Source organism: Pristiophorus japonicus, chromosome 4 (assembly GCF_044704955.1).
Source record: "Pristiophorus japonicus isolate sPriJap1 chromosome 4, sPriJap1.hap1, whole genome shotgun sequence".
NCBI classification, from domain to species: Eukaryota; Metazoa; Chordata; class Chondrichthyes; family Pristiophoridae; genus Pristiophorus; species Pristiophorus japonicus.
In genome coordinates this window covers 264282939-264355027 of record NC_091980.1, presented here as the reverse complement: position 1 = coordinate 264355027, position 72089 = coordinate 264282939, and positions in this window count along the sequence as shown.

Genomic DNA, 72089 nt, shown 5'->3' with positions numbered 1-72089 from the left:
TGTCCAGCGCCCTAGGCGAGCGGCGATCTTGGCCTCCAGCTCCTGCCAGTTCGCCGGCCAGGCTTCCTCGTCGGGGATAAGGTAGACTCACAGATAGAGGAGATGGGTCGTGCTCCAGGCAAAAGGCCTGAGCTCCTCCGGCAGGGAGTCCACCCGCCACTGACCCACCAGGAGTCCGGAACATTTCTCCCAGTTGATCCTGGCAGAGGATGCGGCCGAGTAAATCTCCTGGCACTCACGCATCCACCGCAGGTCAGCGGGATCCTCTACCGCGAGGAGCACGTCATCGGCATAAGCCGAGAGGACGACCTCCACGCCCGGCCCTTGCAGAGCCAGTCCCGTCAACCTCGTCCGCAGGAGGCGCAGGAAAGGCTCCATGCAGATGGCATATAACTGGCCGGACATGGGGAATCCCTGGCGCACCCCTCTCCCAAATTGCAGGGGCGCCGTCAAGGACCCGTTAACCTTTATCAGACACTCCGCGGCGGCATACAAAAGTCGGATCCGGGCGACGAAATGCGTCCCGAACCCAAAAGCGCGCAGAGTTCCAAACAGATAGTCGTGATCCACCCTGTCGAACGCCTTCTCTTGGTCGAGAGATAGGAAGGCGACCGACAGACCAGCCTCCTGGGAATGATGGATGAGGTCCCGGACCAGATGGATGTTATCGTGGATTGTCCGGCCCGGGACCGTGTAGGAATGGTCGGGGTGGATCATGTGGAGCACGGCACCAAGGCGAGCAGACATCGCCCTGGCGAAGATTTTATAGTCCGTGCTGAGCAGGGAGACCGGGCGCCAGTTCTTAAGGAGGTGCAGATCGGCCTTCTTAGGCAGCAGGACGATGACTGCCCTGCGCAAAGAGAGGGGCATCTCCGCGGTCGCCAGACTTTCCCCCAGGACCCGCGCGTAGTCGCTCCCCAGGACGTCCCAGAACGCCCTGTGGAACTCCACGGTCAGCCCGTCCAGCCCCGGGGCTTTTCCCCTCGAGAGCCGGTCGAGGGCACCGGTCAGCTCCGCCAGGCTTAGCGGAGCTTCCAGATTTTCGGCACCCTCCGGGCTGACCTTCGGCAGGTCCTCCCACAAAACTCTACGCGCTTCCTCGCTGGACGGCTCCAGAGAGAACAGAGCCCCGTAATATTCACGGGCCCTGTTGTTGACGCCCTCCGGATCCGAGACGAGAGAGCCTTCATCGGCCAGCAGCGTCAAGAGCTGCTTACGGACACTCTGTCTTTTTTATAGCGAGTAGTAGAATGGGGAGCCGCGGTCCAGATCCCGCAGGAACCGGATCCGCGACCTCACGAACGCGCCTCGGGACCCGACGAGCTGCATGTCCTTCAGCGCGGCCTTCTTTGCTTCGTACACCATCCACAGGGCCGGGTCCTCGACGACTTGACCGAGACGGGACTCCAGGTCGAGCACCTCTTTGACTAGGCGCCCGACCCTGGCCGCCCGCCTCTTGGTCGACCCCCTCGCGTACTCTTGACAGAAGACGCGGACGTGAGGCTTGCCCACGTCCCACCATAGCCTCAAGGAGGGGAAGCCCCCCTGCTTCCTTCTCCATTCGGCCCAGATACGACGGAACGAGTCCTTGAACCGCACGTCCTCCAGCAGCTGGTTGTTAAAATGCCAGTACGCGGACCCCGTCCTCGCGCGGAGCGAAGCGAGCTCCGCCCACACCAGGTGGTGGTCCGAACACGGCACCGGTCGTATGGAAGCCGCTGGGACGCAGGATACGTACGCCCGAGAAACGTAAAGCCGGTCGACTCTGGACCATCCTACTCCAGGCCTCACCCAAGTAAAGGCGCTGGAGTCGGGATGGAGATTTCGCCAGACGTCCACCAAGTCGAAGGACCTGACCAGGTCCCTCAACTTCTCCATCGCCGTCATGCACTGCGGGGCACCGGAGCGGTCCCTTGCCTCGAGGGTGCAGTTAAAATCCCCCCCCCCGAGGACAATGCAGTCGCCGACGTCGACGGAGCCAAGAAGAGCGGACACTTCTTCGAAGAAGCGCGTCTGCTGCGGGCCGGGCTGAGGGGCGTACACGTTCATGAGATTGAGCGGCACGTCCCCCAGGCGAACCGTGACGTGCAGCAAGCGGACTGGCATGGGCTCCTCAACCCCCAAGATCTCCGGCTGAAAATGCGGGGCCAACAAAATGGCCACCCCACAAGAAGTGGTAGTGAGGTGGCTCATGCGGACCTCTCCTTGCCATTCCAGGAGCCACGTGGCTTCATCTCCCGGAACGGTGTGGGTTTCTTGCAGGAAGCACACTGCATATTTTCCCTCCCGCAGGAGCGAAAAATTGTATAATCTACGGTGTGCCTCTCTGCCGCCGTTGATGTTGAGGCTGGCTATGGTTATCTTCATGACAAAAGCATAGTGCAACCTCTACCTTAACCTATTGTGGGGGAGGGAGCGGAGTCTTTTGTTGACCTCCACTCCTTCAGCAGCCCAGCGAGGAACCTTTTGAGCCGGCACAGCTCAAGGCCTTGCGCCTTTGATAAGGGCCCGCCCGCGGCCATGGTTTTAGCGGCGGCGCGGACGGACGCGACGAGCAGCCCCAGCTCGGACCATCTTTCCAGGGCCAGACGGGCTCGGTTGCGGCGACCCTGGCTCTGGACCAAAAGGTCCTTTGCAGGAACTAGCGGTGAATCAGCGGCGGGCACGAGGAGACCCACCGCCTCACTGGCGATGGACTCGAGATCTTCTCCTTCATCCCCCACCGAGTCCCCGTCCCCCTCCGGGAGGTCGCCGCCAGCAGCCGGCCCGTTGACCGCACGAGGTACGGCAAACGGCCCGGCCGCTCCATCCGACCCTGGCTCTGCCCCGATCCCACCCCCAGGATCGTCGGCAGAGGAGTCCCCACTGGGCTCTTTTAAAAGCGGTGCTGGGTCAGGAAGCGACAGCGGAAGGGGTTCCTCCTCTGCCCCAGGAGCCGGGGAACGCGGAGAGACTCGGTCAAAGAAATGTTCCAACTCCTCCAAGTACCCCAGCTCCAAAGTAGGGGGCGAGGGTTGTTGTTCTTCCCCCTCCCCGCCGCCACCCCCCGACCCAGCGTGCACAGAATCATTAAAATTGTTAACATTTTTTGTTTCTTCCGGGGCGAGCGACTCCCGGGGGAAGTTGGTTAATAACTGGACGGGCTCAGGTTCGGCCTTGTCGGCCCCGCCCGCCTCAGTCCCCGGGACGCTCGACCCAGCGGCTACGCATTCCTCCGCTGGCCCCACGCCCCCCACGACAGGCAGATCCTCCACGCCATCCCCGGGAGGCAGAGGCTGAGCAGCCTCGACTGTCTCACCCTCCCCGGGGACAGACTCCTCTCGCCTACGGCGCAGTTTGGGGGCGTTGGTGGGGGACGCGGGACACGCGGCGGGCACCGACTCCTCCGCAGAGGGATGTTGTTCCCCCTCCGCCTCAACGGAGCGGCGCCTCCTTTTGTTCCTGGGGGTGCACGGAGGCAGGGAGACCTCCATGTCTGCCGAGGCCTCCCGCTCCACTCCCCCCTTTTTCTTATCTTGCCCGCGCCCGAGCCCCTCTGTGATATTGGTCAAGGGCTCGGGCACGGGCCCAGGGCACCCCGCGCTCGCCGGTGACAAGGTTGGACTGAGCGCGGTGATCAAATTGTCTGGCGCACTGAGGGGACCCGCCTCGAGATGTTTCGCCTTGTTCCGCGCCTTCCTTCCGATCGGACGCTCTCCCTCCCCCCCGCCGGAGGCCGTGAAAACAAAGGCCCTCGACAATGCCCGCGCACCTACGGCTCCCGGCACGCGGATGCAACTAGGGGGAGGGGTGACGGCGGCGCCAGCCATGGCCGCCCTCGGTGGTTTGGCGGCCTTGGAGGCGGGGCAGTTCTTGCGAACGTGCCCCACCTCCCTACAGGCATGGCACCACACGCCGTCCGACATCCAGAAGACACGGTAGGCAGTCCCCTCGTGCACCACATTGAAATTACCCTCCGTCGTCTCCTCCCGCGCAAACCGGACAAAGAGCTGGCGGCGGAATGAGAAGACGTGGCGCAGGCTGTTCTCCCTGAGGCCGAGCGGTATGGGGTTGATCCCTGACCTTACCTCCCCCAGTTGGTGTAGGTGAGGGAGGAGGAGCCCAGCGGGAACAAAGGGCGGGACGTTTGAAAGGATGACCCTCTGCGCGGCGGCCTCGAGAGGGTCCACCGGCAGTAATGTTCCGCCCACCGTGAGCCCCTTTTCAAGGGCCATGGACACTGCCCGCTCCGACCCCAGGAAGAACACCGCCTTCCCAGACATCTTGGAGGCTGCGACAATGGCCGAGGGGCTGACTACCCCAGCCATCGCCCACACGCACTCCTCAATGCTCATTGTGGGGTGAGTGTAGCTCTTGACCCCGTGTTTCTTTGTTATTAATCTGAAAGGTGGCAGGGCAGCAGGAGGCGCAGGAGGCGCCATGGATGTGGATGCCGCCTGCGCATATGTCTTTGCTGGCCCTGCCACCGGCATGGATGGGGTCGCCATCACGGGGTCCCTTTAAGGGCCACACCCACCCCAAAGTCACAGGACTTAATGGTCTTAAATGGCCTCGCTGGTGTTTGAACAGAGGGAGCTCTAAAAGAGGCACACCTCTCTCCTAGTTGACAATTGGGGAGGGGCCTTGCTCCCTCTGCTCAGTTGCCTAAATTGTTTTTTCAATTAGGAGAAAAGGGGCTCTCAGAGAGAGAGGGGAGAGACAGAGAGAGTGAGAAAGAGTGAGGGGGTGGGAAAGAGGGAAGCTGTGAGGGCAGGTCTCCCCTCACAGCGATGGGTGGGTGTTTTTCTTGGGGTGCACTCCCCAGATGATGGCAAAACAAACACAGTCTTTGTAGATGGTCTTCGGGTGGGGGGAGAAGATGTCTTCACCTGGGGTAGCTGGAGCCACCCAGGCACACACTCCCAACGATGTTAAAAAGGGTGATTAATGATTCTTCAGCCAGGTAGCTCCAGCTATCCCAGGCTAGGCAATGGGGGCGGGGTGCTTCAGTGGTGTGTGGGGCCTAGCTGGAAGCAAGACCCCTACACACACTTCCACACACACACACCCCCGACGATGTTCCGGCCCTCTAGCAAGTCTTCTTTCCTCCCCCCACCGATACAACAAAGTCTTTAGGGGAATGCACCAAAACACACCCACCTTTGGTTGATGAAGTTTCTCCCTCCTTCCACACTGGATAGTTGTTGTTCTTTTTCCCCCTCTCTCCAACTCTCTGTAGCAGTAATGAAGTTGTTGAATTTTCAGCTCTCCTCCTCTCCCTCTGGATAAATTGGAATTGTAGAAAGCCCCCTCCTCCTCTTCCTGGGCTGTTTCACAGGTCTCATAATAGGCTTTCCAGGCAGGAGCAACAGCAGGTAGCTCCTTCTCTCACTGCTCCAGGCTCCAAGTGAATAGGCCACGCCTCCAAAGCTCCACCATTGGTCCACAGAACTCTTTTGGGAGGAAACTAAAACATTAATCCATAAATCGTGTCCCACCGATCTGAGGGGCACACCAAACATTTACAAGGCCCTTTTTTTTGTTTTTTTTTTTGTTTTTTTTTTGTGTTTTTGTTTTTTTTAAAGTTTTTTTGGGCACGAAAATCACATATTTTTTTTCTCCAAGTGGTCCTTATAAAAGGGGAGAGGGACACTAAAAACACCGGCAATTAAAACAAATTAAACTTTAAAACATAAAATCAAATTAAAATTTGGTTGCCGGGCGTGATGATGCACTCCAGTCCCACCGGCGCCCACCTCTCGCGGAAGGCCGCGAGCGTACCGGTGGACACCACGTGCTCCATCTCCAAGGACACCCTGGCATGGATGTACGTGCGGAAGAGAGGTAAGGCAGTCAGGTTAAACGACCCCCTCGACCTCCGCTGCCTGGACCGGCTGATGGCACCCTTGGCCGTGCCCAGGAGCAGTCCTACGAGGAGGCCCTCGGACCTACCCGCTCCCCTCCGCACAGGGTGCCCAAAGATCAGGAGTGTGGGACTGAAGTGCAGCCAGAATTTCAGGAGCAGCCCCTTTAAATAATAGTACAGGGGCTGCAACCTCGTGCATTCGATAAAAACATGGAACACGGACTCCTCCAGACCGCAGAAATTGCAGGCGACCTGGGAGCCCGTGAACCGGCTTAAAAATTTATTGCACGGCACTGCTCCGTGCACCACCTTCCAGGCCAAGTCCCCTATAAATAGTGAGAGGACTCCCGCGTAGAGTGCCCTCCATCGGGGACCCCCGCCTCCTCCGGACGGCAAGATGGTTCGCCATGGCGTGTCCGGACGGCAGGCGAGGATGGCAAAGTTGAGAGTGTGCAGGAGCAGCCCGTACAGGAAACCCCTCCGCGCGGAACTGAAAGGCACGGAGGGGATTTCCTCGAGCCGGCTCAAGTTGTGAGGTGCCGGCTCCCGAGGGAGGTTCCGGGGTTTGGCGCCGATGAGGAATTCCGTCCGGACGGGGGACAATTCGGACAGGATCTCCCCACGTGCTTGAGCCTCCTCGACACATCTAACTGAGTCGGGGCCCAGAGCTGTTTTTAGTGACTCGATGGCATCGGCCGCGCGGCGGACGTTGGCGGAATTTAGGCGCCGCGCCAGCGTGTCTGGCGCCATCCAGCCCGCTCCTCCGCCATCAAGCAGGTCCCTGACCCTGGTCACCTCACCAGCCACAGCCCTCTCGTCCGACCGCCACCTAAAACCTCGGTCGTGGAGGTACGGATTCCCGAGCAGCGGCTCCTGCAGGTCAGCCGCCACTCCAGCCGGTGGAGAGCTGCGCTTGGTGGAGACTTTGTTCCAGACCCTGGTGAGTTCCTTGTAAAAGTCAGGCAACTCCTGGAAGGCGGTCCTGACGCCCCCCAAGCTCACAAACAGAAGCTGCGTGTCGTAGTTGAGGCCGTGCTGCTGGCGGAAGAAATACGTTACCAGAGCACGCCACCTGGGAGGGGGCTCGACGTAAAGGTATCTCTGCAGGGTCTGAAGACGGAAAGTCGCGAGCTGGGTGCTGACGCACACCAATGACTGACCGCCCTCCCCAAGCGGGAGACTCAAGACCACGGCAAAGACCCAGTGCTTCCTGTTGTTCCAGAAGAAGTCCACCAGCTTCTTCTGCATCTTGGTGACAAACGCAGGGGGAGGGGTCAAAGTGACCAGCCGGTACCACAACATGGCGGCCACCAGCTGGTTTATGACTAGCGCTCGACCCCTGTAGGACAGCACTCGGAGCAGTCATGTCCAGTGCCCTAGGCGAGCAGCGACCTTGGCCTCCAGCTCTTGCCAGTTCGCCGGCCAGGCTTCCTCGTCGGGGCTAAGGTAGACTCCCAGATAGAGGAGATGGGTCGTGCTCCAGGCAAAAGGCCTGAGCTCCTCCGGCAGGGAGTCCACCCGTCACAGACCCACCAGGAATCCGGAACATTTCTCCCAGTTGATCCTGGCAGAGGATGCGGCCGAGTAAATCTCCTGGCACTCACGCATCCACCGCAGGTCAGCGGGATCCTCTACCGCGAGGAGCACGTCATCGGCATAAGCCGAGAGGACGACCTCCACGCCCGGCCCTTGCAGAGCCAGTCCCGTCAACCTCGTCCGCAGGAGGTGCAGGAAAGGCTCCATGCAGATGGCATATAACTGGCTGGACATGGGGCATTCCTGGCGCACCCCTCTCCCAAAGCGAAGGGGCGCCATCAAGGACCCGTTAACCTTTATCAGACACTCTGCGGAAGCGTACAGAAGTCGGATCTGGGCGACGAAATGTGTCCCGAACCCAAAAGCGCGCAGAGTTCCGAACAGATAGTCGTGATCCACCCTGTCGAACGCCTTCTCTTGGTGAAGGGATAGGAAGGCGACCGACAGACCAGCCTCCTGGTAATGATGGATGAGGTCCCGGACCAGATGGATGTTATCGTGGATTGTCCGGCCCGGGACCGTGTAGGACTGGTCGGGGTGGATCATGTGGTCCAGCACGGCGCCAAGGCGAACAGACATCGCCCTGGCGAAGATTTTGTAGTCCGTGCTGAGGAGGGAGACCGGGCGCCAGTTCTTAAGGAGGCGGAGATCGCCCTTCTTAGACAGCAGGATGATGACTGCCCTGCGCCAAGAGAGGGGTATCTCCCCGGTTGCCAGACTTTCCCCCAGGACCCGCACGTAGTCGCCCCCCAGGACATCCCAGAACGCCCTATGGAACTCCACGGTCAGCCCGTCCAGCCCAGGGGCTTTTCCCCTCGAGAGCCGGTCGAGGGCGCCGGTCAGCTCTGCCAGGCTTAGCGGAGCTTCCAGATTTTCGTCGCCCTTCGGCAGGTCCTCCCACAAAACTCTACGCGCTTCCTCGCTGGACGACTCCGGAGAGAACAGAGCCCTGTAATATTCATGGGCCCTGTTGTTGACGCCCTCCGGATCCGAGACGAGAGAGCCGTCGTCGGCCAGCAGCATCAAGAGCTGCGAACGGACACTCTGCCTTTTTTCCAGCGAGTAGAAGAAGGGGGAGCCGCAGTCCAGATCCCGCAGGAACCGGATCCGCGACCTCACGAACGCGCCTCGGGACCCGACGAGCTGCAGGTCCTTCAGCGCGGCCTTCTTCGCTTCGTACACCGTCCGCAGGGCCGGGTCCTCGACGACTTGACCGAGACGGGACTCCAGGTCGAGCACCTCTTTTACTAGGCGCCCGACCCTGGTCGCCCGCCTCTTGGTCGACCCCCTCGCGTACACTTGACAGAAGACGCGGACGTGAGCCTTGCCCACGTCCCACCATAGCCTCAAGGAGGGGAAGCCCCCCCGCTTTCATCTCTAGTCGGACCAGAATCGACGGAACGAGTCCTGGAACCGCACGTCCTCCAGCAGCCGGTTGTTAAAGTGCCAGTACGCGGACCCCGTCCTCGCGCAGAGCGAAGCGAGCTCCGCCCACACCAGGTGGTGGTCCGAACACGGCACCGGTCGCATGGAGGCCGCCGGGACGCAGGAAACGTACGCCCGAGACACGTAAAGGCGGTCGACTCTGGACCATCCCACTCCAGGCCTCACCCAAGTAAAGGCGCTGGAGTCGGGATGGAGATTTCGCCAGATGTCCACCAAGTCGAAGGACCCGACCAGGTCCCTCAACTTCTCCATCGCCGTCATGCACTGCAGGGCACCGGAGCGGTCCCTCGCCTCGAGGGTGCAGTTAAAATCCTCCACGAGGACAATGCAGTCGCCGACGTCGACGGAGCCAAGAAGAGCGGACACTTCTTCGAAGAAGCGCGCCTGCTGCGGGCCGGGCTGAGGGGCGTACACGTTAACGAGATGGAGCGGCACGTCCCCCAGGCGAACCGTGACGTGCAGCAAGCGGCCTGGCACAGGCTCCTCGACCCCCAAGATCTCCGGCTGAAAATGCGGGGCCAACAAAATGGCCACCCCACAAGAAGTAGTAGTGAGGTGGCTCATGCGGACCTCTCTTTGCCATTCCAGGAGCCACGTGGCTTCGTCTCCCGGAACGGTGTGGGTTTCTTGCAGGAAGCACACCGCATATTTCCCCTCCCGCAGGAGCGAAAAATTGTTAAATCTACTGCGTGCCTCTCTGCCCCCGTTGATGTTGAGGCTGGCTATGGTTATCTTCATGACAAAAGCATACTGGAACCTCTACCTAACCTATTGTGGCGGGGGAGTGGAGTCGTTTGTTGACCTCCACTCCTTCAGCAGCCCAGCGAGGAACCTTTTGAGCCAGTGCAGCTCAAGGCCTTGCGCCTTTGATAAGGGCCCGTCCGCGGCCATGGTTTTAGCGGCGGCGTGGACGGACGCGACGAGCAGCCCCGGCTCGGACCATCTTTCCAGGGCCAGATGGGCTCGGTTGTGGCGACCCTGGCTCTGGATCAAAAAGTCCCGGAGTTCCTTTGCAGGAATGAGGGGTGACTCAGCGGCGGGCACGAGGAGATCCACCGCCTCACTGGCGATGGACTCTGGATCTTCTCCCTCGTCCCCCACCAAGTCCCCGTCCCCCTCCGGGAGGTCGCCGCCAGCAGCCGGCCCGTCGACCGCATGAGGTACGGCAAACGGCCCGGCCGCTCCATCCGGCCCTGGCTCCGCCCCGATCCCACCCCCAGGATCGTCGGCAGAGGAGTCCCCACTGGGCTCTTTTAAAAGCGGTGCTGGGTCAGGAAGCGACAGCGGAAGGGGTTCCTCCTCCGTCCCAGGAACCGGGGAACCCGGATAGACCCGGTCAAAGAAATTCTCCAGGTCCTCCAAGTACCCCAGCTCCAAAGTAGGGGGCGAGGGTTGTTGTTCTTCCCCCTCCCCGCCGCCACCCCCCGGCCCAGCGTGTACAGAATCATTAAAATTGTTAACATATTTTGTTTCTTCTGGGCCGAGCAAATCCCGGGGGAAGTTGGGTATTGGCTGGGCGGGCTCAGGTTCGGCCTTTTCGGCCCCGCCCGCCTCAGTCCCCGGGACGCTCGACCTGGCGGCTATGCATTCCTCCGCTGGCCCCACGCCCCCCACGACAGGCAGATCTTTCACGCCATCCCCGGGAGGCAGAGGCTGGGCAGCCTCGACTGTCTCACCATCCCCGGGGACAGACTCCTCTCGCCTACGGCGCAGTTTGGGGCGCTGGTGGGGGACGCGGGACACGCGGCGGGCACCGACTCCTCCGCGGAGGGATATTATTCCCCCTCCGCCTCATTGGAGCGGCGCCTCCTTTTGTTCCTGGGGGGGCGCGGAGGCAGGGAGACCTCCATGTCTGCCGAGGCCTCCCGCTCCACTCCCCCCTTTTTCTTATCTTGCCCGCGCCCGAGCCCCTCTGTGATATTGGTCAAGGGCTCGGGCACGGGCTCCGGGCACCCCGCGCTCGCCGGTGACAGGGTTGGGCTGAGCGCGGTGATCAAATTGTCTGGCGCACTGAGGGGACCCGCCTCGAGATGTTTCGCCTTCCTCCGCGCCTTCTTTCTGATCGGACGCTCTCCCTCCCCTCTGCCGGAGGCCGTGAAAACAAAGGCCCCCGACGATGCCCGCGCACCTACGGCTCCCGGCACGCGGATGCAACTAGGGGGAGGGGCGGCGGCGGCGCCAGCCTTGGCCGCCTTCAGTGGTTTGGCAGTCTTGGAGGCGGGGCAGTTCTTGCGAACGTGCCCCACCTCCCTACAGGCATGGCACCGCAGGCCGTCCGACGTCCAGAAGCCGCGATAGGCAGTACCCTCGTGCACCACATTAAAATTGCCCTCTGTCGTCTCCTCCCGCGCCAGCCAGACAAAAAGCTGGCGGCGGAAGGAGAACACGTGGCGCAGGCTGTTCTCCCTGAGGCTGACCAGTATGGGGTTGATCCCTGACCTTACCTCCCCCAGTTGGTGTAGGTGAGGGAGTTGGAGCCCAGCGGGAACAAAGGGCGGGACGTTTGAAAGGATGACCCTCTGCGCGGTGGCCTCGAGAGGGTCCACCGGCAGGAACGTCCCAGCTACCGTGAGCCCCTTTTCAAGGGCCAGGGACACCGCCCGCTCCGACCCCAGGAAGAACACCGCCTTCCCAGACATCTTGGAGGCTGCGACAATGGCCGAGGGGCCGACTACCCCAGCCATCGCCCACACGCACTCCTCAATGCTCATTGTGGGGTGAGTGTAGCTCTTGACCTCGTGTTTCTTTGTTATTAGTCTGAAAGGTGGCAGGGCAGCAGGAGGCGCAGGAGGCGCCGTGGATGTGGACGCCGCCTGCGCATATGTCTTTGCTGGCCCTGCCACCGGCGTGGATGGGGTCGCCATCACAGGGTCCCTTTAAGGGCCACACCCACCCCAAAGTCGCAGGCTTTAATGGTCTTAAATGGCCTCGTTGGTGTTTGAAGAGACGGAGCTCTAAAAGAGGCACAGCTCTCCCCTAGTTGACAATTGGGGAGGGTCCTTGCTTCCTCTGCTCAGTTGTCTTAATTGGTTTTTCAATTAGGAGGAAAGGGGCTCTCAGAGAGAGAGGGGAGAGATAGAGAGAGTGAGAAAGAGTGAGGGGGTGGGAAAGAGGGAAGCTGTGAGGGCAGGTCTCCCCTCACAGCGATGGGTGGGTGTTTTTCTTGGGGTGCACTCCCCAGATGATGGCAAAACAAACACAGTCTTTGTAGATGGTCTTCGGGTGGGGGGAGAAGATGTCTTCACCTGGGGTAGCTGGAGCCACCCAGGCACACACTCCCAACGATGTTAAATAGGTGATTAATAGTTCTTCAGCCAGGTAGTTCCAGCTATCCCAGGCTAGGCAATGGGGGAGGGGTGCTTCAGTGGTGTGTGGGGCCTAGCTGTAAACAAGACCCCCACACACACTTCGACACACACACACCCCCCACGATGTTCCGGCCCTCTAGCAAGTCTTCTTTCCTCCCCCCACCGATATAACAAAGTCTTTAGGGGAATGCACCAAAACACACCCACCTTTGGTTGATGAAGTTTCTCCCTCCTTCCACACTGGATAGTTGTTGATCTTTTTCCCCCTCTCTCCAACTCTCTGCAGCAGTATTAAAGGTTGTTGAATTTTCCGCTCTCCTCCTCTCCCTCTGGATGGATTGGAATGTGGAAAGCCCCTTCCTCCTCTTCCTGGGCTGTTTCACAGGGCTCACTCAAGGCCTCCCAGGTAGGAGCAACAACAGCAAGCTCCTTCTCTCACTGCTCCAGGCTCCAACTGAATAGGCCACGCCTCCAAAGCACCACCATTGGTCCACAGATTCGCTGAAAGTAGCAGGCCAGGTGGATAAGGTGGTTAAGAAGACATACGGAATGCTTGCCTTTATTGGCCAAAGCACAGAATATAAGAGCAGGGAGGTTATGCTTAAATATATAATACTTTGGTTAGGCTACAGCTGGAGTACTGCATGCAATTCTGGTCGCCATATTATAGGATGGATGTGATTGCACTAGAGAGGGTGCAGAGGAGATTTACTAGGATGCTGCCTGGAATGGAGAATCTTAGTTATGAGGATAGATTGGATAGGCTGCATTTGTTATCATTGGAACAGAGGAGGTTGAGAGGAGACCTCATTGAGGTGTTCAAAATATTGAGGGGCCTGGACATAGTGGATAGTAAGGATCTATTTCCATTGGTGGAGTGGTCTATTATGAGGGGGCATAGTTTTAAGGTGGTTGGTGGAAGGTTAGAGGGGATTTGAAGGTGGAGGGGGGCTTCTTTATGCAGACGGTTGTGGGGATCTGGAATTCGCTGCCTGGAAGAGTGGTGGATGCAGAAACCCTCACCACTTTTAAGAGATAGTTGGATGGGCACTTAAAGTGCAGTAACCTGCAGGGTTACAGACCTAAACTGGTAATTGTGATTAGACTGGATGACCTTTTGTTGGATGACGCAGATATAATGGTAAGTACTGCAGGGAATAGAGTATGGCCAGTGTGATCCCTGGACTAGTTTCGATCACCTGGATGGGCCAGAGAGGAATTTTCCCAGATTTTTTCTCCCTAAATTGGCCTGGGTTTTTATCTGTTTTTTGCCTCTCCCAGGGGATCACATGGCTCTGGTTGGGGTGGAGTGTAGCATGTTTCAGTATAAGGGGTGTCGCAGTTGTGTGAGGTGGACGGGTTGGGCTGGGTGCTCTTTGCCTTTCTGTCATTGTTCATAAGTTTATATGTAACCTTTAGGGCTGCTGACCAAGGGCCGTGCAGCTCTTTGACGGCCGGCACGGACACGATGGATCGAATTGGCCTCCTTCTGCGCTGTAAATTTCTATGTTTCTATATTTCACACTTCTCTTTACCAGAGAGTGGTGAGAATGTGGAACTCGCTACTACAGGGAGTGTTTGAGACAAATAGTATAGATGCATTTAAGGTGAGGCTAGATCAGCATATGAAGGAAAAGGGAATAGAGGGTTATGCTGATAGAGTTAGATGAGGAAAGGTGGGAGGAGGCTCGAGTAGAGCATAAACGCCGGCATGGACTGGTTGTTTCCGTGGTGTACATCCTATGTAACCCTATGTAATAGTCACATTTATTTTGCGGAAACATTTATGTTCTGTCTTTTTTTCTGTTGATAACTAAGATTTCTGAGTTTCTCAGAATCTCATTTTCATGTTGCACTCCTTGGGGAAGTGTTGTCATTTCAGTAAAGTGCTTTCCTCCTGTATCTCAACCTTGTTAGGGTCATTAATTAGCTGCTACCTGTGAACAAAGAACTTTTAACTTCCACGAGCCTGAGAACACTGCCAGGCTCCAACGAGAAAATGTATTCAGTTGATGTCATGGGACTCTTTAGCGAGTGTGCCCACCAGGCAGAAGGAGATTGGCACAATTTGCATTCTGGAATCTGACTTGAGGGCGGTGATTAAACTCCAGAAGCAGTAGCATCAGTTTTTTTTCTTTCTTGACTGCTGGCCAACTTGAATAGTCAAGGGCCAGCTCGCGGATTAGAACCTGTACCAATCTCCACTCCGTCGGGTCGCTAAGAGCAACCGAGCCTGATATGATCTGAGAACATGTACTCTTATGAAACGATGGCTTGCCCATGGCTCAAGGCCAATGTTGCTTTGAAAGATTCATATTCACAGGTAGGGGTGAATTAAAGCTAACCCATGTGAGATGCATCAAAGTACTTGAAGAATTTCAAATTTCTTCTTCTAATTAAATGTGTGTGTGTAGAATCAGTGATTGCTGGCCGCCCAGTGTGAATGTTATGAATAATCAATGCATCACCCAAATACCTAAGACAGTGTGTATACTGTTTGGTATAAATTTGCAAATCTTACATTCTGACCTCAGATTACTATTGAATATCCCCAAACCAATGTAAACTTGAGGTAAGCTTGCCTTTAGAAACAAAAATTATTCTTTCTGATTAGTTGCAAACTCCAAGATATTAATTTGAATTAAATGTATTCTGGTGTGTGGGATTTAGAGATAGAAAAGCATTTGAGTAATTAATGCTTTGAACTAACTAACCTCTGTGCTGTCTTGCAACATAAAGCTTTTTGCTCTTCTGCCTTTCAGCTAAAAGATGTTTTTCCCGAGCTGTCAGTTTGCTCTTCTGCAGTTTCCCTGATGACATTATCCTTTTTGACACTCACAGGTTATTTATGGACATTGGAAGTGACAGTGTCAGGGGTCAGAATGTAAAAACCTCAACCATATTCTACAGGCTTCAGTGCATTAAAAGTGTGAACATGCAAGAAAGCTCTGGTCTATTTATCCAATTAGTAACTGAATATAACACACAGCTTTCAAAAACAACATTCAAAAAATGGCATCTGCAAACTATTTTTAGCAAATTTTATACCTAGTAAATGTCAGTTTCAATGCTGTATGGCATGTATTTACTGGGCCTATCCAGACAGAATGCATCAAACATATAATGCAATTTTGTGCTTTAACACAATGCATTCAATGACAGAGTGAAACTTACTGTATTGGTGCTGATGCAACCAGCTTGTATCCTGGTATTTCCAACATTTCTGACCCCAGTTATAAATATGATTTGGAAGAATCAGAAATGCATAACCTGTTAACCATGACCATAACACAAAATAAAAACAGGAGATGCTGGAAATATACAACACGTCCATCAGCATCTGAAAAGAGAAGCGATAGGTTAAGATGTTGGGTGTTGATCTTTCAACAGAATTGGTATGTGGCAGACTATGCACGCCCCCTTATAGTACTGAACAAAACAGGATGGGAGAGAACGACAAGTAAATGTCAACATGCAGGACTGCTGACTCCTATTACAGAGAGGCAATTAATTGCTTTCATTGTCTGCAAAAGCAGGGCAGTGACAATATCATCTACAGCCTGTTACAGCTGCCAAGCATGTCTTCCCTCAGCTCCCCTCTCTGCTTTTCTCCCAAATCTTTCTTATTCTTCCAGCGCCTCAACCTTCTTTCTTCTGGCATTTTCCTGTGCAACCACAACAGATGTAATCTATTTGCCACTTCCCACATCATTGACCAAGGTGCCAAGCACTCCTGCCATGTCAGACACTAATTTATGTGTATTTCCACCTGTAATGTATGTTCACAGGTTTGTAGAACTGTTGTCTCCTCAAATTCTGGTTGCACTTCAATCCCACGCTCCTGATCTTTGGGCACCCTGTGCGGAGGGGAGCGGGCAGGTTGGAAGGTCTCCTCATAGGACTGCTCCTGGGCATGGCCAAGGGGGCCATCAGCCGGTCCAGGCAGCGGGCGGTCGAGGGGTTCGTTCAGCCCAACTGCCTGCCTCTCTTCCGCGGTTACATCCGAGCCAGGGTGTCCCTGGAGATGGAACACGCGGTGTCCACCGGTACGCTCGCGGCCTTCTGTGAGAGTTTTTAAAAGTTTCTAAGAGTTGTTACAAGTCTCAGATGTAAATCAATAATAGATTATAAAAGCTTCCCCAATTTAAAAACTCTTAGAAACTTTTTAAAACTTTTTAACAGCCATTAGAAACTCTTGAAATAAATTGGGAATCTTTATCAACTTTTAACTTCTAAAATAACTTTGGAAGTCATCTTCCTAATACCTGCCCCCCAACCTAGTCTCGGGCCATCTACCATCAGTGGCGCTACCCGGCGCTGAGCTTGCGGCCAGCACTTCACTAGGCAATTAGGCTTATAGAGCTGTGCCTGGTCTCCAGTTGTCTTGGACCCCCTTGCCACTGGGCCAAGACCTTGTTCAGCTAAGCCCATGTGGTTGCCGATGTGCAGCGACCACCCCATGTTAAAAGAACTCACGCACAAGCATCTTCCACTTCACCAGTATCAAGTTCGGGACCTGTAACGTCAGGACCCTCGTGGACAATCTCAACAGCAATAGGCCGAAATGCCGCACCGCCATAGTTGCCCGGGAACTCAGACGTTTTGACATTGACATCGCCGCCCTAAGCGAGACCCGGCGGGCAGGGGAAGGGCAGCTCAAGGAACATGGTGGAGGTTACACCTTCTTCTGGAAAGGGAAACCAGAGGCAGAACGCCGCCTTCATGGAGTCGGCTTTGCCGTCAAGAATGAGCTGGTCTACCGCCTCAAAGACTCCCCCTGTGGGGTTAACGAATGCCTCATGACTCTCCGTATCACCCTATCTCGGAACCAATGTGCCACAGTCATCAGTGCATACGCCCCTACACTTGATGCAACGGATGAGGCTAAAGAGGAAATTTATTCCAACCTCGAGACATCCTTGTCCCGCGTCCTCACGTGCAACAAATTGATCCTCCTGGGTGATTTTAATGCCAGGGTTGGCAAAGACACCCTGGGGAGGCGTGATTGGCAGAGAGGGGGTAGGAAAAGCCAACTCCACTGGTACCCTACTCCTGACAAAATGTCTAGAACATGAACACCTCATCACCAATACCCTGTTCCGCCAGAGGGACAAATACAAGGCATCGTGGCAACACCCTTGCTCCAAACACTGGCACCTGCTGGACTATGTCATCGTCCGAGCCAGGGATCGCAAGGATGTGCGCATCACCCGCACCATGACAGGAGCTGATGACTGCTGGACGGACCACCGCCTAATCCGATCCATCATCAACATTAACATTGCCCCAAAGCAGAGGGGGCAGCAGAAGCAGTTCCACAAAAAAGTTAATGCCGGGGCACTTAGAGACCCAGCTAAGAGAGCCCTATACAGCCAGCGCCTCACAGCCAATCTGGCGTGCCTTGATGATCCTGAGATGCTGAATCCCCATAGTGCTTGGTCTGCCCTCTAGGCCTCTATAACCAGTGCCTGTGAAGAGACACTTGGTCACCCAACCAGAAAACATCAGGACTGGTTTGATGAAAATGATCAGGAGATCGAAGAACTAATAGATCGCAAGCGCAAAGCATTTCTGAGCCTCAAGCAACAGCCCAACTCGGGAGCTGCAAAACAACATTACAGACGGCTCAAGGCTCAGGTCCAACAAAAAACTCAGGATCTAAAGAACAGGTGGTGGATGGAGAAAGCACAGGAGATACAACAACTGGTCAACAGCCACGATATGCGGGATTCTTCGCTGCAGTCAAGGCCACCTACGTCCAAACTCCCAAGGCCCCACCCCACTCCTGGCCAAGAATGGGGAAACACTCATCAAAGACACCGAGGCTGTCAGGGCCCGATGGAAGGAGCACTTTGAAGATGCCTTTGACTCGAGTGCTCTCGATTCCATCCCGCAGCATGCGACCCGCCTGTAATTTCTGCGGTCGAGAGGAGTCCATGTTCCACGTATATGTTGAATGTGCGAGGTTGCAGCCCCTCTTCAAATATCTGAAGGGGCTGCTCCTCAAATTCTGGTTGCACTTCAGTCCCACACTCCTGATCTTTGGCCACCCTGTGCAGAGGGGTGCGGGCAGGTTGGAAGGCCTCCTCGTAGGACTGCTCCTGGGCGTGGCCAAGGGGGCCATCACCCGTTCCAGGCAGTGGGTGGTCGAGGGGGTCTTTCAGCCCGACTGCCTGCCTCTCTTCCGCGGTTACATCCGTGCCAGCGTGTCCCTGGAGATGCAGCACGTGGTGTCCACCGGTACGCTCACGGCCTTCCGCGAGAAGTGGGCGCCGGAGGGACTGGAGTGCATCATCACCACTGGCAACCAAATTTTAATTTGATCCATTTAATGTTAAAAGTTGAATTTATTGGTTTTAGTGCTCCTTTAATATGGGGGCACTTGATTTATTGTTTTGCACTAAAATAGTTGTAAAGCTGTTGCATTGTGAGTGGCTTATCCAGTCACGTGATGTTCACAAGACTCAATAAAACCCAGTCACTTGGGTCTAGGTCATCCATGATGAGATATGCAGTTGTAAGCCTAGTGGATGAACTGGTAATGTGTAGTGTGATTGTTAAAACTTTGGTAATAAACCAACTAGTTCTTAATAGCAATGTGTTGCTATGAATTCTGAAGCAAAAATCCATGAAGCAAATACATTATACCACCCATCTAAAATCTACTGTTTATGACAGTATGTGGGCAAACTACAGCCTGCGGGCCACATCTGGCCCATGGGGTCTTTTCATCTGGCCCTTGAGCTGCGCTGCCTTATAACAATTATTTAAGTACTCGATTAGTAGCATAGTAAAATATCATTATTTTAATATTTCTTCCTCAGAGTTAAACTGATTAACAAAGAAATTCCTTAATAGTTTCTGGTTTACTTTGAAGCTAAAATAGTTTGAATATATTTTGATTATTGCTACAATCAAATGGAGAATTACTGATGATCCAACAAAACAAATTATGATTTAAATGCATAAAAATCATCAATAAATGGGAAAATTACCAAACTTTTATGTCGTGCAGTGCACTGAAAAGTTTTAGATTTTATAGCAATTTGAGTTCTGACAGGAGTAATAGAGTTGTGTGGTGTTGTGTTCATACTCTATTTGTTTGTTGCGGCTCACTTGACAGGCATTAGGACCCAGCGGGAGCTATTCACAGTTGCTGTAAACATTCTGGTTCATGCTGGTTTTGGGACACCATTTTGAGAGTTGCAATAAAGCACACAGTTAAGTAACGTTACTCCTGTTTCAGTTAATGTGTTTATTTACGTACACAACATAATCTGGTGACGAGGATGAATCAAATTAACCTCCCTACCTCCCCTCGCCCCCCCACCCCCGCCTTTCCTCTCCACAACCGGGGACCCTCCAATTCCGTGGTCGAGATGGATAATAAGCTTTTCTGCATACATCACGGCGAGTGGGTTAGACGGCGACAACGTAACACCAGCTCAAGATACAAATTTTGTCAAAGGAATGGTGAACCAATCAAACAGTATATAATTTCATTAACTGAACTGGCCGCTCTCAGAAGAAATGATCAGGGAACAAATTATTGAGAAAACAACGATCTCCCGAATTCAGGAACGCTTGTTAATGGAGGATGACAAATTGACATTGGACAAAGCAACTAATTTGGCCATCCAAATCGGATCAGCGCTTTACAATTCAAAAGTGATCAGATCCCCTGCTCCCCCTGTGCAGCAGACTGCAGCTACAGCCCATGCGCAAGGCATTCGTCCAAAGCGGAAATCACAGCAGAGACCCAGGGCTAGTAATAAGCCACCCACTATGGATCGTGCGCCTAACTTCCACTGCTTTAACTGTGGGGACAAATCACATTAAGCAAAGAGTCCTAACTGCTTTGCACTTTGGAAGAAATGCTCTGCATGTGATAAAATGTTCTTATGTTCTTATGTTCTTATGTTAAAATGAACCATTTTGCTAGTGTCTGTCGCTCATCACAGCACATTTGACATGTGGACAACCCCGATAGTGATGAACCCAGTGTTTACACCATTAGTGACATTTTGCACATCGGTCCAGGCAAATTCAAGGACTGTGATGTGAACACCGATGGCACGCCCATCCGCCTCCCCATTGACCTTGGAGCCAAAGTCTCCATATTGAGCAAGATTGTGCACAAAACCCACTTCACCGTCAACTGTAGCCCGCAACTTCCACTATACATACGTACTCCGACTCCAAAATTGAAGTAATTGGGGTCATATCTATCCAGATATACTATATAACATTGGAGAACTTTTCCTTTCATGTCGTGAAAGGACGAAGCCTCATGGGTGTTAACCTTTTTGACAAGCTTGGGTTCAAAGTTTACGACTCAACTCGCATACCTGTGTACACGGTAGATTTTGACAAGCGGTATCCCTCAATCTTCACAGGGTTTGGAGTGACAACAAAATTCTGCCATCGTCCCCACGTTGACCCTTTCGTCAAAACGGTTCCACAGTGACTTCGCTGACCCCCATTCACGGTTCGCGACCAAGTATCCGCATAATTAACGCAACTCGAATCTCGGGGAATTATTGAGAGCATCGACTCCTCACCCTGGATCTCGAACGTAGTCATTGCTTGACGTAAAAATGGGAAGATCTGCCTATGCATTGACCTGAAAGAGGTCAACAAGGCCATCAAGCCCGACAAGTACCCTCTTCCTACCATCGATGAACTGTCTTCAGAATTCCACGGCTCAATAGTTTTTAAGAAACTCGACATGCGCCGCAGTTACCTGCAAATATCCCTAACGGAGGACAGTAAACCGCTCATGGCATTCACGACACATGATGATCTGTATCAGTATCGACACATGCCCTACGGACTATCTTCGACACCAAGTGCATTTCAGAAGATTGTCACTACTATGTAGCAGGCATAGAGGGAGCCCTCAATCTGCTTGACGATATCACCGTCCATGGACAGACAATGGAAAAACATGACCAGCGACTCCACGCAGTTATGGCTAGACTTGCAACACAAAACATTGCACTTTGTGCCGATAAGTGTACACTCGCTGCTAGAGAAATAAACTTTCTGGGCTACAGAATCACAGCACAAGGTGACAACATTGACACGATCCAGTGAATGCAGGAGGCAACCAACATCAAAAAACTTTCATCATTCCTCGGAACTTACAACTTCTATCTGAAGTTCATCCCGCATTACACGCACATTGTCGAACCACTTCACAAGTTGCTGCACAAAAACGTGCCTTAGGAATGGACAGATTCCCAGGCTCAGGCATTCACCAGGCTTAAGGATCAAATCACATCTCCTCCTATCCTCGCGCACTTTGATCCGAATGCCACTATGTACATCACCACGGATACATCAGGCACCGCCATGGGCGCTTTGCTCTCGTAATGGATTGATGGTCTGGAACACCCAGTAGCCTTCACCTCTCACACGCTCTTATCTGCATAACATAAATACTCTACAGGGGAACGTGAAGCACTCGCTTGCATCTACGCAGGTGAACGCTAGCACATCTACCTCTATGGCAGGAAATTTAACCTCCGTACAGATCACCAAGTGCTAACTATGTTACTCGCTACAAATGCATCTCGGCACAGACCACTATGAATCAGCCGATGGTCAGGTCGCCTTCATCAGTATAATTTTGATGTACTGTACATCGCTGGCAGTCGTAATCACGTAGCTGACATGCTCAGCCACTCGATACCTGCTTCGGACTCTTGTGTTCACAGATGACGACACATATGTAATGTCGATCATCACTCAGTCCATCAGAAACCTTGTCTCCTGTGACGAACTCAAAACTGAATCACAGCATGATGCTACGCTCCAGCACATGTGTCACTTCCTCCAGACTGAGCGGCCTAAGCAAATTCTGGAAGAGCTGAAAACCTTCCACAGACTTCGCGATGAATTTTCCATTTGGAACGATGGCTGCCGAGCTCGTGGTGATAGAGCAGTAATTCCCAAGTCACTTCAACAGCACATTCTCTCATTGGCACACAATGGACACCCTGGCATTGTCCGCATGAAGCAGAGATGTCACGATTCAGTATGGGGGCCTGGGATTGACACTCATGTAGAGGAGTTTGTCTCACACTGCGAAGCATGCAGACTGAGCAAAAAGGCCACAAACATCTGACCAGCACCAATGAAGCCCATTCCATGGCCACAAAGACCATGGCAACAACTTCAGTTGGATATCTTCGGTCCAGTTGAAGCAGCTCCACAACACCAGCATTTCCTTGTTGTAGTACCTGACCTGCATTCCAAAAGGCCCAAAATCGCGACAACAAATTCAGTGACCTCATCAACGATCGTCACTATACTGCAGCGTATGTTCACGAAGTGGGGCCTCCCAGAGGTCATAGTCACTGAAAATGGACCACAGTTTGTGTCCGACCAGTTCGGGGAATTCCTCACTCGTCATGCTATTGAGCATTGACTTACTGCTCGGTACAATCCTCAAAGCAACGGAGGTGTTGAGCATTTTAACCACGTCATCAAAGAGGGTTTGAAATCTAACCTCGCAGCAGGCCAAACATTCGACGAAGCGGTTCCACCCATTCTCTGCACATACCGTTCGACAAAGCACTTACTAACGGGGAAGACACCTGCTGAGCTCATGATTGGGCGGAATCTTCGCTGGCTGCTGGACATTCTCAAACCCCCAGCCAAACCTAGTGCGAGGATAACCACACTCGCATCCCAGATTTCAAAACGCCAACGAAAAGCGAAGTCGTACATTGACACAAAACAACACGCTCAAAAACCCCAACTGAAGAATGGAGATTGGGTCAGAGGTAAGTGCCCAAACCGGTGTCACAAGCTCGCATCTTCACTTTCGTCTCCAAAACAGATCGGGCGAAAGTTCAGCCCTCACACCTACGAGCTCAATGATGGAACTCGATGGAACGCTCGTAGACTGATCTCAACTCACAGGCCAACAGACCAGCAGGATGGAACAGAGGCACCGTTCTGTTTCCCAACCGAAAACCTCGATCAAACACCGCAAGCTCCACGCTGGTCTCAGCGTATCAGAACACAGCCTGGCTATCTCAATTACTTTGTCTGTTCATAGACTGTATTTTTCAGAAGGGGGAAATATGTTGTGTTCATACTCTATTTGTTTGCTAAAGCTCACCAGGCAGGCATTAGGACCCTTCGGGAGCTATTCACAGTTGCTGTAAACATTCATGCTGGTTTTGGGACACCATTTTGAGAGTTGCTATAAAGTACACAGTTTACTCCTGTTTCAGTTAGTCTGTTTATTTATGTACACAACATGTGGTAAAATCAATAAACAACTCAATGATGCAATTTTCTAACAGTGCATTGTTCAACAGTATTATTTTAACAGAGTGTTGATTTTAAACCAACATTGTGTTTCCCTGTTTGAACATGAATTGCCCATTTCTGGAGAATTTATGGCCTGTCATACAATTTCTATACTCATATGTGGCCCTCAGGCCAAAAAATTTGCCCAGCCCTGGTTTATAGCATAGTTGATTCTACAGTGGGGAAATCAAACACAAATGGCTGTATGCTTTGTTGAGCATCTCCGTACAGTCCATAGGTGTGACTCTAATCTCCTCGTGACTCACCAGTTCAAATTCCCCTCTCATTTACACTCTAATCTCTCTGTCTTTCCCACCTTATGCTGTTCTAGCTCAATACTGACATCAGGAACATTATCTAATCTTTATCCTGGGCATTCCACAGCCCTCCGGTCTGAAGACTGACTTTAGCAGCTTTAGAGCTAGTTTCCCCCATGTTCTTGTCTGTTTCTCCCATCCTCCTTCCACTTTATTTCCCTTTATTTTGAGGCTCCTTTTCCCTTCTCCTGCCTTTCACTGTCTTAATAAACTAGTTTCTTATCCTCTTCTTTTAATATATGTTCACTTCTTGATTGAGATGATCTTTGTATATCATCTGGCAATTTTTCAGCTTTTTGAAGCTATTCAACCAGTGAAGTGCTTCTTTGTGACAGGCCTGAGCATCCTCGAGTCTGGGCTTTTATTTGTTGTTCTCCCTTTACCTTCCAGGCTTCTTCCCAATACTCTTCAATTATACTCAATGCAACAGGCAGCTTCTGATAGTCGAAGCTACATTTCCTATAGCTGAAACTTAACCTTATGCATGAAGATTATGGGATAGTGTGGTGCAGAATAAACAATTTACATTCATATTGCTGGATTATACACCAAAAATGGTACAGATCACCACGCTATATTTCTAATCTTTCCAAAGATGTAAAAACACTATGTTGGCAGATATGTTAGAGCTACTAATTCAAATTTATCGCTGAAAGTAATTTTTTACAGAAGCAAGACTAAAACCAGCAGATAAAAATAATTAATTAATTCTCAATTGTTCTTTGAAACTGTTTATCATCATAATTTATATCCTCTATTCCCTGGTCTCATCTCAATAAATCTATGCCTCCAATATATTTTCCATAATTGAGTGCCCAAAATTAAATGTAGCACTTCACCTATGGTCGAACTAATCTCTTAAACAGATGTTGTAGCTTCCAATCCAAGATCAAAACACCTCTGTTCCTCGACTATGTGAGAGTTTTAGCGGCCAAAATTGTCCCGTGTCCCGTTTCGGGTTGGTAACCTTCCAGGCCGGGACTTTTACTGCCCAGGCCGGAAGTCCCGCCCCCGGTGTGCAATTGGGCATTGTGCCCCTCAAACAAAGTGGAGCGCTGTCTCAGGCACTCCACCTCGTTGAAGGGGCGCTCCCGGGGAGGCAGCGTGGCACTGAGTTCAGCACCGCACTGAAGAGGTCAGTGCTACGCAGAAGCTCTGCATAACGCCCCTCCCCTTCAGTTAAAGGGGAGGGCTGCTGTGCACTCTGCAGGTCCTTTGGTGACCGCCACTGGGCTACCAGAGATGTGCTCGACCCGGGCCAGTGGCTGGCACCCAAAAGGGAGTGCCGAGCTGCATGATGGCGGCCATTGTCGTGCCGACCAAAGAGTCAACCGACAAAATAAATAGCAGCCCAGGGCGCACATGGCCTCCCCTTTAAGGGGCGCCCCAGGCGGATGGAAGCTGGCATTCATATATTTCCATTCTCCGTTTTTTTCCCAAAATGTACTGTTTCACATTGATCAATGTTTAATTGATTTGCTACATATCTGTCTATTTTTCGAGCCTATCTATGTCCTTGCAGTCTTTTGCATTCTTCCTTGTTTCATCTTTCCCCCTAATTTGGTATTCAATTATGTATAGCTGCATTGTCATTTCACAGCAATATTCTAGCACATTAAGCAGTGGGGGAAAAATTCAGGTTGTTTACTCCTCCCGTTAGTGCCACCGAGGGCGCTAATGGGGCGCACACGTCGTTTCGCCCAGGCGCGGCACCGTTACCGACTCCTATTCGGTGGGAGTTTTGCGGCGGCACTTCACCATTGCACCCCGATCTCTTTCACCCGGAGGTCGTGATGACATCACCGGGCGCATCGCCCCAGTAGCACCTCGGACTCAAAATTGTCTTCCAACCCCTGCAGCAGTGCTGGGCATAAACACCGGCAGCTGCAGCAGGCGTGTATCGGGCGGCAAGCCACTTCAGGGGCGATGCTTAAAGGCAAGGTGGCTGAGGTAAGTTAAAAAAACAAACTTACCTTCTGCCTTGCATTTTTTGGGGGATTCCCACCAGCGATCGATCCGCGGCTGATCACTCGGGTTCACGGCTGCTGTCATAGTGTTTTTATTTTGCAGAGCTTGCAGCGATGGCCCTTACCTTTAAGAGAGGGATGGAGCCTTTCAAGGTGGCAGCGCTGCGTGGCCCAGTGTGCAGTGCTACCGAACTTACTGTCCCGCCTGCTTGATTTAGTGCTCCACTTCCTTCTTGGAGCGCAAAAGCCAATTTTTTTTTAAAGATTGAAGCAATTAGCGCCTGCCGCTAATTCTTCAAACCTTTAAAAATTGACGCTCCAAATGGAGCGATACCCAATTTCACCCCCCAAACCTCAGGAAAGATATATTGGCCTTGTACGGTGCAGATTCACCAGGACTTAATGGTTAAAGTATGAGGGCAGGTTGTATTCCCTTGCGTATAGAAGGTTGAGAGGTGAACTAATTGAGGTGATTAAAATGATCAAGGGAGTCGATTGTGTAGATATTAATGTGGGAGAATTCAGGACAAAGGGTCACAAGATTATAATTAGAGCAAGGACATTTGTGTAATCGGGAACACCTTTTCACAGAAATGGTAGTGGAAATCTGCAGCTCGCTCCCCCAAAGGCTATGGATGCAGAACAGACTAGAGGGGCTGAATAGCCTACTCCTATTCCTATGGTGAGGATTTTGACCCCCATTGCCCAGTGTGTGAGGGGTTAAATTCAAGCCCCAAACTCCAACCCGCTGTCTTCCGGGTCACTCTAACTTTTATGACGGTGAATCATGTCATCGTTGAGCCTTCCAATGAAGGCAGGTTAAGGCATACTTAGCATTCAAAAGCCATGGCCCGATGATGGCATCAGCATCACAACGTAATTTTAACTTCACATCATGGGGAGTCCCACTCGGTTGACAGCCTGGCAAAAGAACAATGACAGGAGCTGCTGACTGGTCAGAAGATGCCAAGGTAAATCTAAAAATATTGCTTTGGTTCGAACTCCTTGTAGACCAGGAGGAGCAGGAGTGCTCCCATCTCCTCCCCTGCTCTCCCACCCAGGTCCCTCAAAGAGTCCTTGGGCCATCCCAGCCTTGGCCTTGCCCCAAACCCACTTGAACCGCTAGCCCCGGCCTTCCCTCTGATCTCCCTGGAACCCCCAGCTCCACCCTACCTCTGATCTCCCTGGAACCCCCAGCTCCACCCTACCTCCGATCTCGCTGGAATCCCAGCTCTGGCTTCCAAACTCACTGGAACCCCCAGCCCCAGCCCTCGTCCGAACTTACTTGAACCCCCAGCCTTGGCCTTCTCCCGATCTCATTTGAACCCGCAGCCTCGGCCTTCCCCTGATCTCACTTGAATCCCCAGGCTGTCTCTGGAACCCACAGACCTGATTGTGCTCGAACCCCAATCCCCAATAATCACCTCCAGACACTTTCCTCACTGACTGCCGGGGACCCTTCCCATGCCCTGTTGCTGCCAAATTCCCATTTCTACCTGCTGGGCAGGTAGTGAATCTGGCCAGGTGGTGATGGGTGAATCATATAGAATCATAGACATTTACAGCACAGAAGGAGGCCAATTGGGCGATCATGTCCATGCTGGCCGACAAAGAGCTATCCAGCCTAATCCCACTTTCCAGCTCTTGGTCCGTAGCCTTGTAGATTATGGCACTTCAAGTTTATATCCAAGTACTTTTTAAATGTTGTTAGGGTATCTGCCTCTACCACCCTTTCAGGCAGTGAGTTCCAGACCTCCCTCTGGGTGAAAATGTTTCTCCTCAAATCCCCGCTAAACCTCCTACCAATTACTTTAAACCTATGCCCCCTGGTTAGTGACCCCTCTGCTATGGGAAATAGGTCCTTCCTATCCACTCTATCTAGTCCCATCATAATACACCTTAATAAGATCTTCCCTCAGCCTCCTCTGTTCCAAAGAAAACATCAGCCTATCCAATTTATCCTCATAGCTAAAATTCTCCTGTCCTGGCAACATCCTCGGAAATTTCCTCTGCACTCTCTCTAGTGCAATCACATCCTTCCTGTAAGATGGTGACCAGAACTGCATGCAATACTCCAGCTGTGGCCTAACTAGTGTTTTATACAGTTCAGGCATAACCTCCCTGCTCTTGTATTCTGTGCCTCAGCTAGTAAAGGAAAGTATCCCATATACCTTCTGTTATATATGCAAACCATACCTATGTGTAAGACTTGCTACTAGGGGGCACACCTGTGGGAAACCTATGGATCACCTGTGCACCCTGGAGCAAACAGGTATAAAAGGCAGCCCACCATGTTGCTGCCTCACTTTGGAGTTATATTAACGAGACCAAGGTCACAATGGTTTGAGCTTACAACACAGCCTCGTGGAGTTATTCTGAACTTAACAACTAGCGATGAGTTACAGATCACGAATTTTCACGCGGAAATGGCTGCCATTGGTATTCTTGGGAGATTTGTTGAGGGTGATGATTGGGAAGCCTTTGTTAAACGTCTCGACCAGTATTTCGTGGCCAACGAGCTGGACAAGGCTGAGATGGCGGTCAAGCGCAGGGCGATTCTCCTCACTCTATGTTGGTCTTCGATATATAGCCTCCTCAAAAATCTGCTGGCGCCGAATAAACCAATGAACAAGACTTAGACAGAGCTGTGTGCGCTGGCTCGGGATCACCTCCAGCCGAAGGAGAGAATCTTAATGGCCAGGTATCGCTTTTACATGTACCATCGCTCTGAGGGCCAGAACGTGGCGAGCTTTGTCGCCGACCTAAGACGCCTTGCGGGACAGTGCGAATTTGCAGGATCTTTGGGAGAAATGTTGTGGGACTTTTTCATGCTTGGAATCGGCCACGAGGTCATTCTTCACAAACTGCCAAATCCTTAGATCTGAGCAAGGCCATCACGATAGCCCAGGCCTTAATATCCACAAGCAACAACACAAAACAGATATCTTCACAGCATCGTAGTTCACCGGCAAGTACTGTGCATAAAATAATGCCTTCAGCAGGCAGAACTGTACATGGTAGGGTCCACACAACCGCAGAGGCCAGGCGTAGGGTGACTCAGAGGCCACTGTGGAGTGCTAATGCGAATCCATTAACACTATGCTGGTGCTGTGGGGGCAGTCATAGAGTCCAACAATGTCAATTCAAGTGTGCAAGGGCTGTGGAACAATGGGGTACCTCCAGCGAATGTGCAAGCGACCTCTGACTCACCACATGGCAGAGTCAGCAGAGGATGACCGATCCAGCGCAGATCATGCTGAACAAGCAGGACAGGCAACTCAACCTGAGGATGAAGAGGAAGTGTATGGGGTACACACCTTTACCACCAAAAGCCCCCCCGATAATGTTAAAAGTTAAACTTAACGGCATTCCAGTTGCCATGGAATTGGACACGAGGATAAGTCAATCAATCATGATCCAGGAGGTCTTTGAGAAATTGCGGGACAGCAAGGCACAGAGGCCAAAACTGATCCCGATTCACACAACGCTGGGCACTTACACCAAGGAAGTCATACCTGTTATCGGCAGTGCGTCAGTGAAAGTATCATACGATGCAATGGTGCATGATTTAGCACTATAGATTGTACCAGACGATGGCCCAATACTGTTCGGCAGAAGCTGGCAAGGAAAGATCTGATGGAACTGGGATGACATCAAAGCACTGTCTTTGGTGGATGACGCCAAATGCTAAACAAATTCCCGCCGTTATTTGAGCCAGGCATCGGCAACTTCACAGGCGCCAGTACCAGTACCCACTACCCAAAGCAGAGGTCTTATTCGCAATGCTAGCAGGGGGAAAGTCGTTCACCAAGCGAGACCTAACCTCCGCTTACATGACACAGGAGCTGGCTGAACCGTCAAAGAAATTGACGTGCATCAACACGAACAAAGGACTGTTCGAGTACCACAGATGCCCTTTTAGGATTCGCTCAGCTGCGGCCATTTTCCAGAGGAACATGGAAAGTCTGCTGAAATCGGTTCCATGCACTGAGGTGTTCCAAGACAACATCCTGATCACTGGTCGCAACACCACCGAACACTTGCACAACCTGGAAGAGGTTCTAAAGTGACTGGACAGAGTGGGACTCAGGCTGAAATGCTCCAAGTGTGTTTTCCTGGTGCCAGAGGTCGAATTTCTGGGGAGAAAGATTGCAGCAGTCGGCATCAAACCCACGGACTCCAAGGCGGAGGCCATCAAGAAAACACCCAGACCACAGAATGTGACGGAGCTGCGTTCATCCCTGGGACTCCTCACCTATTTTGGTAACTTTCTACCGGGGTTGAGAACTTTGCTGGAACCCTTGCATTTATTGCTACGCAAGGGTGAAGACTGGGTTTGGGGTAAATCTCAAGAGACAGCCTTTTATAAGGCCAGATACCTGCTATACTCTAAAAATTACTTGTATTGTATGACCCATGTAAACGTTTAGTACTAGCTTGTGATGCATCGTCGTACGGGGTCGGTTGTGTGTTACAGCAAGCAAATGTGTCAGGCAAACTGCAACCGGTTGCGTATGCCTCCAGAAGTTTATCGAAGGCTGAAAGAGCCTTCAGTATGGTTGAGAAAGAAGCGTTGGCATGTGTATACGGGGAGTCGGAGAGGCGGAGCGGCAGCGTCAGGAAGCCTACAAAAGGTCAAACAGGCATCGAGCAGTAAGCGGGGAATCGGAGAGGTGGAGCGGCAGCGTCGGGAGGCCTACAAAAGGCCCAACCCAGCCAGCGGGGAGTTGGAGAGGCGGAATGGCAGCATTGGGAGGCCTACAAAAGGCCAGCTGGTGCAGCGGCAGCAGGGAGAGAAAGCAAAAAAGGAGAAAGAAATCGAAGGGTGACATCACAGCCAAGGGGGTAAGTGATTGGCTGGTGATTGGTGAGTAGTTTTTCTTTTTTATTTACCTTTATCGGTAGGTAACCTTTATCATTGTTGTTGCCAAATTAAGTTAATCTAGAGGTTAAGCAATGGCAGGAGAGCTCAGACATGGGTCATGCTCCTCCTGTGCTATGTGGGAACTCAGGGACACTGAAGTGTATCCGGCTGCAGCTCCTGACAGACCGCATTGCGGCAATGGAGCTGCGGGTGGAATTACTCTGGAGAATCCACGATGCTGAGGATGTCATGAATAGCACATTTAATGAGTTGGCCACACCACAGGAAAAGGGTACACAGCCAGATAGGGGATGGGTGACCAACAGGAAGAGCAGTCGAAGGAAGGGAGTGTAGGGGTCCCCTGCAGTCATCCCCTTGCAAAACAGATACACCGCTTTGGGTACTGTTGGGGGGATGACTCATCAGGGGAGAGCAGCAGCAGCCAAGTTCATGACACCGTCGGTGGCTCTGCCGCACAGGAGGGCAGGAAAAAGAGTGGGAGAGCGATAGTGGTAGGGGATTCTATCAGAAGGGGAATAGACAGGCATTTCTGCAGCCGCAATCGAGACTCCAGGATGGTATGTTGCCTCCCTGGTGCAAGGGTCAAGGATGTCTCGGAGCGGCTGCAGGACATTTTGAAGGGGGAGGGCGAACAGCCAGTTGTCGTGGTGCATATAGGTACCAACGATATAGGTAAAAAGCAAGATGAGGTACGACAAGTCGAATTTAGGGAGCTAGGAGTTAAATTAAAAGTAGGACTTCAAAGATAGTAATCTCAGGATTGCTACCAGTGCCACATGCTAGTCGGAGTAGGAATAGCAGGATAGCTCAGAGGAATATGTGGCTTGAGGAGTGGTGCAGAAGGGAGGGATTCAAATAAATGGGACATTGGAACCGGTTCTGGGGGAGGTGGGATCATTACAAACCGGACCGTCTGTACCTGGGCAGGACCGGAATTAATGTTCCAGGGGAAGTGTTTCCTAGTGCTGTTGGGGAGGGGTTAAGCTAATATGGCAGGGGGATGGGAACCAATGCAGGGAAACAGAGGGAAGTAGAATGGGGGCAGAAGCAAAAGATACAAAGAAGAAAAGTAAAAGTGGAGGGCAGAGAAACCCAAGGCAAAAAGCAAAAAGGGCCACATTGCAGCAAAATTCTAAAGGAGCAAAGTGTGTTAAAAAGACAAGCCTGAAGGCTCTGAGTGTCAATGCGAGGAGTATTCCTAATAAGGTGGACGAATTATCTGCGCAGGCAGCAATTAATGAATGTGATATAATTGGCATCACGGAGACATGACTCCAGGGTGATCAAGGCTGGGATCTCAACATACAGGGGCATTCAACATTTAGGACGGATAGACAGAAAGGAAAAGGAGGTGGGGTGGCGTTGCTAGTTAAAGAGGAAATTAACGCAATAGTAAGGAAGGACATTAGCTTGGATGATGTGGAATCGGTATGGGTGGAGCTACGGAATACCAAAGAGCAGAAAACACTGTGGGAGTTGTGTACAGACCAACAAACAATAGTAATGAGGTTGGGGACAGCATCAAACAAGAAATTAGGGATGTGTGCAATAAAGGTATCATGGATGACTTTAATCTACATATAGATTGAGCTAACGAAACTGGTAGCAACGCAGTGGAGGAGGATTTCCTGGAGTGTTTAAGGATTGTTCTCTCGACCAATATGTCGAGGAACCAACTAGAGAGCTGGCCTGCCTAGACTGGGTGATGTGTAATGAGAAGGGACGAATTGGCAAACTTGTTGTGCGAGACCCCTTAGGGAAGAGTGACCATAATATGGTAGAATTCTTTATTAAGATGGAGAGTGACACAATTAATTCAGAGACTAGGGTCCTGAACTTAAGGAAAGGTAACTTCGATGGTATGAGACATGAATTGGCTAGAATGGACTAGTGAATGATACTTAAAGGGTTAACGGTGGATAGGCAATGGCAAACATTTAAAGATCACATGGATGAACTTCAACAATTGTACATCCCTTTCTGGAGTAAAAATAAAACGGGGAAGATGGCTCAACCGTAGCGAACAAGGGAAATTAAGGATAGGGTTAGATGCAAGGAAGAAGCATATAACTTAGCCAGAAAAAGCAGCAAACCTGAGGACTGGGAGAAATTTAGAATTCAGCTGGGGAGGACAAAGGGTCTAATTAGGAGGGGAAAATAGAGTATGAGAGGAAGCTTGCTGGGAACATAAAAACTGACTGCAAAAGCTTCTATATATATGTGAAGAGAAAAAGATTAGTGAAGACAAACATAGGTCCCTTGCAGTCAAATTCAGGTGAATTTATAATGGGGAATAAGGAAATGGCAGACCTGTTGAACAAATAATTTGGTTCTGTCTTCATGAAGGAAGACACAAATAACCTTCCAGAAATACTAGGGGATCAAGGGTCTAGTGAGAAGGAGGAACTGAAGGAAATCCTTAATGGGCATGAAATTATGTTAGGGAAATTGATGGGAATGAAGGCCGATAAATCCTCGGAGCCTGATGTTCTGCATCTCAGAGTACTTAAGGAAGTGGCCCTCGAAATAGTGGATGCATTGGTGATCATTTTCCAACAGTCTATCAACTCTGGATCAGTTCCTATGGATTGAAGGTTGGTAATGTAACACCACTTTTTGAAAGAGAAAATGGGTAATTATAGATCGGTTAGCCTGACAGCAGTAGTGGGGAAAATGTTGGAATCAATTATTAAAGCTGAAATAGCATTTGGAAAGCAGTGACAGGATCGGTCCAAGTCAACATGGATTTATGAAAGCGAAATCATGCCTGACAAATCTTCTAGAATTTTTTGAGGCTGTAATTATTGGAGTGGACAAGGGAGAACCAGTGGATGTGGTGAATTTGGACTTTCAAAAGGCTTTGAGAAGGTCTCACACAAGACATTGGTGTGCAAAATTAAAGCACATGGTATTGGGGGTAATGTACTGACGTGGATAGAGAACTGGTTGGCAGACAGGCAGCAGAGAGTCGGGATAAATGGGTCCTTTTCAGAATGGCAGGCAGTGACTAGTCGGGTGCCGCAGGGTTCAGTGCTGGGACCCCAGCTATTTACAATATACATTAATGATTTAGATGAAGGAATTGAGTGTAATATCTGCAATTTTGTGGATGACACTTAGCTGGGTGGCGGTGTGGAAATATCGCAACCCGCAGACTTGCTTCTGGTAATGGATGCTTTTGAGAGTGAGAGGTCACCCGTCACGGCTCGCCAGATCAGGACCTGGACTAACCAAGACCCTGTGCTATCACTAGTAAAAGGCTTCATTCTCAATGGGAGCTAGTTGGCGGTTCCCGGGGAAATGCAAGATGAAATTAAGCCGTTTCACCGACGTAAGGATGAATTGTCCATCCAATCGGATTATCTACTATGTGGGAATCATGTGGTTTTACCAAAAAAAGGCAGGGAAACGTTTATTACGACCTACACAGTACCCACCCAGGCATAGTCATGATGAAGGCTATCGCCAGGTCACACTTTTGGTGGCCTGGCATTGACTCGGAATTGGAGTCATGCGTACACCAATGCAACACTTGCTCACAGTTGAGCAACGCACCCAGGAGTCTGTGGTCATGGCCCTCCAAACTGTGGTCTGGGGTCCACATAGATTTTGCTGGCCCTTTTCTAGGGAAGGTTTCTAGTAGCAGTGGACGATTATTCTAAATGGATTGAGTGTATAATAATATCATCATGTACCATTGAAAGCCTCAGCATCATATTTGCCATTCATGGTTTGCCCGATGTCCTTGTTAGTGACAATGGACCATGTTTCACCAGCTCGGAATTCAATGAGTTCATGACCCGCAATGGCATTAAGCATTTCAGGTCCGCCCTATTTAAGCCCGTATCTAACGGTCAAGCGGAACGGACAGTCCAAACCATCAAGCAGAGCTTGAAACGCGTAACAGACGGCTCCCTGCGGACCCGGGTATCTCGGGTCCTGCTCAGCTACCGGACACGCCCCCACCCGCTCACTGGGGTTCCCCCTGCAGAATTGTTAATGAAGTGAGCACTCAAAACCATCCTCTCCTTAGTCCACTCAGATCTCAATGATCAGCTAGAAACCCAGCGGCACCGGCATAACGTGTACCACGATCGCGCAGCGTGACATTGAGGTTAATGATCCGGTGTTTGTTTTAAATTACGGTCATGGTCCCAAGTGGATTGCTGGCACTGTCTTAGCCAAGGAGGGGAATAAAGTGTTTGTTGTTAAATTGTTGAATGGGCAAACGTGCAGAAAGCACTTAGATCAGACCAAACTGCGATTCACGGACAACCATGAACAATTTGAAACATATAAACATAGAAAATAGGTGCAGGAGTAGGCCATTTGGCCCTTCAAGCCTGCACCACCATTCAATGAGATCATGGCTGATCTTTCACCTCAGTACCCCTTTCCTGCTTTCTCTCCATACCCCTTGATCCCTTTAGCTGTAAGGACCATATCTGACTCCCTCTTGAATACATCTAACGAACTAGCCTCAATAACTTTCTGCGGTAGAGAATTCACAGGTTAACAACTCTCTGAGTGAAGAAATTTCTCATCATCTCGGTCCTAAATGGCTTACCCCTTCTCCTTAGACTGTGACCCCTGGTTCTGGACTTCCCCAGTATCGGGAACATTCTTCCTGCTTCTAACCTGTCCAATCACGTCAGAAATGTATATGTTTCTATGAGATCCCCTCTCATTCTTCTAAACTCCTGTGAATACAGGCCCAGTCGATCCAGTCTCTCCTCATATGTCAGTCCTGCCATCCCGGGAATCAGCCTGGTGAACCTTCGCTGCACGCCCTCAACAGTAAGAATGTCCTTCCTCAGATTAGGAAACCAAAACTGTACATAATATTCCAGGTGAGGCTTCACCAAGGCCCTGGACAACTGCAGTAAGACCTCCCGCTCTTATACTCAAATCCCCTAGCTATGAAGGCCAATATGCCATTTGCCTTCTTCACCGCCTGCTGTACCTGCATGCCAACTTTCAATGACTGATGTGCCATGACACACAGGTCTCGTTGCACCTCCCCTTTTCCTAATCTGTCACCATTCAGATAATATTCTGCCTTCGTGTTTTAGCCACCAAAGTGGATAACCTCACATTTATCCACATTATATTGCATCTGCCATGCATTTGCCCACTCACCTAACCTGTCCAAGTCACCCTGCAGCCTCTTAGCATCCTCCTCACAGCTCACACCGCCACCCAGCTTAGTGTCATCTGCAAACTTGGAGATATTACACTCAATTCCTTCATCTAAATCATTAATGTGTATTGTAAATAGCTGGGGTCCCAGCACTGAGCCCTGCGGCACCTCACTAGTCACTGCCTGCCATTGTGAAAAGGACCCGTTGATCCCGACTCTCTGCTTCCTGTCTGCCAACCAGTTCTCTATCCACGTCAGTACGTTACCAGCAATACCATGTGCTTTAGTTTTGCACACTAATCTCTTGTGTGAGACATTGTCAAAAGTCTTTTGAAAGTCCAAATATAACCACACCCACTGGTTCACCCTTGTCAACTCTACTAGTTACATTCTCAAAAAATTCCAGAAGATTTGTCAAGCATGATTTCCCTTTCATAAATCCATGCTGACTTGGACCGATCCCGTCACTGCTTTCCAAATGCGCTGCTAATTCAACCTTAATAATTGATTCCAACATTTTCCCCACTACGGATGTCAGGCTAACTGGTCTATAATTACTCGTTTTCTCTCTCCTTCATTTTTTAAAAAGTGGTGTTACATTAGCTACCCTCCAGTCCAAAGGAACTGATCCAGAGTTGATAGACTGTTGGAAAATGATCACCAATGAATCCACTATTTCTAGGGCCACTTCCTTAAGTACTCTGGGATGCAGACGATCAGGCCCTGGGGATTTATCGGCCTTCAATTCCATCAATTTCCCTAACACAATTTCCTGACTAATAAGGATTCGCTTCAGTTCCTCCTTCTCGCTAGACCCTCGGTCCCCTAGCATTTCCGGAAGGTTATTTGTGTCTTCCTTCGTGAAGACAGAATCAAAGTATTTGTTCAATTGGTCTGCCATTTCTTTGTTCTCCAATAAAAATTCACCTGATTCTGACCACAAGGGACCTACGTTTGTCTTCACTAATCTTTTTCTCTTCACATATCTATAGAAGCTTTTGCACCCTGTTTTTATGTTCCTAGCAAGCTTACTCTCATACTCTATTTCCCCTCTCCTAATTAAACCCTTTCTCCTCATCTGCTGAATTCTAAATTTCTCCCAGTCCTCAGGTTTGCTGCATTTTCTGATCAATTTATATGCCTCTTCCTTGGATTTAACACTATCCCTAATTTCCCTTGTTAACCTCGGTTGAGCCACCTACCCCATTTTATTTTTACTCCAGACAGGGATGTACAATTGTTGAAGTTCGTCAATGTGAACTTTAAATGTCTGCCATTGCCTATCCAACGTAAACATTGAGTATCATTCGGCAGTCTATTCTAGCCAATTCACGTCTCATACCATCAAAGTTACCTTTCCTTAAGTTCAGGACCCTAGTCTCTGAATTAACTGTGTCACTCTCCATCTTAATAAAGAATTCTACCATATTATGGTCACTCTTCCCCAAGGGGCCTCGCACAACAAGATTGCTAATTAGTCCTTTCACATTGCACATCACCCAGTCTAGGATGGTCGCCCAGAAGAAAACTTTACCATCTGTGATCCACCAACACACACCCAACCAGCAACCGACCTCGCTGTCAACCACGAGGATGAACCCACCATGCCCGACAGTCCGATCAGACCAGCCGCACTGCCATGCAGCAATGATCCGACCAACTCACCCACGCCAGGGCTTCAACTCAGGCGATCGACTGGGAATGCAGAGTGCCAGATCGCCTCAACCTGTAATAAATTGTACATAAGACTTTGGGGGGAAGCGATGTTATGTATGCAAACCTCACCTATGTGTAAGACTTGCCACTAGGGGGCACACCTGTGGGAGACCTATGGATCACCTGTGCACCCTGGAGCAAGCAGGTAAAAAAGGCAGTCCACCTTGCTGGCTCACTTTGGAGTTATATTAAAGAGACCAAGGTCACAATGGTTTGAGCTTACAACACAGTCTCAGAGTTATTCTGAACTTAACACCTTCTTAACCACCTTATCTACCTTGCCTGCTACTTTCAAGGATCTGTGGCATGCACTCCAAGGTCCCTCTGTTCCACTGCACTTCTCAGTGTCCTACCATTTATTGTGTATTCTCTTGCCTTGTTAGACCTCCCCAAATCCATTACCTTACACTTCTCTATATTGAATTCCATTTGCTTCTGTTCTGCCCACCTGACCAGTCCATTGATATCTTCCTGCAGTCCACAGCTTTCTTCTTCATTATCAACCACATTGACAATTTTTGTATCATCTGCAAATTTCTTAATCATACCCCCTTTATTCAAGTCTAAATCATTGATATATACCACAAAAAGTAAGGGACCTAGTACTGAGCCCTGCCGAACCCCACTAGAAACAGCCTTCCAGTCATAGAAACACACATCAACTATTACTCTTTGCTTCCTGCCTCTGAGCCAATTTTGGATCCAACTGGCCACTTTGCCCTGGTTACCTTGGGCTTTTACTTTCATGACCAGTGTGCAATGTGGCACATTAAAAGCCGTGCTAAAATCCATATACACTACATCAAACACACTGTCCTCATCGACCCTCCTTGTTACCTCCTCAAAAAATTGAATTATGTTAGTCAGACATAACCTTCCCTTAACAAATCCATGCTGACTGTCCTTGATTAATCTGTGTCTTTCTAAATGGAGGGAATCCAGAGGTTCTCAATGTTATATATGTAAACTTTACTAGTGTGTAAGATTTGCCACCAGGGTGCACCTGTAGCAGACCCAAGGGTCACCTGCAACCCCGTGCAACCAGGTATAAAAGGCAGTCTACCATGTTGCTTCTTCACTCTGGAGCTATATTAAAGAGACCAAGGTCACAACAGTTTGAGCTTACAGCATACAGTCTTGTGGAGTTATTCTGAACATAACAATTGGCGATGAGTAACAGATCACGAACTTTCACATGGTTATGGCTGCCATTGGTATTCTTGAGAGATTTGTTGAGGGTGATGATTGGGAAGCCTTCATTGAGCATCTTGACCAGTACTTCGTGGCCAACGAGCTGGATACGGAAGAAACCGTGGTCAAGCGCAGGGCGATTATCCTCACCTTTTGCGGGTCCACGATATATGACCTCATCAAAAATCAATGAAAACAACGGAGAAGACATATGCAGAGTTGTGCACGCTGGTTCGGGAACACCTCAAGCCAAAGGAGAGCATCTTAATTGCCAGATATCGTTTTTATACGCACCATTTCTCCGAGGGCAAGGACGTGGCGAGCTATGTCGCCGACCTAAGACGCCTTGCGGGACCGTGCGTATTTGCTGGATTTTTGGGGGAAATGTGTGGGACTTATTCGTGCTTAGAATCGGCCACGAGATCATTCTTCGCAAACTGCTGTCTGCCGAGTCCCTAGATCTGAGCAAGGCCATCACGATAGCCCAAGCTTTCATATCCACGAACGATAACACTTAACAGATATCTTTGCAGCATAAAAGCTCACCAGCAAGTACTGTGCATAAAATAATGCCTTCAGCAGGCCGAACTGTACATGGCAGGGCCTACACACCTGCAGAGGCCAGACCTAGGATGTCTGCTGTGGGGTGTGAATGCGAATGCATTAACACCATGCTGGTGCTGTGGGGGTAATCATTGGCCCCATCAATGTCGATTCAAGCACTATGTGTGCAAAGGCTGCAGAACAATGGGGCACCTCCAGTGAATGTGCAAATGTGCTGCGACTCACCACGTGACAGAAGATGATCGATCTGGCGCGGATTACGCTGAATAAGCAAGAGAGGCAACTCAACCCGAGGCTGAAGAGGAAGTGTATGGGTAAACACCTTCACCACCAAAAGCCCTCTGATAATGTTGAAAGTCAAATTAAATGGCATTCCAGTTACCATGGAATTGGATACGGGGGCAAGTCAGTCAATTGTGAGTCAGAAGGCTTTTGAGAAACTGTGGGGCAACAAGGCACAAAGGCCAAAACTAAGCCCGATTCACACCAAGCTGCGCACTTACACCAAAGAGCTCATACCAGTCATTGGCAGTGTGGCAGTGAAGGTATCGTACGATGGAATTGTGCATGACTTATCACTATGGATTGTACCAGGTGATGGCCCAACGCTGTTCGGCAGAAGCTGACTAGGAAAGATCCAATGGAACTGGGACAACATCAAAGCACTGTCTTCGGTGGATGATGTTTCGTGCGCCCAAGTGCTAAACAAATTCCTGTCGTTATTCGGCAACTTCACAGGCGTCAAAATGCAGATGCATCTAGTCCCTGATGCACGACCCATTCATCACAAGGCCCGAGCAGTTCCATACATGATACGAGAGAAAGTCGAGATCGAGCTGGACAGACTTCAACGAGAGGGGATCATATCGCCAGTCGAGTTCAACGAGTGGGCCAGTCCAATTGTTCCAGTGTTGAAAAACGATGGGACGGTCAGAGTCTGTGGGGACTACAAGGCAACGATCAACCGAGTCTTGTTACAGGACCAGTACCCACTATCCTAAGCAGATGACCTGTTCGCAATGCTAGCAGAGGGGAAGTAATTCACCAAGCTGGATGTAACCTCTGCTTACATGACACAGGAGCTGGCTGAACCTTCAAAAAAATTGACGTGCATCAACATGAACAAAGGACTGTTCATATACCACAGATACCCTTTTGGGATTCGCTCTGCTGCGGCCATCTTCCAAAGGAACATGGAGAGTCAGCTGAAATCGGTTCCGCGCACCGTGGTGTTTCACGACGACATCCTGATGACAGGTTGCAACACCACCGAACACTTGCACAACCTGGAAGAGGTTCTAAAGCGACTGGACAGAGTGGGACTCAGGCTGAAATGATCCAAGTGTGTTTTCCTGGTGTCAACGGTCGAATTTCTGGGAAGAAAGATTGCGATGGATGGCATCAGACCCACGGACTCCAAAAAGGAGGCCATCAAGAATGCACCCAGACCACAGAATGTGACGGAGCTGCATTTGTTCATGGGACTCCTCAACTATTTTGGTAACTTTCAACCGGGGTTGAGCCCTTTGCTGGAACCTTTGCATTTATTGTTACGTAAGTGTGACGACTGGGTTTGGGTTAAATCTCAAGAGATAGCCTTTAATAAGACCAGATACCTGCTATGTTCTAACAAGTTACTTGTATTGTATGACCCGTGTAAACGTTTAGTACTAGCTTCTGATGCATCTTCGTACGGGGTCTGTTGTGTGTTACAGCAAGCCAATGTGTCAGGCAAACTGCAACCGGTTGCATATGCATCCAGAAGTTTATCTAAGGCTGAAAGAGCCTACAGTATGGTTGAGAAAGAAGCATTAGCATGCGTATATGGGGTTAAGAAAATGCACCAATACCTATTTGGACTCTGGTTCGAGCTCGAGACTGACCACAAACCGTTCATTTCGCTGTTCTCAGAAAGCAAAGGCATTAACACCAATGCTTCATCCCTCATCCAAAGATGGGCACAACGTTATCTGCATATGACTATGTAATCCACCACAAACCAGGCACTGAGAACTATGCTGATGCCCTCAGTCGGCTACCATTTCCCACCACCGGGATGGAAATAGTGCAACCCGCAGACTTGCTTCTTGTAATGGATGCTTTTGAGATCGAGGGGTCACCCGTCATGGCTCGCCAGATCAGGACCTGGACGAGCCAGGACCCGGTGCTATCACTAGGAAAAAGCTGCATCCTTAATGGGAGCTGGTCGGCGGTTCCCTGGGAAATGCAAGACGAAATTAAGCCGGTTTACCGATGCAAGGATGAAATGATCATCCATTTGGATTGTCTCTGATGGGAGAATTGCATAGTTTTGCCAAAAAAGGCAGGGAAACGTTGATACACGACCTACACAGTACCCACCCAGGCATAGTCATGATGAAGGCTATCGCCAGGTCGCACGTTTGGTGGCGTGGCATTGACTCGGAATTGGAGTCATGCGTACACCAATGTAACACTTGCTCACAGTTGAGCAATGCACCAAGGAAGGCCCCACTGAGGCTGTGGTCATGGCCCTCCAAACCGTGGTACAGGGTCCACATAGATTTCGTTGGCCCCTTTCAAGGAAAGATGCTCCGAGTAGCAGTGGACGCTTACTCTAAATGGATTGTGTTGTGTATCTGTAAAGCATGCACTCCCAGGTTCCACCACCTGGAAGCGCAACCCCTGAAGTCCCAAGGAATCCCAGCATCCCTTGGGAGCACTGTATATAAGCCGGACCCGAAGGCCTGTGCCTCACTCTGGAGTGCCTCAATAAAGACTGAGGTCACTGTTACTTTAACCTCCCTGTGTGCAGCCTCATCTGTGTGAGGAACACAATAACTAGCGATGAGTATACGAATCCAACGCAAAGATGCAGCAAACTATGGGCATCCTGGAAAAGTTCTCGGAGGGTGAGGACTGGAAAGCCTATGTCGAACGGCTAGACCAATACTTTGTAGCCAACGAGCTGGACGGACAAGGAAGCGCTGCAAAAAGGAGAGCAGTCCTCCTCATGGGGCACCGACCTACAGCCTCATGAAGAATCTTCTGGCTCCGGTGAAACCCACAGATAAGTCATATAAGGAGCTGTGTACACTGGTTCGGGAGCATCTTAACCCGAGGGAGAGCATGCTGATGGCAAGGTATCGGTTCTACATGTGCCAGTGATCTGAAGGCCAGGAAGTGGTGAGCTACATCGCCGAGCTAAGGCAACTTGCAGGACAATGTGAGTTTGATGGCTACCTGGAACAAATGCTCAGAGACTTTTTTGTACTGGGCATTGGCCATGAGACCATCCTATGAAAACTTTTGCCTGGAGAGACACCGACCCTCAGCAAGGCCATTGCAATAGCACAGATGTTTATGTCCACCAGTGATAACACCAAACAAATCTCTCAGCACACAAGCGCTAGCAATGCTCATAAATTAACTACAACTGTGTTTGCAAGCAGAAATGTACAGGGCAGAAACCACGAGTATGCAACCGCCAGCAGGCCTCAGGTGACCCAGCTGACTCAGAGTCCCCAACAAAGGATGAATGCAAGGCAATTCACACCTTGTTGGCGTTGTGGAGGCTTCCATTCAGCCTATTCATGTTGCTCCAAAGGGTATGTTTGCAAGAGCTGTGGAACAATGCGGCACCTCCAACGAGCTTGCAGATGAGCTGCAAGCTCTGCAAAACCTGCTAACCACCACGTGGCAGAGGAAGATCGGTTCATGGTGGATCAAAGCAATTTCAAGCCTCAGAGAGAGGAGGCAGATGCTGAAATACACGGGATGCACACATTTTCGACGAAATGTCCACCTTAATGCTAAATGTAAAATTGAATGGCTTACCCATACCCATGGAACTGGACACTGGCGCTAGCCAATTCATCAAGATGTTTGAGAAACTGTGGTGCAACAAGGCACTCAGACCAGTCCTGAGCCCCATCCACACGAAACTGAGAATGTACACCAAAGAGCTTATCACTGTCCAGGGCAGCGCCATGGTCAAGGTCACCAACAAGGGCACGGTGCACGAACTGCCATGCTGGATTGTCTCGGGTGATGGCCCCACACTGCTTGGAAGGAGCTGGCTGGGCAAAATCCGCTGGAACTGGGATGACATCCGAGCATCGATGAGGCCTCATGTACACAGGTTCTTAACAAATTTCCTTCCCTTTTTGAGCCAGACATTGGAAACTTTTCCGGGGTGAAGGTGCGGATCCATTTGGTCCCAGAGGCATGACCAATTCACCACAAGGCGCGAGTGGTACCTCACATGATGAGGGAGAGAGTAGAAATCGAGCTGGACAGGCTGCAACGCGAGGGCATCATCTGCCCAGTGGAATTCAATGAGTGGGAGAGCCAGATTGTTCCAGTACTCAAAAGTGATGGCACGGTCAGGATTTGCGGCGATTATAAAGTAACTATTAATCGTTTGTCGCTACAGGACCAATACCCGCTACCTAAGGCAGATGACCTATTTGCGACGCTGGCAGGAGGCAAGACGTTCACCAAGCTTGAGCTGACTTCGGCCTACATGACGCAGGAGCTGGAGGAGTCTTCGAAGGGCCTCACCTGTATCAACACGCACAAGGGACTGTTCATCTACAACAGATGCCCATTTGGAATTCGGTCGGCTGTAGCGATCTCCAGAGAAACATGGAGAGCCTACTTAAGTTGGTACCAAGCACAGCGGTTTTTCAGGACGACATATTGGTCACGGGTCAGGACACCGTCGAGCACCTTCAAAACCTGGAGGAGGTCCTCCAGCGACTGGATCGCGTAGGGCTGCAGCTGAAGAGGTCGAAATGCATCTTCATGGCAACAGAAGTGGAGTTTTTGGGGAGAAAGATTGCGGCGGATGGCATTCGGCCCACAGAAGCCAAGACATAGGCTATCAGAAAAGCGCCCAGGCCACAGAAATGTCATGGAGCTGTGGTCGTTCCTGGGACTCCTCAACTATTTTGGTAACTTCCTACCGGGGTTAAGCACCCTCTTAGAGCCCCTACATGTGTTGTTGCGTAAAGGTGAGAAATGGGTATGGGGAAAAAACCAAGTAATTGCTTTTGAGAAAGCCAGAAACATTTTATGCTCCAACAGCTGCTTGTATTTTATAACCCGTGTAAAAGACTTGTGCTAGCAGGTGATGCTTCGTCGTATGGAGTCGGGTGTAGAAACATAGAAACATAGAAAATAGGTGCAGGAGTAGGCCATTCGACCCTTCGAGCCTGCACCGCCATTCAATGAGTTCATGGCTGAACATGCAACTTCAGTACCCCATTCCTGCTTTCTCACCATACCCCTTGATCCCCCTAGTAGTAAGGACGACATCTAACTCCTTTTTGAATATATTTAGTGAATTGGCCTCCACAACTTTCTGTGATAGAGAATTCCACAGGTTCACCACTCTCTGGGTGAAGAAGTTTCTCCTCATCTCGGTCCTAAATGGCTTACCCCTTATCCTTAGACTGTGACCCCTGGTTCTGGACTTCCCCAAGATTGGGAACATTCTTCCTGCATCTAACCTGTATAAACCCATCAGAATTTTAAACATTTCTATGAGATCCCCTCTCATTCTTCTGAACTCCAGTGAATACAAGCCCAGTTGATCCAGTCTTTCTTGATATGTCAGTCCTACCATCCTGAGAATCAGTCTGGTGAACCTTCGCTGCACTCCCTCAATAGCAAGAATGTCCTTCCTCAAGTTAGGAGACCAAAACTGTACATGATACTCCAGGTGTGGCCTCACCAAGGCCCTGTACAACTGTAGTAACACCTCCCTGCCCCTGTACTCAAATCCCCTCGCTATGAAGGCCAACATGCCATTTGCTTTCTTAACCGCCTGCTGTACCTGCATGCCAACCTTCAATGACTGATGTACCATGACACCCAGGTCTCGTTGCACCTCCCCTTTTCCTAGTCTGTCACCATTCAGATAATAGTCTGTCTCTCTGTTTTTACCACTGTCTCTCTGTTTTTACAACAAGCTAAAAATGCCGGGAAGTTGCAACCTGTTGCCTATGCATCCAGGAGTTTGTCTAAGGCTGAAGGGGCCTACAGCATGATTGAGAAAGAGGCATTAGCGTGTGTGTTCGGGGTAAAGAAAATGCATCAGTACCTGTTTGGCCTCAAATTTGAGCTGGAAAACGATCACAAGCCTCATATCCCTGTTCGCTGAAAACAAAGGGATAAATACTAATGCCTCAGCCCACATACAAAGGTGAGCACTCGCGCTATCAGTGTATAACTATACCATCCGCCACAGGCCAGGCACCGAGAACTGTGTGGATGCTCTCAGTCGGCTACCATTGCCCACCACGGGGGTGGAAATGGCGCAGCCTGCAAACTTGTTAATGGTGGCACAGCCCGCAGACTTGTTGATGGTCATGGAAGCATTTGAAAATGATAAATCACCTGTCACGGCCCGCCAGATCAGGACTTGGACCAGCCACGATCCTCTGCTGTCCCTAGTAAAAAACTGTGTACTGCATGGGAGCTGGGCCAGCATCCCCGTTGAAATGCAAGAGCTAATCAAGCCGTTCCAGCGGCGAAAGAACGAGCTGTCCATTCAGGCAGACTGTCTGTTGTGGGGTAACCGCGTAATGCTACCCAAAAAGGGCAGGGAGACGTTCATCTCGGATCTCCACAGCACATACCCGGGTATAGTAATGATGAAAGCGATAGCCAGATCCCACGTGTGGTTGGCCTGGTATCAACTCTGACTTAGAGTCCTGTGTATGGCAATGCAACGTATGTGCTCAGTTGAGCAACGCGCTCAGAGAGGCACCACTAAGTTTGTGGTCCTGGCCCTCCAGACCATTGTCAAGGATCCATGTCGACTATACGGGCCCGTTTCTCGGTAAAATGTTCCTGGTGTTGGTGGATGCTTTTTCAAAATGGATTGAATGTGAAATAATGTCGGGAAGCACTGCCACCACCACCATTGAAAGCCTGAGGGCCATGTTTGCCACCCACGGCCTGCCTGACATACTGGTCAGTGACAACGGGCCATGTTTCACCAGTGCCGAATTTAAAGAATTCATGACCCGCAATGGGTTCAAACATGTCACCTCGGTCCCATTTAAAACAGCCTCCAATGGGCAGGCAGAGCGGGCAGTACAAACAATCAAACAGAGCCTCAAACGAGTCACAGAAAGTTCACTCCAAACCTGCCTGTCCCGAGTACTGCTCAGCTACCGCACGGAACCCCACTCGCTCACAGGGGTGCTCCCGGCTGAGCTACTCATGAAAAGGACATTTAAAACCAGACTCTCGCTGGTTCACCCCAACCTGCATGATTAGGTAGAGAGCAGGTGGCAGCAACAAAATGTAAACGATGGTTGTGCCACTGTGTCACGGAAAATTGATCTGAATGACCCTTTGTATGTACTAAACTGTGGACATGGTCCCAAGTGGATCGCGGGCACGGTGATAGCTAAAGAAGGGAGTAGGGTGTTTGTAGTCAAACTAGACAATGGACAAATTTGCAAAAAGCACCTGGACCAAACGAGGCTGCGGTTCACAGACTGCCCTGAACAACCCACAGCAGACACCACCTTTTTCGAGCCCACAACACACACCCAAAAGATCAATGACACTAACCCGGACCAGGAAATTGAACCCATCACGCCCAACAGCCCAGCAAGGCCAGGCTCACCCAGCAGCCCTGCAGGGCCAACAACACGCCAGCCCAGCGAGGGCACAGCCAACACACCAGAACAGACATTTGTACCGAGGCAGTCCACCAGGGAAAGAAAGGCTCCCGACCGCCTCACCTTGTAAATAGTTTTCACTTTGACTTTGCGGGGGGAGTGATGTTGTGTATCTGTAAAGCATGCACTCCCATGTTCTACCACCAGGGAGCGCATCCCCTGAAGTCCCAAGGGATCCCAGCATCCCTTGGCTGCACTGTATATAAGCCGGCCCCTAAGGCCTGTTCCTCACTCTGGAGTGTCTCAATAAAGACTGAGCTCACTATTACTTTAACCTCCCTTTTTCATCTGTGTTAGGAACACAATAGATTGAATGTATAATAATGTCATCATGTACGTCCACTGCTACCATTGAAAGCCTCCGGGCCATGTTCGCCACCTATGGTTTGCCCGACGTCCTTGTTAGTGAAAATGGACCATGTTTTACCAGCTCGGAATTCGTCGAGTTCATTACCCGCAATGGCATCAAGCATGTCAGGTCTGCCCTGTTTAAACCCGCATCCAATGGTCAAGCGGAGGGGGCAGTCCAAACAAGCAGAGCTTGAAACGCACGACGGATGCTTTCCTGCAGACCCGGTTATCTCGGATTCTGCTCAGCTACCGAATGCGACCCCACTCACTTACTGTTTTTCCCCCTGCAGATTGTTAATGAAGAGAGCACTCAAAACCAGGCTCTCTTTAGTCCACCCGGATCTCAACGATCATGTAGAAACCCAGCGTCACCGGCATAACGTGTACTACGATTGCGCGGCTGTATCGCGCGACATTGAAGTTAATGACCCTGTGTTTGCTCTTAATTACGGTCATGGTCCCAAATGGGTTGCTGGCACTGTTTTAGCCAAGGAGGGGAATAGAGTGTTTGTTGTCAAACTTCTGAATCGACAAACGTGCAGAAAACATTTGGATCAGACCAAACTGCGATTCACTGACAACCAAGAACAGTTTGAAGAGGACATTACCATCATTGATCCACCTACACACACCCAACCAGCAATCGACCTCACTGTCAATCACGAGGATGAACCCACCATGCCCAACAGTCCGATCAGACCAACCGTGCTACAGAGCAGCAATGATCCAACCAACTCACCCATGCCAGGACTTCAACTCAGGCGATCAACCCGGGAACGGAGAGACCCGGATCGCCTCAACTTGTAAATAACTTGTATCTAAGACTTTGGGGGGGTGGGGGGGGCGAAGTATGTAAACTTTACTAGTTTATGTAAACTTTACTAGTATGTAAGACTTGCCACCAGGGGGATCACCTGTGGGAGACCCAAGGATCACCTGCATACCCCCGGCAAGCAGGTATAAAAGGCAGTCTACCATGCTGCTTCCTCACTCTGGAGTTACATTAAAGGTCACAACAGTTTGAGCTTACAGCATACAGTCTTGTGGAGTTATTCTGAACATAACACTCAAAATGCTATTAATGCAAGTGTTTACTTTTTTTCTTTTTACCTTGGTAACATCCTTTAAGACAGGAGAAAATTGCAAAGGAAGTGAGCCAAATATAAAGATGTGATTAATCAATTACTTTGAAATGAAGCAGTTGCTGATATCCAACTGATTGATGAAGAAGCTGCTGTACCCTTTGCCTATAATTTTGAAATAAATCACATCAACAAATTACCAACTGTTTCTGAAAAAGTTTATGCAAGAAAATCTGTGCTGATTAATTCAACATTCGATTGGAACAAATTTGTATATCAGAACAGCAGCTTCACTGGCTGCTATGTGATTAACTAGGATTCCCCAATCAGTTACTGTAAATAATTAATAAATTAATTGTTTGATTTAAACTATTTGCTGTTGGTTTTCAATGCAATGCAGATTTGGGGTTCATTATTTTCACAGTACTTTGTTATACTCAGTAAATCACACAATATAAATTATTCTTGGTCAAAATAATCAATAATGACTTATTGCAGCCCTCTTTCTAAAAAACTGCCCAGAGGTCTAATTTGGACTCACTTTAGAGTAAAAAAAGTATTGTAAATAGCTCTAATGATATGATTTGGCTTGGTTATTCATAACATTTCATTCCAGCAGGCTCTGACTGTTGGGAATGAGTCATAGAAACATAGAAACAAAGAAAATAGGTGCAGGAGTAGGCCATTCGGCCCTTCGAGCCTGCACCGCCATTCAATGAGTTCATGGCTGAACATGCAACTTCAGTACCCCATTCTTGCTTTCTCACCATACCCCTTGATCCCCCTAGTAGTAAGGACTACATCTAACTCCTTTTTGAATATATTTAGTCCATTTTTAAGTAGGGATATTTTTATATATCCTTGCATGTCGCTGTAAAGATTACAATGCATCAGAAATGTAAGGAGTCATAACTTGCAAATAGGTTTGCTTAAACCTTTCAATAATATGTGAGTTTTCTAAGTTCAACATCCTGGGTATCATAATAATTTTGGCAAGATTGTGCCCTGTAGCTCTGGTCATGGAATTGATAAATATGAGCTTATTTCTGCTAAAGCACGCAAATGTTATTAATTGTTGCCATCCAGCTCTACCACCAAACAGATATTACAGTCTGAATCGCAGCCTCGTGAGCAATTCGAACTAATCACATACTTTAATACAACAAGTGTCATGTCCATTTCATCTGAGGAAAAATGCTGCCAACACAGAAACATCATTATCGTACCCAGAATACATTGCAGGAATGAAAATGAAGGAACAGCATTTCGCTCTGATTATTAATCATTCAACGACAATTTCCAATCAATGTGAATCTGTTATCAAGAATACATCTCCAGGGCATTTAACTACCAGTTTGAAATAAGTCATTCTCACCTTGAATAGCTCACTGATGAGGCCACATTTGGAATATTCAGTATGGTTTGTGGCCTGCTGCTTTCAAAAGGGCAGCGATGCATAGGAGAAGGTGCACAGTGGAATAACAAGATGACGCTGGGAGGAGAGACTCTCAAAAATGCAGTAAGAGCTTCAGCATTTAATTTATTATATGAATATTGACTGTGGGTATCACCTCATGGAACGAACAAATAGGAAATCAGGTTCAAAATTAGCTCCACTTTTATTTTTATAACTTTAGTATTTTTAGAAGCAACATGCATGGACTGAAAAACTAAGCACCAAAAATCCTTGTCATTTTTGTTCTGCAAGAACACCAGCTATGTGTGGTTGGCATTAATTAACATGCAAATTTTATCAGGAGATATGAATGCTCAGTATTTGACCGAATCAGAGCCATTGACTGATATTTCACAGTGGGAATCCCTCGCCAAATTATCACATTATTTTTAAATTGATTTGCCAGTTTTGTGTTTAATATATTTCCTAATGCACCTCTATTATTGATTATACCACTGTCTTTTCCAGAAGAGAGTATGTACTCTGACCAGTAAATTATTTCATTATTCTTTGAATGTTATTTCTGCCCCACTTCCTTCCCTCGGCATTATTGCAAGAGGGGCCCGAAATTCACCGTCCCCAAAGGGACGGCCACGGTGGAGTTTGGGCGGTCGATCGAAAGAAATCGATCAGCCGCCGCGGTCGGGTACTTTTCCTTCCCCGAGCCATATTCAGCTCGGGGAGGATTTGGGTGGTGTTCACTTCTGCCGGAAACGGCGCGGTGAAGTCGCTGTAAAGGTAAGTTTCCAGCAGAGAGGAAAGCAGCGTGCAGGCTGCTGGAAAGCCACCAAGACAGCGAAATTCACCGAATAAAAGATAGGACTTTTCCCGGCAGTGCCCCCGTGAGGTTTGTGGTGTGGTGCTTGAACGCAACACCGCTGGGACCCATTGGTAGGCAAATAGTTTTATGACTTACTAGTGTTTTTATTTTCCAGCATCCGCAGTATTTATCTTTTCATAGAGTTTTATTAATTGTTTTGGCTCCATTAAACTTGCTGAGAGTTGCTCAGAGGTTTGCACATACCCCTGTACTTTTGTACAACTTTCAGGTCTGACTCTTTAGTGGAGTCCTGTGGGCTGCAGAGACCTGCTTGGCAGGGTTCACCCTGAGGATGGGAGGAGTGTTGGGAGGGCGACACCTGGTCAGAAGCAGGGTGGCACGCAGGAGAAGGCGTCGCCGTCAGCACCGTGCAGACAGACAGCGGGTAAGGGAAGCAGCATCTCTGATTCGTTCATTCTGCGCCAGACCAGTGTGCCCGCCGTCTTCAGCGGCCCGAATCAGAATTGCGGTTGGGTGCTTCGGGACAAGGGATATCCCCTGTCCACTTGGCTGCTCACTCCTCTGCGGAACCCCAGCACAGCACCAGAACATGCATACAATGCCGTTCATTGTGCCAACGGGTGCATCATCGAGCAGTGCATAGGCATCCTTAAGCAGAGATTCCAGTGCCTGGACCGCTCTGGTGGCACCTTGCAGTACTCTGCTCGACGGGTCTCCATAATCGTTGTGGTCTGCTGCATGCTGCACAAGCTGGCCATCATGAGGGGACAACTGCTGTCGGTCAAGCCAGCAGTACCACCTGAGGAGGAGGAGGATCCCTGTCGCCCCCAGAGCTCAGAGGCGTCGATACATCGCCATCCTGGAAGGGCCGGGTGCAGACTGGCCAGCACCCTCCTGGTACCTACCCTGCAATCTCCCTCCATGCATTATGTACTGCCTGTCAGCCAGGGCTCACCACGTCAGGAAACAGTATTCTTCTTCTGTCCTCTACACCATCCATCAGTGTCTCCAGCTCCATATCAGTGAACCTGTTGGCTCTCCTTGAACCTCTTACACCAGCCATCCTTCCAACCTCCTTCCCCCCTCAAGGCCTTGCTGCAAATCCTGGCCTTTAAACAGGCCAGGGAGCACCTGGCTCATTAGATACCTTGGGCCGAAATTCACCGTCCCCGAAGGGATGGCTACCGCGGAGTTTGGGCAGTCGACCGAAAAAAAATCGATCGGTCGCTGCGGTCGGGGACTTTTCCCTCCCCGAGACATATTCAGCTCGGGGGGTTTCAGCGGTGCTCACTTCCACCAGAAACGACGGGGTGAAGGCAGAGTAAAGGAGAAGATTCATGCGGTAAGGGAACCAGCGGCCGGGCCACTGGAAAACGGACACCACCTGGATTTTCAGCTATAAAAAGGTAGGAGTTCTTCAGGCAGTGCCCCCGCCAGGTATTCGAGTCAGTGCTCGAACGCAACACCGCTGGAGTGTTGCTGGGATCGGGGACCTTTGGCAGGAAAATAGTTTAATTCAGTTTTGAGTTGAATTTAAAGTGTAATATCTTGTAGTGATTGTTTTTGCTTCATCAAACCTGCTGACTGTTTAGTGGAGGCTTGTAGGCCTTATTGTGGGCTTCAGAGACCAGCTTGGCAGTGTTTACCCTCAGGATGGGAGGAGTGTTGGGAAGGCAACAAACACCTCATATACCTGGTCAGACGCAGGGCAGCATGCAGGAGAAGGCGTCGTTGTCAGCACCATGCAGAGAGGCAGCGCGCAAGGGAGGCAGCAGTACCACCTGAGGAGGAGGAGGAGGAGGAGGAGGCGCAGCAAGAGGAGGAGGAGGATCCCCATCGCCCCAGAGCTAGGAGGCATCGTTCCCATCACAACCCTGGAATGGGAGGTGCAGCTGCATCTCATAGCTGCTCGCTTCAGATAATCCCATCCACACATGACCCTGTAGCTTTCACTTTCAATGGCCATTGCAATGAGCGCCTTAATGCAGAATTGCCCACTCCCAGAGGAAATACCTGGCCAGATATATCTGCCAAATATAAAGATTTGTCCAATTATCCAAATCACTGCAAAAACAGACCATAAAGAACAATACAATAATATTGTAATCATTTTTCACCCCTGTGCATCTCACGACAACACCTGTTACACGTGACTACACTAACACTACGCCTAACTGTCATCCGTGTGGCTGCATCATGGATCTGGGAAGGCTGCTGTGGTTGTTGTCTGGGACCTACAGCTGTCTTTCTAGGATGCCCTGGAACACCTCTGGGCTTGGAAAGGTCGGGTGCAGACCTGCCAGCACCCTTTTGCTTGTCTGCCAGATCTCCCCATATCAGGAAACAGTATTCTTCTGTCCTCCACACCGTCCATCACTGTCTCCAGCTCCTTATCAGTGAACCTGTTGGCTCTCCTTGCACCTCTTATACCAGACATCCTTCCAACCTCCTCCCCCCTCAGGGCCTTGCTGCAAACTCTGGTCTTTAAAAAGGCCAGGGAGCAGCTGGCTCATTAGAAACTCTTACCTGCATGCTGAATTTTTCAGTGGTGATAACGCTCAAATTAAGACAGCCACACCGCTGAAAAATCCACTTTGGAAGGGTTCATTAGCGCTGGAACCCATTTGTTCACTTTTGGAGCTGAATATGGGGTGGCCCAGCCACTCAAAAATGTTGGCGCTAATGGCCACAAAAAGATGGGGTGAGCACCAGCTTTCCAGTGGTACTGAATTTCGGGCCCTGAGGTCTCTGGTATTATCGATATGTTTATAGCTTCAGTAGGTAGTAATAACAATGACATGAGCAGTGCCACCTTCATATTCTGCTTCAATTTTGAAAGCAACATCTTTCACCATGAAAATTAAAGAGTTCTTTTCGATCAATGTACAACTTTGAAGGCATTTGCGATATGGAGAGAAGTGCTGTGAGCAAAATAAATCCCTTCCACAGAACTGATCGCGTATCAAATATGTTGTATTTGAAGAACCTCGCTGAATGTTGAAGTGCCTTGCTTCCAGCCACCCATAGCAACCAGCAGCCAATAAGGTTTCAGTGGAGACTACAAAAGTTGAAGACGACTGCAGAAAACTGCCAGTGGTATCAGTATCAATGCTAGCAGCTGTTATTTGACCTACTTCAAAAGTACATTTAGTGAGGAAGATCAAGAGACCTTTTAGCTGTGGCATGTTAAAAAGGAATGTATTTTCAAGGAACAGCAAGGCATAATAATATGCTTCTTCACTTTTTTGTCATTGCAATTAAAGATGTTAGTTTTACAAGAACAGTACGATCAATGTACATTGAGATAAATCAAGGGAGTCGAAGTAAAGTGTTTACAGTTCAGTAAAACCTTTGGTCTACCATCTAAAAACTGAGAGAAGGAAATGAATATAACAATACCTGGGAAAGTGCCAAAGAAGGTCTTGTACACCAAGCAAATATTTCAAGTTGCAGTGTACATTATTTTTTAATTAACAATTATATATTTGGTTAGCCTAGTCAGCATTAAAGAGAGAGAGAAAATCAACCTCCATATGAACACGAGTGGAAAAGGCCCTTTAGACTCAACAAGTACATCTCCTTTAGTTGTAGCATCCCATTTTCATCCGATCCTTCATCAGAATGTAGGAAAGTGGAGAAGTAGGAAATACTCTGCAGATCACTTGACCGATTCTATAGATTAATACTTCTGTGGTGTCCTGACACCTTACTATACGAGGCATGTATTGCAGACAAAGTCACTACATGACCTGAACCTTTATTCCCAGGACCAAGAAATGCTGACCCTGCGTGGGACCTCCCTTTATATACCTGGATGACCAGGTGAGGAGTGTCTCCCACAAGTTCACCTCCTGTGGTCAAGGTGTGCATTACTCAGGTGCATACAGTGTACAGTGTTGTTACACAAGGGTTACAGTTATGTGAAGGTTACAAACATGACATCACCTCCCCCCAACGTCTTTGGGTCAAAGATTAAGTCTTTCAGGCGGTCGACGCTCTCTCGTGGAGCGCCGCAGTTGAGGCTCTGGTGGTTGGGCCTTGGCATGCGTCTCTGTCGCCTGAGGTGATTCCGGCCTGTCCGGGCTGGCCGCAGGGACTGTGCATGCTGGTGAATGTCCTTGTTGCTCGTTCACTGGCAGTGGTGTGGGTGACATCTCATGATCTTCCTCAGGTTCCTCAGTGTCCATGCTGAACCTTTTCTTTACTTGGTCCAGATGTGTGCGGCATATCTGCCCATTGTTAAGTCTGACCACTATGACCCTATTCCCCTCTTTGCCAATTACAGTACCCTCAAGCCACCTGGGTCTCAAAGCATGATTGAGAACGAATACAGGGTCATTGATTTCTATGCATCTCCCCACTGAGTTGCGATCATGGCACTCGATTTAGGACTGGCGCTTGTCCTCAACAATGTCTGACAGGGCTGGATGAATGAGGGACAGCCGAGTTTTAAGTGTACGTTTCATGAGTAGTTCCGCAGGCGGGACTCCCGTGAGCGAATGCGGTCGGGACCTATAGGCTAGCAGGAGGCGGGATAGGCGATACTGAAGGGAGGGTCCTTGAATCCGGAGCATGCCCTGTTTTATGATTTGAACCACACATTCCACCTGGCCATTGGAAGCCGGCTTGAACGGTGCTGTCCTGACATGTTTGATACCATTACCCGACATAAACTCCTGGAATTCATAGCTAGTGAAGCATGGGCCGTTGTCGCTAACCAGGATGTCCGGCAAGCCGTGGGTCGCAAAGACCGTACACAGACTTTCCACGGTGGTGGATGTCGTGCACAAATTCAATATGATGCACTTGATCCATTTCGATTATGCATCGACAACAATCAGGAACATTTTTCCCATGAACGGGCCCGCGTAGTCTACGTGAATACGTGACCATGGCCTGGTGGGCCAGGGCCATGGGCTGAGTGGGCCCTCCGTGGGGGCATTTCCCAGCTGAGCAAACGTCGTGCACCTGCGAACCCAGTGTTCCAAGTCTGTGTCAATTCCCGGCCACCATACATGTGATTGGGCAATGGCCTTAATTAGCACGATGCCTGGGTACTCGCTGTGGAGTTTCCTGATGAATGCTTCCCTTGTTTTCTGGGGCATGACTATCCGGCTACCCCATAGCAAGCAGTTGGCTTGGATGGAGAGCTCGTCCATCCATCTGTGAAACGGCCTGACCTCCTCTGGGCACGCTCCGTGTGCGGGCGCCCAATCCCCAGTCAGGGCACATTTCTTTATCAGGGATAGGAGGGGAACTCTGTTGGTCCAGAGTTTGATCTGGTGGGCTGTGATGGGGGAGCCTGCGGTGTCGAAAGCCTCAACGGCCATGACCATCTCCGCGCTTTGCTCCGACGCTCCCTCGGTGGTGGCCAGTGGGAGCCTGCTGAGCGCGTCAGCGCAATTTTCGGTGCCTGGCCGGTGCCATATGGTGTAGTCATACGCAGCCAGCGTGAGGGCCCACCGCTGTATGCGAGCTGATGCATTGGCATTGATAGCCTTGCTGTCAGACAACAGGGATGTTAACGGTTTGTGGTCCATTTCTAACTCGAACCTTCTGCCGAAAAGGTACTGGTGCATCTTTTTCACCCCATAGACACATGCGAGTACTTCCTTTTCAACCATCCCATATCCCTGTTCTGCCTGGGAGAGCGACCTGGAGGCATAAGTCACAGGTTGGAGTTGGCCCTCATCATTACTCCGCTGCAACAGGCACCCAACCCCAGAGGATGATACATCACATGTCAAAACCAGTTTCTTACAGGGGTTGTACAAGGTCAACAACTTGTTAGAACAAAGCAGATTCCTCACCCGATTGAAAGCCCGTTCTTGACAGTCCCCCCAAAGCCATTCACAACCCTTACGCAGGAGCATGTGCAGCAGCTCCAACAATGTGCTTAAGTTCGGCAGAAATTTCCCGAAGTAGTTCAATAGTCCCAGAAACGACCGCAACTCCGATGTGTTGCTGGGCCTGGGCGCACGACGGATCACCTCCGTTTTGGATTCGGATCCCATCTGCGGCAACCCTCCTGCCCAAAAACTCGACCTCTGGGGCCAAAAACACACACTTGGACTTCTTTAGTCGCAAGCCTAGCCGGTCCAGTCGGCGTAGCACCTCCTCCAGGTTGTGGAGGTGTTCCTCGGTGTCTCAACCCGTGATTAGGATGTCATCTTGGAATACGATTGTTCCAGGGCTGGATTTAAGCAAGCTTTCCATGTTCCTCTGGAATATAGCGGCCGCTGATAGTATGCCAAATGGACACCTTCTGTAAACGAATAGCCCCTTGTGCGTAGTGATGGTGGTCAGAAGCTTGGATTCTTCAGCCAGTTCATGAGTCATGTAGGCTGAAGTGAGGTCCAACTTAGTGAACAGCTTGCCACCTGCCAGCGTGGCAAAAAGATCCTCCGCTCTCGGAAGCGGGTATTGGTCCTGTAGTGACACTCGGTTGATGGTGGCCTTGTAGTCGCAACAAATCCTGACCGAGCCATCCGCTTTAAGGGCGGGAACGATGGGGCTTGCCCAGTCACTGAATTCAACAGGCGAAATCATGCCCTCTCTTAGCAGCCTGTCCAACTCACTCTCAATTCTCTCATGCATCGCATATGGCACGGCTCTGGCTTTGTGGTGCGCTGGTCTGGCGTCCGGGGTGATGCGTATCACTACTTTGGTGCCCTTAAAAGTCCCGACACCTGGTTGAAAAAGTGACTCGAATTTCTGTAGGCTGTGAGCATGAACTTCGCTCCACAGATGAAATGGCGTGCACATCCCCCCATTTCCAGTTCATCTCGGCTAACCAGCTCCTCCCCAAGAGCACGGGACCATTTCCCGGCATGGCAGCCGGTTCTCTGATCCATTGTGTGTGACCACCAAGTTTGCACTGCCTAGTACTGGGATGATCTCTCTGGTGTACGTCCGTAACTGCATGTCAATGCGTTCCAGTTTGGGCCTATTAGCTTTGAGTGGCCATAGTTTTTCAAATTGTTGGGCACTCATACGTGACTGGCTGGCTCCTGTGTCCAGCTCCATGTGTACCGGGATGCCATTTAATAAAACTTTCATCATCATAGGTGCCATTTTGGTATACGAGCTGTGGACGCCTGTCACATGAACCCGCTGGACTTCAACATCTATAGCTTTACCCCAAGCATCACCCTGCCTTGCAGACCCCTCGTCTGGTTCCTCTGCCTCATAAACTAGCCTCACTATGGGCGTTCTGCACATTCTGGCCAGATGTCCACTGAAGTTACAGTTTCTGCAGATAAATTGCTGAAACCTACAGGTTCTCACAGCATGTTTACCACCGCACCTCCAGCCTACTCCTGCACCTATTTTCTATGTCTTTCTATAAGCTGAGATTGTTGTGAACAAAGGAACTGTTAACAGGCATCCCTCTCTGATTGTCTCTTTGATTACTCCTGAGCACTCTGTTGCTGAGTGTCAATGGTCCCATCCCGGGACGCAATGTCCCTTGTGATGGCGTGAATTGCCGATCCCCCTGCCATTGTCTCTGTTGCTGGCCTACCCTCAAGCCTGTTGCTGCCTGGGCAGTGTCGAATTGCCCTTGCCTGCCTGTGGGGTTCTGAATCTCGTTTACAATGTTAACTCCCTGGTCCAGCGCCACGTTGGAACCAGGGCTGCTTGCGTAAATTATCTTAGTCTCCTCTTCCCCTGTCATGAAGGTCTGAGCTATCAACGTCGCCCTTTCCAAAGTCAAGTCCTTGGTCTCAATAAGTTTCCTGAAAATCCTGGCATGACCAATGCCCTCAATGAAGAAATCCCTTAACATCTCCCCCCTGCAGGCGCCTGTGAACTTACAGAGGCTGGCCAAACGCCAAAGGTCTGCAATGAAGTTCGATATGCTTTGTCCTTCCCGATGCCGGTGTGTGTAGAACCGGTGCTGGGCATTGTGTATACTGCTCGCTGGTTTGAGGTGCTCACCAATCAGAGTGCTGAGCTCTGCAAAAGGCTTGTCCGTCGGCTTCTCGGGTGCGAGCAGGTCTTTCATCAGCTCATATGTCTTGGATCCACAACTGGTCAGTAGATGCGCCCTCCTTTTGCCAGCCGCTTCCTCTCCCAGCCAGTCCTTCGTGACAAAGCTCTGCTGGAGCCTTTCAACGAACTCGTCCCAGTCCTCACCAACACAGTACCGTTCCTCTGTGCTACTGGTAGCCATCCTCGTGGGTCGTTGATTCCCGTTTCTCGTCGCCAAATGTGGTGTCCTTACACCTTACTATAGAATCACACAAGGCATGCATTGCAGACAAAGTCACTACGTGACCTGAACCTTTATTCCCAGGACCAAGAAGTGCTGACCCTGCATGGGACCTCCCTTTATATACCTGGATGACCAGGTGAGGAGTGTCTCCCACAAGTTCACCCCCTCAAGGTATGCATTACTCAGGTGTATACAGTATACGGTGTTGTTACATAAGGGTTACCGTTATGTGAAGGTTACAAACATGACAACTTCTGTCACTTATTCCCTCAACTATTTATTCAACTTTTCCTTAAATGTTTTCTACACTATTTGCCTACCTGAGAAGTCCATTCCATTTGTTCAACACCCTCTGTATGCAATAGTGAAATCTAAACCCGTTCTAAGCTTGAGTTCTAGAGCTTTAATAATTTCAAATATATTACGGTTCAATTTTTCTATTCCCTTAAGAGTCTTGAATGTTTGAACATTTCCCCTGAGCCCTCTCTTCTCCAGGGGGAACCATCCCAGGCTCTGCAACCTCTCCCTGTGATGACAATCACTCTGTCGCCAAAACAACATCTAATTATTTTATTCTGTGCTTTAACCACCTACACTGTAACTTACTTCACAAATCTATTGGACTTTGAGGTAAAAATGTTCCACTTGATTTTGATTTTTACTCTTCATCACCGAATTACAACAGTGACTACATTCCAAAACTACTTAATTGGCTGTAAAGCGCTTTGAGGCGTCATATAAATGCACATCTTTCTTTCTTTTTTAATCTTTAAACTTGTGTTCACTTGGTATGTGTTGCTTTTGTCTTTCTAAACACTCGTTACTTGTTTGCAGGAAAGCTTAAATTTGTTATAAGTGGTACTATTACCAAATGCTTTAATTCCAAGAGCAAACTCCCAGTTCTTCTCTAGTGCTTGGATGAATACACAACACCCCTCCTTTCCTTTATAGACTTGACAATATAGCTGAAAATTCCATGGCCCTTATTTTAACTGCTAGAAATCTAGAAACATTATCAATCACAACTAATAGATAGCTTTCTGATGGCGAGAGTCTCGGCTAACTCCCTGCCATGGATAAACGGATGGACCTGACAAGGTGATTAATGCTGCCTTGAGTTCAACAGTTGTCACCTGATAGCTGTCTCCTAACAGCTGAAACACCTTTTAATAGCTTCTTCTGTCTGGCAACCGCACTTTGCTTCTGAGGAGGGCTTTGCTTTCGACTATCCCTTGATGGCCAATGTGGAGGAGATATGTTAGTCAATCTTGTAGCTCGGGGATGACTAAATGTTCATTGCGTAGAATATCATCCTCAGTGACAGCAAACCAGCTATAGCTGCCAGTAGTCTGCTTTCAACTTGTGCTATTGATTATTGTGTACACACATATGATTCCTTTTGTGTAGCTTGCTTGATATCAGCTAGAGCGATCGCCTTGAGTGCAGAACACCATAAAATTAATGACTACCTCTCTTCACATAATGACTTGTGACGACATCCAGGTCTGAGTGCTATGATGTAGTCAGCAGAATTATTAAATAGTTCACAATCATATCACAAAACTGGACTTTCAGCAACCAATGCTGAATTCGAGAGGAATGATTGTGATCTAGAAATACCATGGCCCAGGATTTCCATGGGAGTAACCTCAGTGGAGATCAGTACAGCCTCAGAGAAACAGCGCAAACAGCCATTTTCTGATATTTAAGGCAGCGCTACAGTGGTTCTGCTGATCTCCTGTTGAAGTTAAGGCAGATCAGGAGAACTCTCATAGAAGGCGAGGGCTTGTAAATCTACCTCATTCCACATATAAGAACATAAGAAATAGGAGCAGGAGTAGGCCACCTGGCCCCTCGAGCCTGCTCCGCTATTTAATACGATCATGGCTGATCTGATCATCGATTCAGTTCTACTTCCCTGCCCGCTCCCCTTAACCCTTTATTCCCTTATCGCTCAAAAATCTGACTATCTCCGCCTTAAATATATTCAATGATACAGACTCCACAGCTCTCGGGAGCATAGAATTCCATAGATTTACAACCCACTGAGAGAAGAAATTCCTCCTTATCTCAGTTTTAAATGGGCGGCTCCTTATTCTGAGACTATGTCCCCTGGTTTTAGTTTGTGCTATGAGTGGAAATATCTTCTCTGCATCCACCTTATTGAACCCCCTCATTATCTTATATGTTTCAATAAGATCACCTCTCATTCTTCTGAACTCCAATGAGTATAGGTCCAACCTACTCAACCTGTTTTCATAAGTCAACTCCCTCATCTCCGGAATTAACCGAGTGAACCTTCTCTGAACAGCCTCCAATGCAAGTATATCCTTCCTTAAATACGGAGACCAAAACTACGCAGTACTCTAAGTGTGGCCTCACCAATACCCTGTATAACTGTAGCAGGATTTCTCTGTCCTGGCAGGGGAGTAACCATGATCACGCAGGTGGCCCATTGTATGGAATTGCTGACTGCAAGGTACTGAACTATTTTCCAATGCATTGTGAAAATGCTATACTCTATCCCCCTTACAATAAAGGCTAACATTTCATTTGCCTTCCTGATTACTTGCTGTACCTGCATATTAACTTTATGTGTTTCATGCACAAGGATCCCCAGGTCCCTCTGTACTGCAGCACTTTGCAATTTTTCTCCATTTAAGTTGTAATTTGCTTTTCTATTTTTTTCTGCCAAAGTGAATAACATAGAAACATAGAAAATAGGAGCAGTAGTAGGCCATTCGGCCCTTCGAGTCTGCACCCCTCCATTCAATATGATCGTGGTTGATCCTCTATCTCAACACCATATTCCCGCTTTTTCCCCATACCCCTTAATGTCTTTTGTTTCTAGAAATCTATCTCCCTCTTAAATATATTCAGTGACTTGGCCTCCATAGCCTTCTGTGGCAAAGAATTCCACAGGTTCACCACACTCTGAATGAAAAAATTTCTCCTCATCTCGGTTCTAAATTTCCTATGCCGTATCCTGAGACTGTGATCCCTTGTTCTAAACTTCCCAGCCAGGGGACACATCCTCCCCTCATCCAGTCTATCCAACCCAGTCAGAATTTTATATGTTTCAATGAGATCCCCTCTCATTCTTCTAAACTCTAGTGAATACAGGCATAGTCGACCCAACCTCTCCTCATACGACAGTCCTGCCATCACACTTTCCCACATTATACTCCATCTGCCAAATTTTTGCCCACTCACTTAGCCTATCTATATCCCTTTGCAGATTTTTTGTGTCCTCCTCACAATTTGCTTTCTCACCCATCTTTGTACCATCAACAAACTTAGCTACATTACACTCGGTCCCTTCATCCAAGTCATTAATATAGATTGTAAATAGTTGAGGGCCCAGCAACGATCCCTGCGGCACCCCACTAGTCTCTGTTTGCCAACCAGAAAATTACCCATTTATCCTGACTCTCTGTTTTATGTTAGTTAGCCAATCCTGTACCCCCAAGCCTGTGAATTTTTATCTTGTGCAGCAACCTTTTATGGGGCACCTTATCAAATGCCTTCTGGAAATCCAAATACACCACATCCATTGGTTCCCCCTTATCCACCCTGCTCGTACATCCTCAAAGAACTCCAGCAAATTTGCCAAACATGATTTCCCTTTCATAAAACCATGCTGACTCTGCTTGATTGAATTATGCTTTTCCAAATGTCCTGCTACTGCTCCTTAATAATGGACTCCAGATATACACCTGTCTGCACTTGTAACTTACAGGAATATATGAATCATATTCTTATCTCCGGAACTCATATTTAGTTCATCCAAATTTATTCATATACCTATAATTACTATCTTCATTGTCAAATTATCCGCCTTTTTTTGTAAACGCTGATAAATTTTTTCAGGTTGAGCCCTTTATTGTTACAAATGACACAATCATCGTATGCCCATTGTTCCAACAACAGACTCATAAAAACATAAGGATTAGGAGCAGGAGTAGGCTATACAGCCCCTGAGCCTGCTCCACCTTTCAATAAGATCATGGCTGATCTGCGACCTCGACCCCACTTTCTTGCCTGATCCCCATAATCCCTTGATCTATCTATCTCAGTCTTGAATACACTCAACGACTGAGCGTCCACAGCCCTTTGGAGTAGTGAATTCCAAAGATTTACAAGCCTCTGAATGAAGAAATTCCTCCTCATCTCAGTCTTAAATTGCTAGCCCTTTATCCTGAGACTGCGACCAGGGGAAACAACTGCTCAGAATCGTTTATGTTTCAATGAGATCACCTCTCATTCTTCTAAACTTCAGAGACTATGGGGGGGGGGAACCGGGGGGAGAAATTGCGTAGCGCCCCATTTTGGGGTGATAACAGCCGCAAGGCGGGAGTCCCTGCGCCAGGTGCGGAAGTCCCGTCTCATTCGTGATATTGGGGTTATCACCCCCAAGAGGATGTGGAGCACAAAGTAGCACACTCCACTTCCACTGTGGAGTGCTAAGGGGGCCATAGCTCATGGAGTGGGGTGCAGCCTGCTGCATGTAAGGGGCCCTTCCCCGTCATTAAAGAGGAGCGCCATGCTGCAGACTCTGCGGGGCCCTACCTGGACCACCGGGGAGCGGGGTGCCGTGGCATCAGCCCAGAGGTCAAGTGGAGTGCTGGGCTACCAGATCACAGCGCGGATCCCGCGTTGAAGTATGCAATGAGCTGTGACAGGTAAATCACCCGATTTTTTTTTTTCCGCGCACGCCATCTCCCCTGTAACTAGTTCCTCGCGAGTGGCCTACAGCCCGGTAGGCCTCCCCTGAACTGTCACTGTTATTGCCCAGCGCAGCTTCAGGGGGAGCTCCCCAATTTTTGCTCTGGGGCGAAAACGGGTCGCTGCGCACGGTGATGCTGACATGATCGCCAGCGTAGCAGTACACGACCGGTTACCACCGCCGCTAAACTCCTGCAGAATTTAGCGGGAGTCGTTAGCGGCTTTGCGCCCAGGCAAATAGTCATTGCTAACGGGAGGCACAAATGATCCCAATTTCTCCCCTATAGATCCAATCTATTCAATGAAGTCATTAACCCAATTAAAATAATGAAACAAGTTAATGACTTTATTAAAAGAATTCCATGCAAACACGTTAGCCATTGCATAAACAATATTACACAGTGAAACTGCAACCAAAGTTAAAAGAAAAAGTCCGGAGAGGAAAACAGTATTTACAAAAAAACATCTACTAATGATTGCTTCATTGTTGTACTGTGGAACAATGTCATTCAAACTGTGCTAAAATGGCAGTAATAATAAAGTCTGCAGAGCCTAGCAATAACCAACCTGTGGCCACCTTGGGAAATTGTATATTCATTGCTCTCAATTGTTGTTCGTTGGGAGAGATGAGATGTTCTTGTTATTTTTGCCCCAACATTTTCTACCAGACTGATTGGAACACTGCTTGTCACATGAGTTTGAATTCCTAATGTACAAAAACTACTCAGCAATATAAAACCAACAGATTATCCTCCGTTAAAACCCTGGAGGACGAATGAGGTCATTTTAATTGCAGTGGGTTGTGCAACGCTTGCTTTCATGGTGGCTGATGTAATTATCTGCTACAAAGTAATAAACTCCTTGTATGCCCTCTAGGTAAATACACTGCAGTATGTTATCAGTCTAAACCACAGCTAAAAATGATGAAACACATCAACCCCTCCCTAACATCAATCCATAGATTAGTCAGTTGAGGAGCTATCCATCTCATTCTCAAATCACCTTATGTGATGCAGTGAGTGTCCTCTGCAAGATTCCCTCTCTTTGTTTTCCGATATTTCCTGTTTAATTTCACCCCTGCACTTTCTATATTTGGGGAGGGTTAACAAGGCAAGAGAATACACAATTAATGGTCGGACACTGAGAAGTGCAGAGGAAAAGAGGGACCTTGGAGTGCATGTCTACAGATCCCTGAAGGTAGCAGGACAGGTAGATATGGTGGTTAAGAAATAGGATAAAGAAAAAAAGGGAAGCTTATGACAGATACTGAAGGCTTAATACTGCAGAAATCCTAGAATATGGAAAGTGCAGGGGTGAAATTAAAAAGGAAATTAGGAAAGCAAAGAGAGGGCATGAAAAAATATTGGCAAGTAAAATCAAGGAAAACCCAAATATGTTTTATAAATGCATTAAGAGCAAGAGGATAACTAAGAAAGAGTAGGGCCTATTGGAGACCATAAAGGTATTGTGCGTGGAGGTGGAAGATGTGAGTATGGTTCTTAATGAATGCTTTGTCTCTATTTTCACAAAAGAGAAGAACGATGCAAACATTGCAATCAGGGAGGAGGAGTGTGAAATAATAGATGAAATAAACAGAGTGAGAGAGGAAATATTAAGGGGTTTAGCAACTTTGAAAGTGGATAAATCCCCAGGCCCGGATTAAATGTATCCCAAGCTGTTAAGAGAAACAAGAGAGAAAATAGCTCTGACCATCATTTTCCAATCCTCTCTGGCTACAGGTGGACTGTTGAAGGACTGGAGGACTGCGAATGTTGTACTGTTGTTTAAAAAGGGAGAAAGGGATAGACCGAGTAATTACAGGCCAGTCAGCCTTACCTCAGTGGTGGGAAAATTATTGGAAAAAATTCTGAGGGACATGATAAATCTTCATTGAGAAAGACATGGATTAATCAAGGACAATCAGCATGGCTTTGTTAAGGGAAGGTCGTGTCTGACTAACTTGATTACATTTTTTGAGGAGGTAACAAGGAGGATCAATGAGGGTAATGTGTCTGATGTATTGTATATGGGCTTTAGCAAGGCTTTTGATAAGGTCCAACATGGCGGACAGGTCATGAAAGTAAAAACACATGGGATCCAGGGTAAAGTGGCAAGTTGGATCCAAGATTGGCTCAGAGGCAGGAAGCAAAAGGTTGATGGTATTTTTTTGACTGGAAGACTGTTTCCAGTGGGATTCCACAAGGCTCAATACTAGTTTCCTTGCTTTTTGTGGTTTTTATCATTGATTTAGACTTGAATGTTGGGGGTATGATTAAGAAGTTTGCAGGTGATACAAAAATGAAGATGAAAGCTGTAGACTGCATGAAGATAGCAATGATCTGGTCAGCTGGGCAGAACAGTGGCAAATGGAATTCAATACGGAGAAGTGTGAGGTAATGCATTTGGGGAGGGCTAACAAGGCAAAGGAATACACAATAAATGGTAGGACACTAAAAAGCGTAGAGGAACAGAGGGACCTTGGAGTGCCTATCCACAGATCCTGAAGGTAGCAGGAAGGTGGTTAAGAAGGTATACGGGATACTTGCCTTTATTAGCCGAGGCATAGAATATAAAAGCAGCGAGGTTATGTTTGAACTGTATAAAACACTAGTTAGGCCACAGCTGGAATACTGCATGCAGTTCTTGTCACCACATTACAGAGAAGATGTGATTATACTAGAGAAGATACAGAGGAATTTACAAGGATGTTGCCGAGAGTGGAGAACTTCAGCTATGAGGGAAAATTTGGATAGGCTAGAGTTGTTCTAGAAACATAGAAACATAGAAAATAGGTGCAGGAGCAGGCCATTCAGCCCTTCTAGCCTGCACCGCCATTCAATGAGTTCATGGCTGAACATGAAACTTCAGTACCCACTTCCTGCTTTCACGCCATACCCCTTGATCCCCCGAGTAGTAAGGACTTCATCTAACTCCCTTTTGAATATATTTAGTGAATTGGCCTCAACTACTTCCTGTGGTAGAGAATTCCACAGGTTCACCACTCTCTGAGTGAAGAAGTTTCTCCTTATCTCGGTCCTAAATGGCTTACCCCTTATCCTTAGACTGTGACCCCTGGTTCTGGACTTCCCCAACATTGGGAACATTCTTCCTGCATCCAACCTGTCCAAACCCGTCAGAATTTTAAACGTTTCTATGAGGTCCCCTCTCACTTTTCTGAACTCCAGTGAATACAAGCCCAGTTGATCCAGTCTTTCTTGATAGGTCAGTCCCACCATCCCGGGAATCAGTCTGGTGAATCTTCGCTGCACTCCCTCAATAGCAAGAATGTCCTTCCTCAAGTTAGGAGACCAAAACTGTACACAATACTCCAGGTGTGGCCTCACCAAGGCCCTGTACAACTGTAGCAACACCTCCCTGCCCCTGCACTCAAATCCCCTTGCTATGAAGGCCAACATGCCATTTGCTTTCTTAACCGCCTGCTGTACCTGCATGCCAACCTTCAATGACTGATGTACCATGACACCCAGGTCTCGTTGCACCTTCCCTTTTCCTAATCTGTCACCATTCAGATAATAGTCTGTCTCTCTGTTTTTCCACCAAAGTGGATAACCTCACATTTATCCACATTATACTTCATCTGCCACGCATTTGCCCACTCACCTAACCTATCCAAGTCACTCTGTAGCCTCATAGCATCCTCCTCGCAGCTCACACTGCCACCCAACTTAGTGTCATCCGCAAATTTGGAGATACTACATTTAATCCCCTCGTCTAAATCATTAATGTACAATGTAAACAGCTGGGGCCCCAGCACAGAACCCTGCGGTACCCCACTAGTCACTGCCTGCCATTCCGAAAAGTACCCATTTACTCCTACTCTTTGCTTCCTGTCTGACAACCAGTTCTCAATCCACGTCAGCACACTACCCCCAATCCCATGTGCTTTAACTTTGCACATTAATCTCCTGTGTGGGACCTTGTCGAAAGCCTTCTGAAAGTCCAAATATACCACATCAACTGGTACTCCTTTGTCCACTTTATTGGAAACATCCTCAAAAAATTCCAGAAGATTTGTCAAGCATGATCTCCCTTTCACAAATCCATGCTGACTTGGACCTATCATGTCACCATTTTCCAAATGCGCTGCTATGACATCCTTAATAATTGATTCCATCATTTTACCCACTACTGATGTCAGGCTGACCGGTCTATAATTCCCTGCTTTCTCTCTCCCTCCTTTTTTAAAAAGTGGGGTTACATTGGCTACCCTCCACTCGATAGGAACTGATGCAGAGTCAATGGAATGTTGGAAAATGACTGTCAATGCATCCGCTATTTCCAAGGCCACCTCCTTAAGTACTCTGGGATGCAGTCCATCAGGCCCTGGGGATTTATCGGCCTTCAATCCCATCAATTTCCCCAACACAATTTCCCGACTAATAAAGATTTCCCTCAGTTCCTCCTCCTTAATAGACCCTCTGACCACTTTTATATCCGGAAGGTTGTTTGTGTCCTCCTTGGTGAATACTGAACCAAAGTACTTGTTCAATTGGTCTGCCATTTCTTTGTTCCCCGTTATGACTTCCCCTGATTCTGACTGCAGGGGACCTACGTTTGTCTTTGCTAACCTTTTTCTCTTTACATACCTATAGAAATTTTTGCAATCCGCCTTAATGTTCCCTGCAAGCTTCTTCTCGTACTCCATTTTCCCTGCCCTAATCAAACCCTTTGTCCTCCTCTGCTGAGTTCTAAATTTCTCCCAGTCCCCAGGTTCGCTGCTATTTCTGGCCAATTTGTATGCCATTTCCTTGGCTTTAATACTATCCCTGATTTCCCTAGATAGCCACGGTTGAGCCACCTTCCCTTTTTTATTTTTACGCCAGACAGGAATGTACAATTGTTGTAATTCATCCATGCGGTCTCTAAATGTCTGCCATTGCCCATCCACAGTCAACCCCTTAAGTATCATTAGCCAATCTATCTTAGCCAATTCATGCCTCATACCTTCAAAGTTACTTTGGAACAGAGGAGGCTGACGGGAGACTTGACTGAGGTGTATAAAATTATGAGGCGCCTAGATAGAGTGGATAGGAAGCACCTGTTTCCCTTAGCAGATAGGTCAATAACCAGGGGGTATAGATTTAAAGTAAGTGGTAAGAGGTTTAGAGGGGATTTGAAAATAATTTTTTTCATCCAGAGGGCAGTGGGGGTCTGGAACTCACTGCCTGAAACTTACCAATTTCGCAGGGCTATGTTGTCAGGCAGCTGGGACAATCCACATAAAACAGGAGTTAGGCTCCTTCCCTATGGTAATGAGACACCTAACACTTGTATAAGGACTCTTCTGATAAATTGGGACTCCCTAATTTGCCTGCTTTGCTCAGGTTTTCCAGGCATTGAAAGGTAAGTTCAGTTTTTTGTAACTTTGAATGAAGCCAGGAGGAGCAGGAGTGATTCTCTTGGCTTCACAGCACTCCCAATGGCTGTCCCCCTTCCATTTTCCTTCCCCAGGACTTACCTGAGGCCTGCTGTTGGGGAGGCAAGCGGCCATAAATCGATCATTAGGCAATGAGCAAACTGCATCTGGAGAGCTGTCAGCTCTCCAGAGGTAGCTCGCTAAATTGTTGAAATGAGGTCCAACACCCAATTTTGGGCAAGCCTTATGGCTTCTGGGTGGGATGTGCATTGTTTATGAGCCTGACAACAGGCCAGGATCAATTTCCACTCCAATGTATTCTAGGTCTCCCTTCTATATTAACGACTTGGAAAAAGGGACTGAGTTAACGTAGCCAAGTTTGCTGATGATACAAAGATGGGAGGAAAAGCAATGTGTGAGGAGGACACAAAAAAATTTGCAAAAGGACATAGACAGGCTAAGTGAGTGGGCAAAAATTTGGCAGATGGAGTATAATGTTGGAAAGTGTGAGGTCATGCACTTGGGCAGAAAAAAATCAAAGAGCAAGTTCTTATTTAAATGGAGAAAGATAGCAAAGTTCTGCAGTACAGCGGGACCTGGGGGTACTTGTGCATGAAACACAAAAGGATAGTATGCAGGTACAGCAAGTGATCAGGAAGGCCAATAGTATCTTGGCCTTTATTGCAAAGGGGATGGCGTGTAAAAGCAGGGAAGTCTTGCTACAGCTATTTAAGGTATTGGTAAGGCCACACCTGGAATACTGCGTGCAGTTTTGGTTTCCATATTTACGAAAGGATATACTTGCTTTGGAGGCAGTTCAGAGAAGGTTCACTAGGTTGATTCCGGGGATGAGCAGGTTGACTTATGAGGGAAGGTTGAGTAGGTTGGGCCTCTACTCATTGGAATTCAGAAGAATGAGAGGTGATCTTATCGAAATGTATAAGATTATGAGGGGGCTTGACAAGGTGGATGCAGAGAGGATGTTTCCACTGATGGGGGAGACTAGAACTAGAGGGCATGATCTTAGTGTTATGTATGCATTCCTACAATGTTTTGATGTACTGTTACACTGAATGTACCTTCACCCTGTACACACCTTACCTGTACACCAGAGGGTGCTGCTGCTGGAGACCTAAGAGTCACTGCACACTGCAGGTAACCCAGTATAAAAGGGAGCTCACCTCTTGGTGTCCTCACTCTAGGAGCTGCAATAAAGGACTACAGTCTTCACAGTTTAAGTACAAGACCCCTGTCTCGTGGAGGCATTAACAAAGTGCCCACATTTACAATAACTGGTGACGAAGTCACGAACTATACGCACAACATGTCGAATCTCAGCAACTTTCAACAATTCACTAATGGGGAAGATTGGGACGCCTTCATGGAAAGGTTGGAACACTTCTTCATAGCCAACGACCTGGATGAGGACACACCGGCTACACTGCCGAACAAGCGCAGGGCCATCCTGCTTAGTAGTTGTGGGCCCACTATCCATGGCCTCGTCAGGGACTTGCTAGCACCAGGGAAGACAACAACCAAAGAGCTATGGGGAACTTGTAACCTTAATACAGGAGCAACTAAAACCCAAAGAAATCATCCTCACAGCCAAGCACCAGTTCTACACTCACCGGCGACCCGAAGGCCAAGAAATTTCTAAGTATACTGCAGATTTAAGAAGATTGGCTGCACCATGTGATTTTGGTGACCACCTTACCGAAGCACTAAGGGACATATTCGTTATCGGAATCGGCCACGAGGGCCTCCTCCACAAACTGCTCTCTGCGGACATCACAGTTACCCTGCAGAAGGCAATTAAAGTGAGCTAGGCCGACATGATTTTGGTCGGCGACTCCAAGCGAATGAGGACCCACACCCAGGAGTCTAAACTGACAAGCGCAGTGAACCGAATGGCAATGTCTAAAGGCAGAAATGCTGCCCCGAGTCCCGTAACCCTGAGTCCGCCACATGGAGCAAACGGGCTAGCCCCGTGCTGGCACTGTGGAGGAAACCACAGGGTCCACCAGTGCCGCTACAAAGACTATACCTGCAAAGGCTGCAAAGCAAAAGGGCACCTTCAGAGAATGTGCAGAAAATGCTTTACTCACCGCGTCGCTGAAGAGTTGGCTGATCACCTGGGCTCCGACACAGATGAAGATGAAGCTGCTCAACCCCTGGAAGAAGAGTATGGAATTTATACCTGCTCCACCGAAAGTTCCCCATGGAAGATGGAATAGACATCAACGGAGTTCCAGTTTCGATGGAGATCTACACAGGGGCAAGCCAGTCATTGATGAGCCAGATGGCCTTTGAAAAACTTTGGATCAATCCCGTCAAACCACCAAAACCGTCTCCTGTCCAAGCAAAGCTGCTCACCTACACCAAAGGCAAAATCCCAGTCGTTGGCAGCGTGGACGTCCAGGTCTCCCAGGGCGGCGTGATGAACAAACTCCCCCTGTGGATCATTGCTGGTGATGGTCCAACGCTGCTGGGAAGAAGTTGGATGAAGCAGGTCCAAGTTGGCCTCCGGGCTCCAGAAATCCACATCCCACGCAGTCCCGAAATTGGATCCATCGCTGCAACTTGAAATCCTACTGTCCACTCAACTGCGCGGCGATAACTTCACAACACCGTGGCGAGATCACCAGAACCGAACGTCCAGACTTCACTTTCCGGGCTGGGGCAGAACTCCAAGGGAAGAAAATCGTCGAAAAAAGGGATTCCCGAAGTCTGTGGCTGAACCTGAGAAGGAAAAGATCACCATTGCCTTCCTGGAGGAGCGACATGTGGCACCGAGCAGCGAACCGGATTGGAAGGCCCCCATAAAGTAGACCGGTAACCCAAAGAATTTAAAGGGACAGTTTCACTCTACAGATGACAAGGCCTTTAAAGCTAAAAATGTAGTAAGGGAATGCAGGTATGATAATGTAATGTTGAATTATGATGCCGGTAACTGATGAGAAAAATGAAATGAATGCTTGTGTAAGTAATGTTAACATAGAAATATAGAAACATAGAAAATAGGTGTAGGAGTAGGCCATTCAGCTCTTCGAGCCTGCACCACCATTCAATAAGATCATGGCTGATTGTTCCCTCAGTACCCCTTTCATGCTTTCTCTCCATACCCCTTGATCCCTTTAGTCATAAGGGCCATATCTAACTCCCTCTTGAATATATCCAATGAAC